Source organism: Osmerus eperlanus, chromosome 19 (genome assembly GCF_963692335.1).
Source record: "Osmerus eperlanus chromosome 19, fOsmEpe2.1, whole genome shotgun sequence".
NCBI lineage: Eukaryota > Metazoa > Chordata > Actinopteri > Osmeriformes > Osmeridae > Osmerus > Osmerus eperlanus.
The window spans coordinates 6,993,096-7,062,164 of NC_085036.1; the positions used below are offsets into that span (position 1 = coordinate 6,993,096).

At 44.3% G+C, this 69,069-nt stretch overlaps 8 protein-coding genes across 13 annotated transcripts in view; 5 read left to right on the forward strand and 3 right to left on the reverse strand.

Moving 5' to 3' along the window:
* The first annotated feature begins 2,588 nt into the window (after positions 1-2,588).
* Positions 2,589-21,023, forward strand: LOC134039324 (SH2B adapter protein 2-like). Its single transcript, XM_062485128.1, has 9 exons — positions 2,589-2,771; positions 7,595-8,332; positions 8,526-8,627; positions 9,637-9,728; positions 10,022-10,110; positions 10,383-10,526; positions 10,796-10,989; positions 18,856-19,027; positions 19,731-21,023. The coding sequence occupies exons 2-9, from the start codon at positions 7,844-7,846 to the stop codon at positions 20,060-20,062; spliced, it is 1,614 nt and encodes a 537-aa protein (XP_062341112.1). The 5' UTR covers positions 2,589-2,771; positions 7,595-7,843; the 3' UTR covers positions 20,063-21,023.
* Positions 11,702-17,689, reverse strand: LOC134039323 (uncharacterized). The gene is made up of 7 exons (XM_062485127.1): positions 17,513-17,689; positions 17,217-17,326; positions 17,099-17,135; positions 16,583-16,974; positions 12,170-16,343; positions 11,954-12,038; positions 11,702-11,851 (listed from the first exon to the last, which is right to left on the reverse strand). The coding sequence occupies exons 1-7, from the start codon at positions 17,570-17,572 to the stop codon at positions 11,733-11,735; spliced, it is 4,977 nt and encodes a 1,658-aa protein (XP_062341111.1). The 5' UTR covers positions 17,573-17,689; the 3' UTR covers positions 11,702-11,732.
* Positions 21,024-21,170: 147 nt separating the features above from the next.
* On the reverse strand, positions 21,171-23,211 carry LOC134039325 (uncharacterized). The gene has a single exon (XM_062485129.1). The coding sequence runs from the start codon at positions 23,178-23,180 to the stop codon at positions 22,050-22,052; it is 1,131 nt and encodes a 376-aa protein (XP_062341113.1). The 5' UTR covers positions 23,181-23,211; the 3' UTR covers positions 21,171-22,049.
* Positions 23,212-23,971: 760 nt separating this feature from the next.
* On the forward strand, positions 23,972-41,300 carry LOC134039421 (syntaxin-1A). 2 transcript variants are annotated; one of them, XM_062485284.1, is made up of 10 exons: positions 23,972-24,104; positions 27,868-27,945; positions 29,801-29,900; positions 32,572-32,646; positions 32,834-32,907; positions 33,137-33,245; positions 38,583-38,656; positions 39,023-39,160; positions 39,362-39,472; positions 40,699-41,300. In XM_062485284.1, exons 1-10 carry the CDS (start codon positions 24,075-24,077, stop codon positions 40,807-40,809), a joined length of 900 nt encoding a protein of 299 aa, XP_062341268.1. In that variant the 5' UTR covers positions 23,972-24,074; the 3' UTR covers positions 40,810-41,300. The 2 variants fall into 2 exon arrangements, with proteins under 2 accessions (XP_062341268.1, XP_062341269.1); XM_062485285.1 differs by having other exon boundaries at positions 40,830-41,300.
* Positions 41,301-42,964: 1,664 nt separating this feature from the next.
* Positions 42,965-44,833, reverse strand: LOC134039755 (caspase-1-like). Of its 2 annotated transcripts, XR_009932819.1 has the most exons (3): positions 44,369-44,833; positions 43,545-43,848; positions 42,965-43,249 (listed from the first exon to the last, which is right to left on the reverse strand). XR_009932819.1 is itself a non-coding variant. In XM_062485802.1 (2 exons), exons 1-2 carry the CDS (start codon positions 44,373-44,375, stop codon positions 43,571-43,573), a joined length of 285 nt encoding a protein of 94 aa, XP_062341786.1. In that variant the 5' UTR covers positions 44,376-44,831; the 3' UTR covers positions 42,965-43,570. The 2 variants fall into 2 exon arrangements, 1 of the variants encoding a protein (XP_062341786.1); XM_062485802.1 differs by having other exon boundaries at positions 42,965-43,848; positions 44,369-44,831.
* Positions 44,834-44,975: 142 nt separating this feature from the next.
* kctd7 (potassium channel tetramerization domain containing 7) lies at positions 44,976-50,257 on the forward strand. Its single transcript, XM_062485801.1, has 4 exons — positions 44,976-45,619; positions 46,318-46,490; positions 46,931-47,109; positions 47,474-50,257. The coding sequence occupies exons 1-4, from the start codon at positions 45,323-45,325 to the stop codon at positions 47,848-47,850; spliced, it is 1,026 nt and encodes a 341-aa protein (XP_062341785.1). The 5' UTR covers positions 44,976-45,322; the 3' UTR covers positions 47,851-50,257.
* Positions 50,258-50,459: 202 nt separating this feature from the next.
* rabgef1 (RAB guanine nucleotide exchange factor (GEF) 1) lies at positions 50,460-57,566 on the forward strand. 2 transcript variants are annotated; one of them, XM_062485786.1, is made up of 11 exons: positions 50,460-50,569; positions 52,094-52,291; positions 52,777-52,973; positions 54,010-54,099; positions 54,521-54,541; positions 55,003-55,169; positions 55,501-55,582; positions 55,900-56,032; positions 56,400-56,491; positions 56,616-56,872; positions 57,014-57,566. In XM_062485786.1, the coding sequence occupies exons 2-11, from the start codon at positions 52,113-52,115 to the stop codon at positions 57,425-57,427; spliced, it is 1,632 nt and encodes a 543-aa protein (XP_062341770.1). In that variant the 5' UTR covers positions 50,460-50,569; positions 52,094-52,112; the 3' UTR covers positions 57,428-57,566. The 2 variants fall into 2 exon arrangements, with proteins under 2 accessions (XP_062341770.1, XP_062341771.1); XM_062485787.1 differs by lacking the exons at positions 54,010-54,099; positions 54,521-54,541.
* Positions 57,567-67,245: 9,679 nt separating this feature from the next.
* Positions 67,246-69,069, forward strand: part of trim37 (tripartite motif containing 37) — an 18,147-nt gene continuing 16,323 nt past the window's right edge. For 2 of the 3 annotated variants that reach the window (XM_062485350.1, XM_062485353.1), the window contains exons 1-3: positions 67,246-67,802; positions 68,356-68,424; positions 68,996-69,069. The exon at positions 68,996-69,069 is cut by the window's right edge and continues 28 nt beyond it. In XM_062485350.1, coding sequence (XP_062341334.1) covers positions 68,404-68,424; positions 68,996-69,069 — 95 coding nt within the window. In that variant the 5' untranslated portion in view covers positions 67,246-67,802; positions 68,356-68,403. The remainder of the gene's footprint in view (positions 67,803-68,355; positions 68,425-68,995) is intronic. The other variant, XM_062485352.1, reaches the window with a different exon arrangement.

Genomic DNA, 69,069 nt, shown 5'->3' on the forward strand with positions numbered 1-69,069 from the left:
AACGTCAAAAATGCCATGCTGAGAACTCGACACTCTCACTTCTCGTTTCGCCTATTCGCCTCGGGCTCAATCACATGACCATGCCCCCACACACACACACACACACACACACACATGCCAATCACGCCAGCCTGGCTCTTCTCCAACCACTGGCACTCTCCCTGTGATGCCCTGGCACTGAGCTTGATGTGAGGCAAATCACAGACACCTTCTACTGTCAACACTCAGTACATCTGGAACCCTGGGAGAGCCATCCCTTTCGGCAATGTTCGGTGCTCTTCCACGCGCAGGAACAAGCTGTGTCCTTGGGCTCCTTTCCCCTTTGTGTCTTACCATCCAACTCGCTTCTCTTTGAAGATGATTGCTTCCAACGCAACTCGTCAGCGAGTCTCTTTGCTTTGCCATTCGCGGGTTCCTTTCCTGTAATGCATGACCTCCATCTTTGCACTCACACACACGGGCGAAGCAGCACCAAAGGGTTAACCGGGCCCAGCCCTGGTGCACCACATCGATCTGACAGGCCACATAACTGCGACCACACAGTTAATAACCCCAGATTGGCACATGGGAACCACTTTATTACCATAGGGACATTCAACTTCAAAGCATTGTGTGGTTTAGGGGGGACAGGAGTGTGCGTGCGTGTGTGCAATCTCCACACATACACACACTTGTGTGTGTGTGTGTGTGAGAGAATTTGAATCCGTTTTTTGCAATTGCATCCATTTGCCTATGTGCTGACATATTTTGTGCACTCTTGTCAGTCTTGTGTCTGTGTGTTTGTGCCACTGCCCTGAACCTTCTCCTGTGGTGTTCCTGTGCCCGTAAGTGGAAACAGCTTGGAGTGATTATTCTGCCCAACTGGCAGAGCATGCTTGATCCTGATAACATGGTCGCCTTTCAAGGAGGCAGGACCCTTGTCTGATCTGGAGCTCATAAACTGCTTATGGACTTGTTTTACAAGGATTTGTCTCCAAATGTGTTTACTTTCAACACATCAACGGTCTATAAAGGAGAGAGACTTTAATCTCTACTACAAACACCCACTGCAGTCAACAATTTTTTTTCCCTCTCTTATTTTGCCACAGCACATTGCTGTGGATGTTTGATAATCAGATACTTTTTAAATGAAGGGTTCACCAATAGTTGAGTTGCACAGCTTAAAGGGAAACGGGGAAAGGATGGATTGAGTCCAGATGTGTCATGTGATGCTGAGGGTTGGATGGGAGAAATGTGAGAGAGCGCTGAAATGGCGCAGAGGCAGCTCTGTGAAGCGTGTCACCCGCCTGGGCAAATGTCCTGTTACGTACGGGGTGGATGTTCACTCATGTAGCTCGGGGAGTCAGGTGGCTGAGCGGTGAGGGAATCGGGCTAGTAATCCGAAGGTTGCCAGTTCGATTCCCGGTCATGCAAACTGACGTTGTGTCCTTGGGCAAGGCACTTCACCCTACTTGCCTCGCGGGAATGTCCCTGTACTTACTGTAAGTCGCTCTGGATAAGAGCGTCTGCTAAATGACTAAATGTAAATGTAGGTTCTTTGCTCCAAGGATGAATGTTTTCTCAGTCTCAGTGACTTATATCCTTGGATTCATTGATTCATCCCTCCATTCCCTCATTTGGTGCCTTTTTTGTGGCTTCTACAACCTTCCTATGGAGGTTAATGTCGGCCATGGACGCTTTAACTCAGCAACTTGACTCGTCAAACCTGGTTACAGCCACGAATGACAGTGGGAAAGGATGAGTGGAGGTTGTATAGTCAAACACACTTGACCATTCACATTTCAGTTTACCTCACCAGACAAGTGGCCCTTCATCATCTCATGTTATTGGGTGGCCGGTTCCCATCCAAATTGATCAAATGCAGAAGGTCATGTTTCTCATGCCACATTTTATGAAGGCATATTTTGTGTATGTTTCCTCGTGAAGATTATTGGACCAGTGAGCCATCGCGTTGCTCCTGATTATGCTCTCTAGCTTGCAGTTTTTTGAGTTAAATATGATATGATTGGTTGTGCCTCGTGTCGGTATAAATAGCCAACTGAATCGGTGTCACCGCTGACTGAGCATTGCTGCTGGATGAACACGCCTCTTTGTTTCTCCACGACTCGAAGAAACATGGTTCTTTTACTGAAATACGGCTTTCATGAATGAAAATGAAAATGGCCTTTTTCGATATTGCCAAGAGACTAGGAAGTCAGCGTGACATTAGTACAGGAAGTAGAGTTTAATAGACTACGTCCCATGGGGTCGAGGGAGCATCCTTCGGTAGGCCAAACGCTCCTACCCATCCCTCCCAAACGCGTTTACACAAGGGACCCTGATTATTCAACATCTATCAGTGAGCAAGCTAGCAATGATCAACTATTAAATGCTACACACTGTATGCCAATATGTAAACAAAGAAACTCAACCCAAGATACGAGCGAGGCGATGTTAGGAAACAAAAAAATTGACAAATATTTAAAAAAATGATGAGAAAAAGATCCAGCTCCGGGTTAAAACTCATTCTGTACTTCAACACAACCACATCCAAGCGCGTCTCCTTTAAATTTAAGGCGGTATTGCACATAATCACAGACTACCCACGCCGTGAGCGCTCGGGTGTCTCGCTCTGTTCAGATGGAGAGAGTATATGGCAAACATTTGAAGAAATTGTACCTCTTTATTGAAAAGCAATTTACAGAAGCAATTTAATAGTATTGTTAATGGAGTGGTTTGAATGCGAACAGGGGTATTTGGTTCCGAACTACCGCGTGTATGCTGACAAATAGGTAAGCTTAGTTTACTAATTAATTGGAATTTACCTCCTGGAATTAATTAGTCTGAACGACGCATCAATAATTGCTTTGATTTCTTGTTACCCAGCCATTTTATTTTATAATTTAGTATTGTAGAGTGATTGAGATGCCTGTGATGTTTTCACTCGTTTCTGCTTAATGAAGTGGTTCTTTAAAAGTCGGTAACACATTAAAATGCATGATTCAAACCAATTCATTAAATGTTTTTACCGATTAGTCATTTAAAATTAGAGTAGCCAACTGAACATTTTCTCAACGAGAGTTGTTTAGTCAATTTGAAGCTGTAGCCTACATTTCAGTGTGTTCTGACAGCGCTTCTCCTAACGTCAATGATCCACTTGGGTACATTATTGTCTACATTAGTGGGTGTAGGCTATATTTCAAGACTTGATGGTAGGACTTCTGAAATGCCAGTTACGATTCATAGCAATTACCGTCTACATCCCAAGATGGCATAACGCCTAGTTTTGTAGGGTACTTAACATCATTAACAAATGCACTGATTAGTCGGATCTGCTAATGAGTTGGTTGTCCAAATATCTATTGTCTCGCAGTCAAAGTAGTGGAAACATTACCATCTCTTGCGCACAAACCAGATTTTACCTTTCTCCACGTCAGTAATGTTAATTTCATCCGTCCATTCTTGGGGACAGACATCTCTGTCACAGTGAAATGAGACTGTTTTCGCCATAACATCCATATCTCTACTGTTTTATTATGCATGAGAACTTCATCCTGTTGTCGATAAACGCCGGGCATGCCTATGCTAGTGATGTTGTTCAAAGCCTTGTCTCCTTGATCACAACGGAATGTGTGCTGGTACATTCACCCCCAGTGCTAGCCAATCTGTTTAATGTGACTTTTTCATATGCCTCAAAACCAGATAACTTGTAATTGATGTGTAAAGGGGTACATTTCCTTCATGCAGTAACCTATTCTATGTTTGACCTGCTGAGAGTTTCCACATGTGGTTGTGTTTGTGTCTGCACAAGCGTGTGAGTTGATGTTTGTGCACATGTGTGTGTGTGTGTGTGTGTGTGTGTGTGTGTGTGTGTGTGTGTTTGGCCAGCTGCTGTGCTATGTGTGGGTGGAGTAGTGTCAGAGGTCTTAGCCACTTACAGATACTTCCTGTCTCCATATAAAGTTGTGGAATATAGGGGTCACTGGTCAGGAATGATCATATTTCTGCTCTTATCGAGAACACAAACACAGTCTCCTCTCTCTTACTGTCTCTCCATCTGTGTCATTCACATATACAGCCAGTTTCACTAACTTTACATGAAAAATGTGTTCTTTTTCCCCTCCCTCCCTCCCTCCCTCCCTCCCCTCCCACTGTATGAACAGCATTGTACATAGGATAACACCACAAAGTATATAGTCGATAAAGCTTATTGGACATAATTCACTGTAAGGTATGTCGCTGGTCTAACTACAAATACCTCAGAGACACGGCGCATGGCTCGAGAAATGTGCAAGCAATTTAAAAGCAGAATCCACTTACACCAAATTGGATTCACCCCACAGAGCATGTCCACTACTGAGGGCCCCTTCTTCACAGGAACTAAAGTAACAGAGGGAATGTCTTTGTGTCCCTGGGGCCCTTATTATGTGTCCCCAAGACCTCCCCAAGCAAGCCGCAAGGCTTAGGAAAAAGTTACGATAAAATTGGGTCAGATGTGGTCTGCTAAGTATGTGAGAAATTAGAAGATTTACACCTACAACATACTGCTCATCGTCCCTATTTAATGTTGAGTTTACTTGACAAAAACAAATGTCTTGAAGCTTGAGCAGTTTATAACTTTGCACTTTGAGAGCAAGCAATGCTTGTCAGTGTTGTTGAATTTATGCCGGTAGTAGAAGAATTGTACATCGATGAGTTGCTTCTTTCCTGTGTGTTGAATCCATGTTCAAGTTTGAAACATGCCAACCTGACTCAGGTCAGGGAGGGAAAACTTCTGGAATGTTCATTAGGGTATCCAGGGAGCACTTAGCATTGGAGCTTTTTGGAGGAATCTTTTGAACTTGTGAACTGGGGTGGAAATAACACCACCTGGTAAGAGAATCTGTGTCTTGAGTTTGACCACATGAGGGGAATCAGAACATCAGAGAGAACTGTGTCTCGTTCAAACAACCACTGTTCCTGGTCCTCTATCAGTACAGAATAAAGTCAATTACACTCACCATCTGCAAATGCAGAATTGGATTGAGAACCCATGTTTGGTTATTTGCCTATGCTATGGATATACCATCTATCCAACTACTGTACTTCTATGTCTAAAGGTCCCATTAGCCATCAACGCTGCTTAATTAAGGTAATATCTCACTCAGACATTTTAGGACTTGACAGATGACCTTCTCACATTAAGCCTCTTGCTCCACCCTTCTGCTGGTGTCAATGGCTGCCTGTCTGAATTAGCCTTCAACATTCAGAGAACTAGTCTGTGTTGAAAGCAAACTGACTGTCTCCCTTGGCCATGCTAGCCAGCTAGCTACAACAGATAAACAATGACAATTTTAAATCTAAAACGTACACAGTACTCAAAGAGTTTGGTAAGAGGAGTAGAGCTGGTACAGTTAATATTTTTATACTTGCTAAATGGCATGTTCGCCCAAGTATGGGTATATTTGAGTACCTACTATGTTGCTGTGTTTTAACACAGAATTTCTCTATTATTACTCTCCATATTGCTGTGTGATTATTATAGTTGAGGATGAATCCTTGCACAGGTAAAAACTCAGGTAAATTATGCTTTTCTTTCCCCTGAGTTCCATTTGAATTTCTTGGAATGCATGACAGTGTTCATACATTATTCAACAGTAGGATTCAGCAGAAGGGAGATCAAACCCATTCATACCTCAGGCTGTCCTAATGGTGGATCCACACTGTGACAATATGGCACATGCATGCTTAGTATCTCTGTTTCTCATTCTCTCTCTCTCTCTCTGACTCACTCACTGTTGTACATGCTGTTGTCTGTGCAAGGGCATTCATGTTTCAGTCTGAGAAGTAATAGGGAGTATTGAACCAGCAATGGAGACAAGTGATTTATTTAAATCGGGCAGAGCTGGAGACTCCGGGACCTTAGCGAGTCACTAGCATCTCGTCATGTCACACAGGATGGTCGACGCTTCAACTGCCTCCGCCTCCCCGGCCTCCACCCTTGGTCCTGTGTTTCCGTTCATTGGGGGAATGCGTTCTCTGGTCGGATGTCAAGACAGTGTCTCCGTTGAGTGTGGCAGGGAGCCACGGCAAGCAGAACCATAATGCCGAAACATGTATTGTATTGTATTGTATCAAGGAATCACACAATACTACTGAGTCCTCCTGCCTAAACCAAATAAACAAAACCATATGCCTTAAGAATAAGCCACAAACTTCAAAACTTTAATTAATATAAATAATATGCTTTATAAATGATCCCTAATGGCTATTAGACTTTACACACTTGCTTTTGAATGATAAATCATGCCTTTTTAAAAGCCATTCAACCTTAAAGCCCCTCTTGTCCTTGAAAGACACCAGGATCTCCAGACTCGGCATAATTCAGTAAATCTGTCCAATGAATAATCTCAGATTTCGTTCAAACTGCCAGGATGGCTACAGAACTGCTGTCATAAACAAATCCTGTAGTAACAGTCTCTTTCGAAATTTGATGTAGAATTGGTGGGGGGGGGGGGGGGGGGGTAATTTCCACTAGCCAGTGGTGACAGGACCCTTCACTTTTAGTTGACACCAAATTTGAAAACTACCACCTCATAGAGACAGGCAAAACCCATTAAAAAACAAATAACCTGAAATCTCCTCTTGCTGGTTAGAGGAAAAACCACAATCGGTTCTGACATTGATTCACTGTGAGGCAAGCACCTGGCCAATTTAATCACCTCTGCCTCGATCTGATAACATTAATTGGCCCTCTTTAATATTTACGGATAGTCTTTAAGATAAGGAGATGTGTCCTTCTCTCGTACTGGGCCCTCTTTTTAAAGCAATTCTGTTTAGCGCCAAGCAGTAACAGCTAAAAAAAACAACAACCTCAGGATTAATCATCTTCCGAGACCAGTCACATTTTGTCAGGTTATCTTCAAAGCTGCAGACAAGAGACCTTGTGGCGTACAATTACCGACACAGACCTCCATCTTGACTGGACCTAAAAGGTCATCCTCATGTGTTAATGTCAGTCAGCATATGTTACATTAATACCAGCACTGAGGAGTAGTTATTTTGCCAGCTTTAGCCTTTGGCCCTATCCTCTCTCACAATCTTTTTTTTTTTTTTTTTTCAGAGTTCAAAGCTTCATAAAACTTTAACGCTACGAATGGATCTGCACTGTCATAACTTCAGAAGTGTGTGGGTTGCTGGGTGAAGACATGTTCAGTCCTTGTTGTTTGTCTCACCCAAAATAGCAACACTTTATATTCAGCAAAGACCTGTCCATTGAAAATGAAATTCAACCCAGGGTTTGTATTGATTGCTGTCAGTCTTATGTTTAACGAGTTTCATGTTTCACTGAACCAGAGATGGCTATTTTGATGAAATGTTGCAACTGTAGATGGTTGGTTTCATCCCTATTGTATAGGGGCTGTTTTGGCAAACGGGGGCGACTCCAGCCCCTATATGCCTCTCATTGTTACGCGCTGCACATGCTGATTGATCAACAAAGGAAAATGTTTGTATGTACAACGTATTCATCTTGACAATAAGCAAGCCTGCCAGCACTACTGGTGCACCACATGTGGGAAGCTCTATAGTGTGAATCCAAATGCCTCACAGCTCTTTTGATATTTTCCTTCCACAGTTTTCACCAGTCGACTGCGCTAATTAGAGTCTGGAACAAGTTGGAGTGATTAGCAAACTGGAAGCTTTCAAATGGATATCTGTGCTGGCTCAGCGTGTCGGAATGATCAAAGCCTTTGCGCCCAGTTGAGCCACATGTGAGCACATCCTGTCTGATAGGCGTGCGTTCTCCAGCTCTGGGTTTCCGCATTGGCTATTGTGTTCAACGGACACGCTTTCTACTCTGAACTGCGGAGCCTCCCTGGATGCGATGGAGGGAGCCCCAGAGAAGCCCAGCCCTCGAGCTCACCGACCCAAACACAACCCTGGGCCACCTGCTGGACTGACCCTGGGCCAGTCCCGGAGCACAGAGGACGTGTCCGTGGAGCGACTCTCCGGAGCCGGTTTCCTCAAAGGCTTCTCTCTGCGGAACGTCAGCCTCTGTGTGGTGGACGGGGTCCGGGACATGCTCCAGAGAAGCCGGGGCGCCTCCCCGGAACCCCGTCGCAGGCTCAACGGGGAGACTGCGGGCCGCTGGAGCCCTCGGCTGCTGCGTTTGCCCAGGGGCCCCCGGGCGGCCCTCAGGGCCCCACCAGCCGAGGTGCAGAGGGAGGGGGCGCTACGCTACATGGTCGCTGACGACTCCCACTGCATGGGGAGCAGCGCCCAGTGGCAGAAGTGTCGTCTGCTGCTGAGGAGGACTGCGGGCGGGGTCGCGGAGCGGGAGGCGTTCCTGCTGGAGTTCTACGTGCCCCCCAAGGTTGTTCCCCCCCCCCATTCACTATCTTTGGTTTGTGAAACACAACACTCATCATTTGACTGCAAGTGTGTGGTTTCCATATGCAGTCCTGGGTGAAAACCCCCAGCAGGTTGGAGATTTGTTCATTGTTATTTTTGAATTGTGCCCTAACACTTAGTACAAATGAATAATACGTGTCCTGCCTGTTACCTAGTCTTCAAAGCCTAAAGTGAGTGTGCCACTGTCAGCCATTGTGGAGGTTCGGACAACCATGCCCCTGGAGATGCCAGACAGAGACAACACCTTCGTTCTCAAGGTCAGCAACACAGCTGACATAACTTAAACCTTGAACCTATCAAGCATAGTCAAGCTACAACGTGTATGAAAAATAATACAAATTCTGCTAATGAAATCAACCAAAGGAAAGAAAGGCTGAAGTTCTGTACACGGTCTTAACAAAATGGTGAATGTAATGAGTACAGCCTAACTCAAATTAGGACAGCAGCTACTGGTGTGTGATATGTTGAAAATGACTGAGATAAAAATAGTTTAACATTCAGTTTCCATTAGAAACCACAGCTAAATATGGCACCTTAACTTGGATTGTCAGTTCAAAAACAAGCTTCTAATTGGATGTTATATCTTCATATTTTCCACTTGGTATTTGAATGTTTTATAGATGGTAATATTGTAACTGAATAGCCTGATTTTAGTGACTTACTCTGTAAATACCTTAATAAGGTTGTAGCACATGACAAGGTAGTAACTTTGTGAACATAAGAAGTGGCATATGACAGACATTGTAATCCTAAAACCTCGATATAAAATGTACCTTCACGTTCTGGGCCATAGAGCATGTAGCTTAAACTGTTGTAGCACATGACAAGGTAGTAACTTTGTGAACATAAGAAGTGGCATATGACAGACATTGTAATCCTAAAACCTCGATATAAAATGTACCTTCACGTTCTGGGCCATAGAGCATGTAGCTTAAACTGTTGTAGCACATGACAAGGTAGTAACTTTGTGAACATAAGAAGTGGCATATGACAGACATTGTAATCCTAAAACCTCGATATAAAATGTACCTTCACGTTCTGGGCCATAGAGCATGTAGCTTAAACTGTAAACAGGAAAGAGTGAACCGGGTATGTAAAACAAGTGAGGGGGGTAGAAAAGGGAGGAATGCATTTCAAAAGAATCAATCGTACACATGCAGTTAAAATAGCAGGTCATACAAAACAACTGGTTTGTGACATTTTCCGTGTATCTGTGATTTTGAACTCTATTCCATATCGAGTCTTAACACCTTGGTCATATTGTAGGTGGAGAATGGAGAAGAGTACATCTTGGAGACTTTAGACTCTCTACAGAAGCACTCGTGGGTGGCTGACATTCAGGACTGCATAGACCCAGGGTAAAAAAAACAGAAGACTCCTCCTACGTGCGCAGCTAAGTGAAAATGGATGTGCATCCACTCTCCATCTCCACAAAATGTGAAAACGCAGGGGGTGGATCCTCTAAAAGAAAGGTGTCACTGGATATTCACAACACCGTTAATATCGCCAGATCCTGTGAATTCCGATGCGTTTTCGATGGAGAGGAGGCTTGTCGGATGCACCCATAGTATTTACTGCACATGCCCAAAATGGATGTCCACTTGTAATCGTGTCAGTCTCGGTGACTGTGTCTGTTTGCTGTTTGTGACAGGGATAGTGGAGACGACATTGAGCTGACATCATGTCCTCATGGCCAGTTCCCCTCTGTGTCGACCTGCAGTTGTGAGCTCGAATCTCCAAGTGAGTTTCGCATTTCGAACTCTCCTCTCTTTGGCCAAAAGTAGAACAGCTTTCATTTTACCTTCCATTATATTTACTATGTACAATAACTATATGCAGTCAATAAAATAACTGGAATTTTAAGATCAATCTTTTTTAAAGATTTGACCTCTTCCAGGTCAAATTGGGCTCTGGGGCGATAGATTTGAAGCTTGTTATCTCAGTGTCAGGCTGTAGGTTTTGTATCCGGTAACTGTAACCAGTCCTCCATGCTCTGTCCTTGTCCCGATCAGGACTACACCGGAGCAGCCAGCCCCGCTCTGGCCCCTGTGGCCCTTCAGGTCCCCGGTGTAGGACCCTGGCCTCCCCTGTCCACCCTGCACACGTCCCCCTGGAGCGCTTCCTCCAGTCTCTGGAGACCGTCAGACCCGGAGCAGGTACTGTCTAGCTCTCTGAATGCTACAGGGCTATTTAAACGTGATGTGCAGATTCTACTGTGCAGTTTGTACAGCTACTCTATGTACAGCTAGACCTTTTTTGGTGATTGTCAGATTAAGGATTTCCATTGATAGTCTTTTTGTGATGGTTTCAAAGGTAGAGAAGTGTACTGTCTATATGTTTACAACTACAGTACCTTACCTGAGTTTTATAGAACTGTCCCAATGAGTTATTGTTTTTTTTTTTTTTTTTTTTTTCTTCTTTATAGAGGGTTTACTCAGTACTGATACAGACACCTCTCTGACCTGTTACCCATGGTTTCACGGCACGCTGTCGAGGGTACGTGCTGCGCAACTGGTGTTGGTGGGCGGTGTTCGAAGCCACGGGCTCTTTGTGATTCGCCAGAGCGAGACACGCCTCGGAGAATTTGTCCTCACCTTTAACTTCCAGGGCAAGGCCAAGGTAAGGTCACACAGGGACTCGTTCCACAGCCAAATAGACCCACACATTTGACTCAACTGAAAACCTATGAAAAGGTCAAACATTCACTTCTATCTTCTATGGACTTCTTGCTAGGCATCTTGTGAGCTATTATCAAAAGTTCTTAAAGAACGAAAGAAGAGTTTCTAAAGAGTTTGGCAGAGTAAAGCCCTTCTCAGAGGTTGAGATGGCGAACGGTATGGTCAAACAATTAAAGATGCTGTAAAGTGGAATTGAAAATGAGTTTTAAGTTCATCACACCACAGAAGAATGTGTTGTTAACAGCAACACTAGCTAAAATCAATTGCAGATATCAGAACAGACCTACCTGCAGTCTCTGAGTGTTTTGTGTTAATTACTTTGTCTTTGCATCGTACCAGCTGAGTAACAGAATGCAACGGTCTGTGTTGTGACGTAGATGGGTGGCTGTGACGTAGATGGGTTGGGTTTCACCAATCGTATACATGCTACTTTTGGGTTTTTCCCCGCCTATACAAAACCTGAGCTGAAAACGGGTGAGAAACTGCTCAATGGTCTAACAAAGTTTTAGAGCTTTGCACATGCTTTCAGCAACTCATATGCATATACAACACGTATATAATGTACTGATAAGCAAATCATGGAATTTGCTTTACAGCATCTTTGACGATAGAATGAGCACTGCAAGTGTGCCAGTCTTAATTTCAAAATGAATTTATTGTTATATATATTGTATTCATATGAAATTATGAGTTGTTTTTTCTGGATAGTCTAAATGCCTTGGTGATGGCTCCAACCATTCGCGGGAAGAAAGTAGATTTTCTGGTCTTTTCTTTGACTGAAGTGAAAGGCACACCATCTCTCTCTGAAACCAAAAATGATTCCGTAAAGAGTCAAGGAGATCAACGGTGCAAGGTGTACAGGACGGTGTAGTTAAGTGTAACAATTCAGCCAAGCAAACACATACCCGTGGCAGTTGAGGAGGCTGGCTGATGCTGGCTCTCCATGATCTGTTGAGGATCGTTCATCTTAACCTCTTCCCTGGACTTCAGCTTGATGAGAGAAAATTCATTAATAACATTTAGACGGATGTATATTGCGATACACAAATAATTTCTGTAAAACGCTCACTATATCATAATGCAGTGCAGTGGTGTTAATGAAAATAGTATATGAAACTAACCTTTTGGTTGAACCACTTCTTCAAAATAGAATAGTATCTCCGCTTCCTGGTTTTCTTTGCCGTGGCGGTGGAATGAGTTTCATTCTTCACTTCTCCAGATTTAGGATCACCAGGTGATGACACTTGAGTGACATTTCGAGATTGTGTTGTGCCACATGTGTTTAGGAGCTCATTTGTCAAGGATTTGGCCATAATGCTAATAAAATAAGGATCCTGAATATTGACAGCCACCTTGAGCACTTCGTTGGTTCCAAACGTGAGCAGAAGCTCCTTATAAACATTTCGGAAGATCCTGTGAATCTTCAGATCGGGGGGGTAGGTGTGTGTCCCCGATAGGCCAGATGCTGCGTAGAAATCTGACAGCACCAGCATTGTGACGTCTCTTGACATCTCCTCTCTCTCAGATGCGTGTGGACATATTTCCACCAGCAGTTTCAGAGACATCGTGAGCACCAAGGACTGATAATCCTCTCTGTTTAGCACTTCAGAGGATGTGGAAACGGATGTAAGCGAGTCTCCAGTTTGTCCACGGTGGTTGATCAAATTATCTGCGCTGCTTGACAATTGAACCAAAGTTAAGACTCCTTGAACTATCTTTCTCGTAGCCATGCTAGTTCTGGATACAGAGGTCCTGTTGAAAGCTTTAGAATTGGACACGATGTCAGTTGAACCTATTGAGATTGCGTCCATCATTTCCCTTTTCATCACATTGGACAGCTGATTGAGTGTGTTGTCATAATCCAACGACGTACTGGGATCAATTCTGATAGGAATGACCCTGCAGGCAGATGTGCTTTGTCCCTCAAGATCAGAGGCATATGGCTTCTTATTAAGCCTGTGTGATCTTCTTTGGGAGAGTTGCCTGCAGAAATGTCTCAAGATCATCTTCAATGATTCCTCCGCAAAAATGGGGAGAAGCCGAGCGCATAATGTACTGGACGCAGTGCAGGTCCTGTCTCGCCATTGTAGCCACAAGAGGGTGGAATCCAAAGTCCTCTTGCCCAGTTTAAAGATGTGCGACGAGCCTTTGCCATCTCGAACGAGGTCGTCGACAATCTCCAAAAATTTGTGAGTGAAATCGTGGAGGACCTCCGCGGACATCATCTTCTGGAGCTTTCGAATGGCATAGCGAAGGCATCGCGGGTGAGGTATACCCCTCCCGTCCTCCTTGTTGGTCGGCTTTACACTCTCCACCATCTCGTCAGCTATGGCACTAGCGGCCTGTCTGACTTGAATGAGGAGGTTTCCTGGGAGCGTGTCCTCAGTGCCAAATGATTCCTCAATGATGGTGCTCCTGATAATGGGACGGCCAACAGGAACTAAACCAGTAGGCATAGCAGTGCCAGGTATTACCAAAACCCTCTCCTGCTCTGGCCTTGATTTTGTGGAGGCACCTTTGGCAGTACTTCTACGCCTGATTCGCTTGTGTTCCAGCTCGCAAAGTCTAGCTGCTTGAGATGATGCTATGCTGTCATTTAAGCGGATGGACCCATGAGCTGTTTCTTCCTGCTGGCTGGACCTAGGTTCTACTGTTATGCACTGGTTTGATCTCTGAACGATCAGAAACTCCTTCACTTTGCTCTGCACGTGGTGGTACATATTGAAAGCAACATCCCAGATCCGCCTCTCGGATACCTGAGCTGTGGTTGGTCCATGACTGTACGACGATTCGATTGGCTGGGTGAGCTCTTCAAAGTCGTTCACTACGCTCTTGATGATCTCACTGGCAGTGTCAACTGGCAATGATGAGGTGGGACAATCGACGTCTAGCCCAATAGGGTGCACAGTTGAGTAATCAAGGTCTTTATTGCCACCACCTGGGCTTAAGGTGTCGTTTTCGCTCCCTGTCCACCCATCCCTAGCTGTCCAAGTTGATGCGTTCAGGAGTCCACTAACATCCTCCAAAGCTTGTGTGTGAAATTCAGGGCTTTGAAGTCTTTGAAGGCCCCCACTAGAAAGACACAGGAAACATGCAATGTCTTCAATGGGAATGGTGTCCCCTTGTTCCCTTGATGCGAAAGCCGTCTCAAGAGAATCTTCTGGAAGGAAGTCTTCAAATGGAGATGATGTCTTTGGCGAGTGGGACATGTCCTCCAGCTGAGTGAGGACGCCACTCACGAACAGAGTGACCTCGAGGGACTCATCAGATTGACTTTTTCTCAAAGAGGAGGAGCATGCATCAGTGGCTGGTTTGTCTTTAAAGGAGGTAAGGATGGTTGAAATGACCTCTCTGGTTTTGGTGGCAAACCGTCGCGCTCTCTCTTTCGCCGTGGTTGATCCAAAGCCACGTTCCGAGTTCTCTATAAGCAGAGGAACTGTACCAGTGTAACACGGCAGGTTAGGTTCCCTTTCACTAACTGTCCTCACCCCCTGGCTCTGCTGTGGGAGAGAGAAATCCTTAATTTTTTCCTGGACACCATGGTAGAGAAGGGCAGTCGCAGACCGAATCCTGCTTTGAAGCTTTTGGATACTTTCTAGTACGCTGCTCTGTCTCTGCAGTCCTTCTGTAGGCTGTGCCATTCTCTGTAGGTCCTCAACAAATATCTCCACTATGTCAGAGGCGACAGCATCCGCATTTTGTGTGGAAAGGACATGTCTGTCCTTTGTCAAGGTGCTATGATCTATTTGGTTTGCGTCAGAGTTGAATGCGGCAAGTGTGCTCGTCACGTTGTTGAACTTGACTAGGAGTTCACTCACAGCTTGTGTGGCAGCTGTCTGAAAGTCCTCACGGAACAGCGATTGAACTGAGTGGCTCGAGAGAGTCGCGTGTGGGGGGAACTGGGCATCGCAATCAGGAACAGACAGGTCATCGTGTATTGATGAATGTTTGCCGAGGGAGATTTTCTCAAGCTGAGAGAGAACTTCCCATACAAAACCTTGTCTTTCACAAGATTTGTTCCAGGCTTTTCCCTCCTCAGCAGAGGAGTGGTCCTCGTTTGAGCCGTCTGTGTCACATAAAAGTAGGAGCTCTGCAATGACCTCTTTTGTGCACGTTGTCAATAGGAGCTTTTGTTCCAGTGGGTTCTTCTGTGTCCACAGTGGCCTGGAGGGGTCACTAAGCCCTCCTGGAATAGCGACTTTTTCTGAACTCTGTTGTAACACTGAATTACTTTTGCTTCTGATTCCCATTTTGGCCTGGGGTGGTAGAGGACTGGTTTCCCTACTTTCTAGCGGTGTGGACTGGTCATCAGCGGCAGCGTTACATGTACTTTGGCATGTAGGTGGTCTCGTACAAAAGAATGCCTTCAGTTTGTGTTCCGTTCGTTTAAAGACTTGAAAAACGGTAGACCACACGGCGTGCTCACAAGTCGGAGGCTTTTCGTGCCTAGCAAACTCTTTCAAATGCTCCATACTGGCGACAAAGGTTTCAACAACAGCAGATGCTGCTGCCTCTACGCGATGAGCAGATTTAGCAACAGACTCGGCTGATTGCGAAGACAACAGCACAGCACTCGCTTTTTTCATTAGAATCTCACTCACAGCTTTCTTTGCGGATAGCTCAAACTCCCGGCTCGACAGTTTCATCATGGGTTTAGGCTGAGACCTGTAAATTGAACCAGTTTCACTGATACTTGACTGACTGTTTGTACGTCTTCTATTCAGAGAATCCACATTCTGTGACACTAGGGCTTTTGCTTTGTCATAGTTTGAAGCCAGAATCTTTAACTTTGTAGATAAGGAATCGAGCAGAATAACATCCCTTTTATCACCACTGGCTACAATTACGTCAGAAATGGTTGTCATGACGTCTCTTGTTAGGCAGCTGCTTTCTCGGCCAGCTTTGTTTCCACTCTCAAAATGAACAGCTGAAAAAGATTGTTTGTTTGTTGTAGGAATCTTCTTCTTTTTCCGGTTTTTGGTTAAACTGGAGAGTGATTCTCCCCTTCTCCCTGATCTCTGAATAGGAGTTTGACTTGGGGAAGCGCTTTGAAAGACCAGTGAAACACTAGAAATGACTTTTTTTGCTGCCTCCTCCATCATGGCAGGACTTGGTTTCTGGAAGCCAGAAGTATGGCTTCTAATGTATAATTTATCAGCAATTTCTTTCATGGACTGCTGCAGGTTTCCCTTGAGAGACTTGAAAAGACTGTCCTCTGGGACACCAAGGAGGATTTTTAGGGCGTCAGAACTGTTCGAGTCACTTGACTGCTCCTCTGACTGAGGGGCTGGGGACCTTTAACGTAAACAGACACCAACCCGGTTAATTTAATGATGAAAAAAGTTTCCAAATGATGGTACTTCAAAATTACTCTGTGTTGTCACATATATGTACCTCAAAACCAAAACATCTATACACCTGTATACTTAATGTTCTAAAAGTAAGTATTGCTTGGCAACATAGCATATTTCATATTAGTTTTGCAGAAGCAATTTTAAGTACTAAGCTACATTGAAATACATGTAGAAACATACCTCAGGGAGGGCGTTGAGACATGCGCTTCCCCGCTTCCGTTCTTCCGGCTCTTTCCAGTAAGGTCCTTCCTCCTGTGCTTCAGCTGGGTGGTGTGTTGCAGTCCCTGGTCCTTTTTGTCCACATGTGAAGAGGAAGGAGATGAGGTCTGGACGTGATTCCTTGGGCTGGACTGTCCACTGCCACTGGCCATCTCAGCCTGGCTGACTGTCACGACACGGGACATGTCCAAGCTCGAGACCGATGACGCTCGTGGTTTCCATGGCAGTGTTGGGGTCTCCACTTCTTTCTTAATGTCAAGAATCTGGTAGAGGCCTGGCAGTACTGATTTTGTGACAGAATCTGAGACCAACTGTACAATCTTTGAGCACACTTGTGTAAGCTCTGGACCCAACTGTATTTCACAAGAAAGAATGTGCCAGATATGTTACTGTAGATACACCTATATAACACCCATAGCAAAGGCTTTATTGAAATAGGCAGAGAAGTCACATACATTCCGACTTTGTCACTCTTACCTGATCAAAAACACCATCTTCCAGCATCATCCATTGCCTGAAAAACAATATAGGTAAATGCGATAGATTTGACCATCCAATTCCAGTTTTTTATTGGCAAATATTGGACACAACTTACTCCTTTGTGACCTTCTGCAGGAAGTTGATAAGCATGGCATGATGGCACTCCTCAACCGGATTGTGGATGCCATGTTCCACTTCTGTAACTGATACCTTTACGTTTATCTCCTATTACACATACAAGGGAGCAAATTGATTTTCTCAGACAAGAAGCAATAGTTCAAAATGTTCTTTCTGTAACAAGGGCTGTGGAAGATGAAAGTGGAACCCAATAACAAAATTATCATAATTTAGCACTTTAAATGAAGGCCTTTGTTTGAGATAAGAGACGCAATGACCTGGTAAAACAATTACCTCGTCCAAGGGGTCTGCCTTCTCACAGACATGCCAGTCTGGAGGCAGAGGCGGTGACATCTCTGCTTCACAGGAGATGCTCTTTCAATCTAAGAAGATTATACATTGAATATTTGAGTTAACAGAAGTGATCATATAATAACTGTGCGTGGGCAGTTACAAGCTTAACAACACAATGAAGAAATCACAGGCTTGAGTTCCATGACATAACTGGTCAATCATTATGACATCATTGCAGATGCCTCACAACAGGTTTTATGTTCCACTTAGTCTACTTTCATTTTCTCTGACTAGCCTATATATATATATATATATATATATATATATATATATATATATATACTATGATACTTTGCATAATCCATCATTTAAAACATGTTTTGTTTGATATGAACTACAAAACTATATATATATATATATTGATGGATTATGCAAAGTATCATAGTGTATATTATATAGTTTAGTAATTTTGCTCACAGGAAAGTGTAACAGTAGATACAAGGTTGGACACCCCCCTTCTGTATTCTTTATATATTATTTAATGTACACTTTTAAATCCACCTGGGGCCTACCTTAAGCTTCTTTGGCATTACTGTCATCTGAAGTATGAATGTTTGCAAGTGCAAGCGCAGGGACTACAGAATTACATGACATCACACAAACATGACAGACCCCATTGTGACATAATCCGAGCCAGTGATAGATTGAAGCAATTTAGTGCAGGATGAAATATCACAGCATTCTAAATAGGATTATTTTAGGAAGTTTGTGTCTTTAGTTCGGAAACTATTTACTTAGAACATGGTCAATTGTCTATCGGTCTCTTTAGATTGGAGTGTTTGTAAATTCACTGTGAGGTGCAATTACCACAATGGCCATGGCTGAGAGGTTTGGACTGTTGGCTGAACAAATGTAGATGGTCCTCTTCATTGAAAAACAAACGTCAGAAGCCAAAATTAAATTATAAAATTAAAATGTAATACCTAAACATAACACAACCACTATATACTGTCAGAGCAAATAATTGGAATACGGGAGGGATGGGGGATTCTTTCAAAACAATTTATCCAAGTGGCCAGTTACATAATTATGCACATTCACATATGCATTCACATGGACATTGGCCACAATCACAACATTGGCAGACCTTAAGATGCATGTACACAGTAGAGGGATTTTCCTGTCTGAGTTGAATTGGTTTCTGTGTTGGCCTTAACTACGCGCACATCAATCTTCTGCCGCTCGCGGATGTATTGTCGTACTGTATGTCTGCGTGATATCTCGTGGTATCCCGTGACACCTGTGCTTGCGGCACACTGCGGTGTGTGTGTGTGTTCCTGCAGCACCTGCGTCTCTCCGTGGACTCGCGGGGCCAGTGTCATGTGCACCACTTGTGGTTCCAGAACGTCGTAGACATGCTGCAGCACTTCCACTGCCACCCAATCCCCCTGGAGTCCCGCGGAGCCTCTGATGTCACGCTCCGCCATTACGTTCAAATGCAACGCAGCTGTCCAGGTAAAAAACAAACAAACATCTGGTGTACTAACGTATAACATGCATATGATGCTTCTGCAGTATGTCTGTTTCACTTTCAATGACTCAATCTTCCTCGTATTCCAGGATGGCTTAGCTATTCCCGGCACGATTGTATGACCTGTCTGCATGTCACACACATTGTCCCCCTTATTGTAGGGCCTTTTCACTTCAGCCTTTCCTGTAGGTTCTCATTCGAGGGAAACCTACAGGAGGGGGGACACATCCAGGATCAGATATTCATAATCGAGGAAAACCGAAAGTCTAGTGAAAATCAGCCACTGGAAAGATGTGAAAGGGGGGCACTTTCCTAAGACCCCACTTCTCTTCTCCTCCCATGTGGGATTTCCCGTCTGTGCTCAGCCCTCTTTTCTACCCTCCGCTGGTTCCTCTCTTTTCCTGTCTCACTCCAGTGCAGCTGCAAATGCTCTGCTCCGATGCTGGGTTCTCTGCTTTCATTAAGAGAGAGCATTAGAACCACGTTTTTCAAACAAATCCCAACTCTTATTTCGTTTGCATATTGGTTGTCTGGATAAATACTTAAATATGCATGGGAACTGAATTTCTACGGATGCATTTGACGAAGGAGTGTAACGTGTGCTCATCGGGTGTGGTCATCTGGACACATTTAGATGTCTGAAAAATCCTAACATTTGTTTCCTTTGCGTATTGCGCTCTGTTGTAGAGCTCAGTGTGTCGAGGACATCCACCCCTGTCAGAGAGCCTGCCTGTCGAAACGGCTTCCACCAATCGGCACACTTCTATCCTGGAGTGTTGCACTCCATGGGCCAGTCTGTGGAGGCTCCTCACGCACCGGGCTCTCCTGCCCTATCCCGTGGCCCTCCCGCCTTCCCCAGGCTGGAGGGCAACAGTGCAGGGAACGGAGGAGGCCTGAGGAGTCGAAGTGGCAGTACAGAACACTTACTGGCGCCATCCAGTGGCTCTGCTGATGAACAGCAGGAGAATGATGTCACACAGAGGACAAGAGCTGTAGAGAATCAGTACTCACTCTATTGAGGATTAAAAAAAAACTGGTCACATCTGATACTGATGTATTTGTAGGATTTAGGATAAATACATATATTTTTTTTAACACTTAATGGACCCAGTATCCGGTCCAGTAAACGGTGAGTATACCAAGGGGGGAAAAAAAATATATTGAAGTCAGGTATGTGTAAGTAAGGGTTCCAGTGACAAAGTGAATCTGCAGCGAGCTGTCTAATGTACTGTGAGTAGCCTAGCTCCTCAGACTCTATTGCTGTAATTAGTTATAACCTCCAGTCTGGAAGCACTGTTATTTACAAGGGTGTACAAGAAACTGCTGACTGAACTGGGATAGTTATCCTAAATAACTTGTAAATTGTTAAAATCTCTAGACCAAATATTCATATCCACCTCTGAACTAAAGACTGTAGTGTTGAATATCCTTTAACCCTCGTGCTGCCTTCGGGTCACATGACCCAAAGGTTCATAACGAACCATCGTTGTGTTTACCCAATTTTACCCAATACAAAAACAAATACAAATAATTTTCTTTTAACCCTCGTGCTGCCTTCGGGTCACATGACCCAAAGGTTCATAACGATTGTTTTTGTATGAGGTAAATTTGTCGCAATACGACGGTGGGTCACAATGACTGATGGGTCAGAATGACCCGAAGATAACACAAGGGTTAAGCAGGAAGATGCTTTCAATTAAACTCAAGACAATCTTCACTGAATGATTGATTCAATGAATGAATACTCCATCTCCTACTGTGGTACAATGGTGAATGTTAAGTCCAATGTTTTGTGAATATTGAAATATTTTGGCAACTCGATAGGACCTTGACCCTGTAAAATAATGTCTTAACTCTGGTTATGACTTTGGATTTATGTGACAAAAATGAAGATGTAAACGCAGTGGACATGAGATTATTTTACATGTGATTCCATATCAATGCAATCATTACAATAAAATTGTATTTGTAATTACTGTGCTACTTTGCAAGTCATACAGTGGTTCATAGTTCAACCGTTTCTTCTTGAAAGGCATAGGATGTTGACTTCATACATTGTGAGCCTTTTTGTATTCCGTATTTGTATTGATGCTGGTGCATAAAGACCAAGGCCGCATTCATTCAATGTAATGCTTCAATGAGCATATCATAAATACTTTATTCCTCTTAATTACATAGAACGTGTGGTTAAATAAAGGCACATTTTTCCGGCAATTTAATATATGCATTACTTTCCACTGGCATGTCTCTTGGGAGAAAGATTTCCTCCACCTTCCACTAGAGGTCAAGCCAATCTTGGAGCCTTTAATCCACGTTTCAAATTTTCATTGAAGGACTACTGGTTCAAAGTGCACAAAGCATGCACAAGTACTCCCTTGCACATATTTGAAAGTGTAGCATCCCCTTACGGAAAGGATGCTCAAGTATTTAATCCATTTGTCGTTTTGCTTCATTTTCAAACAAAATGTCCAGTTCTTCACATCAATATAAAAGCCAGAGGAATTGAGTATTTTATTTTCATTACATCTGGGCTCTATCAGTGACAGGTTGATAATGCTATTTTCAATTCCCTTCTCCGTAATATGAAATAAGACAAATCCAAGTAAAATTGCCCAGACTGAAATGCTTTTCAACTAACTGTACACTATTCCTTTGAATATTGAACTATTTCACCAACAGCATACCTTCCATCTTTCCCACTTTTAAATTTCAGACTGGTTTTAAAACGGACAAGGTGGTGGTAAGTAGTACAGAACAATGGTATTTTGTGGTGTGGTCATATCACTTATAGCCTGGTTTTAGCTTAAAACATATTTAGGCGTATAGTAGCAGCGTTTTCAGTAGCAGATTCTGATTCATAGAGAAACTAGAAAGCAGATTGCAAAAATGATGACCAATCATTTCTGTTGACAGGTGTTTTTTGTTCTGATGTCCACTGCACTCACACCTTGTGTGCATCCTGTGATTTCAGCAAAAGTAATGTCCCGTGCAAGACCAGTGTCAATTTCAATTGATCAAAATGATCACTGCCATTATCACCAGCATTGCTACGCCCATCTCAAGCATTCTACCCACCTCCCTGTCCTTTAAATCCGCATGTTTCTTCCTCAGTAATTCCTCTTTTCTTTGGCGCAATTCCTTATCTCTTTGAAGTTGTTCATTGTAGTGAGACTTGTAGAATTTGTCGAAGTCGAAGATGTTTTTACTGTCTATGCCCACAGCAGCAGACTTTGTAGCCCTGGTTTGATGAGACGTTGAACTACTGGTGCCCTTTCCTGTAGGTCTACTGGCTCCTGTAATATCTGATTGACTCAAAATACCTCGGTCGTATTTCTTTCTCAGACCTTTATTTCCCAAAACATTGTAAGCCTCGCTGATATCAGAGAAGCGGAGAGTAGCGTGCTCGCTACCCGCGTTCTTGTCCGGATGGTAGATGAAAGACTGCTTGTAATAAGCAGTTTTTATTTGAGCGTGGGTTGCGTTTGGATTCACCTCAAGGATATCATAATATCCGGTTTTGGTTTTGTATAGAGTCTCAGACGAGTTACCGTCACTGCTGCCGTAACACCTACTCAGTAGCTGTTCATAACTGTTTAGCAGATTAAAAGTCACTCTTGGCTGCCTATTTGTAAACAACACCGTGCTGAATGTCCTTTTCTGGTTGTGGCCGAACTTTGTGGTGGGCACCAACAAACAGGTTTCCCTCCTGCTAAACAATCTGGCCATGAGTTGGACCTGACAGTCTGGCTTTTGAGGCGAACTGAGGTAAAAACATAGCGGCGCATCAGGCAGCTGATTGTCAACGTCATTCTGTTGAAATGCACAAAGCAATTCCTCCCGGTAACGTTTCAATCCAAGGTCATGGTAAAGTTTGTTGACAATTATAACGTCCGTTAGACCGCACGGAGTCCTTGTGTTTTCAAACATCATGCCCTTCCGAGGAATTCCGACAGGTTGACTCCATTTAAAAATCTGCTGGGTTTGATCTCGGTTATTTTTAGCTTCAGTCAATCGGTTAACTGTTACAGCTGCCGGTTGTATCGCATCTTTGCCTTCAAACCTTAGGGGTGACTGTGAGTATGTGGTTTTTAAGAAAGTATAGGCTCGCTTGCCAGTTCCCAGCCTGACCTCCGCCATTTTTGCTGTGACCAAGAAAATTACAAACCGGTTTCCGGGTTTGTTGGGGATGAGCCAATGAAATGCAAGATTATAAAAAGCACATTGAATTAAGCCAATTGGAATCATCGTGAAGCTACGGCTGTGAAAATACAACACAGCGGTTGCGCAGTGCAGCTACCGATTGGGAGTCTCATATCTAACCTTTTTTTTTCTAAGTAAATTGTAGTGAGAACAGCTCATTCTGATGTACTGTTACAGAATTAAAAACAATTCTTAATATGGTCAACTATAGTCTTTCCTTGGAACAGCCCATGGTAACTTCACCACGACAGGTAGTAGTAGTTCCAAGCCCCACTCAAAGAACTTATGTCTTGTAGCCTCCTAAACTACCAGCAGATGATGCTGTTATGCAACAAGATTTATTAAATGTTGACGCAGCGAATCGAAGTGTAACCACTGAACTAGGCTACACCTAGTGAAATTCGCTAAAAAATAAAGTACTACGCTTACAAAAAATCTATGAAATGTAAGGTCAGCCAATGTTTCTCACCTTTCTTTCTGGAGAAGGAATCTAACCTGATGTGTTCGTTCTCCATAGCCAAAGATACATACAAAGACTTGTTTGATGGATCCGGATATGGTGAATTTCAAATACACTGGGTAATATTAATCTGAACATTGCCATACTTTTTCAACAATAATATTTAGGCGAGATGATTCATGGCATCCTTTCTTGAGCTTGATCTCTAGTTGCGCGCTCTCGGTTGATCTACACCCCTTGCGCGTTCCCGCTTCTCTCTCCCAGTCGGAAAATAAAAGGAAAAAATCTGACTCCAGCGCGGAGATTTGGAGCATCTACCTGTAGGTAGAGAAGTTATTTGGAAAGACTTGTGGTGAAGCCGTGTAGTCACAATGAAAGACCGTACACAGGAACTTAAGGCTGTGAGTATATTCCTTTCATTTGAAATATTCTGGAGATCTGAAGCAAACGGTGGTTGAAAGCAGCCCGAGATTGTGTTGTAGGCTAGACTAGGTGCGCCTCACTTTTCAAATGCAGATTGTCTCGAGCAGTCTTGTCACTGTGTGTAATTTCGATTATAGGCATTTTAGATTCTCGAGACTATGTTCCAATATGTTAATGTCAAGTGCAACTTTTTAATGTTGCCATTATGGAGAAGCCATATGGAAGCGCAAAGGCCGATAAGGGACAGTTAAAAGGGGCACCTGTTACATTTATTGAGCTTAGACGTGATGATACATCTTAATCACAACCAGCTATTTTGGACCCACGGTACGTGGTTATTGAATCTTCAGTGTGCCTACTGCGTGGGAAAATAACTTTAATTTGCAATCGCAATTTCTTAAATTGACTAAATTGGTTCTTAATTTATCCAATCCTCCTAAATGTAATTTAATTCAGTCTTGAAGTTATTTCTTTCAAGAGTCAATACGGCTAAGAGCAGACTCGTTTTTAAGGGGGTTAAATTAAGAAAATATGTTAAAACGAATCATCAGGTGTATCTGTTGAGTAGGTTGGTTTTTAGTATAGCCTGTATTTTAATACAATTATAATAATGCTTTTCTATTACGATTCAAGTCTTGCCACTAAACTGACATGCTACTTATACAGTAGTTAATCGTGTGTTAGCTAATATATTTGATTTTGAATTCATTTGATATTACTGGACCCTCACTTTCAAGCTGATCCTATAAACATGACAGATATATAATGCATACACACACACACACACACATGTGCACACACACACTCAGATCTGGGACTGTGCCAGGAGGGTGGAGATGAGCCCGTGTAGCAGCTTGATCATCAGTGGATGACAGTGTTCCACCTGGGTTCTCTGACAGCACTGACCAATCACGGTCATTCTCACATTCGTGCCAGAGTGTGACCAAATAGTAGCCTGTTCAATGTGCCTATCATATTCATGGGAAGTCGTTTTGTGTGTGTGTATGCACAAAGATGTATACTGTACTACATACTACAGGGTTTCCAAGAATTTTTTTCTCATACATTAACACATATGTTTCGTTGTTTATTCATCCATATTCCACTAAGGTTTTGACATTTGGAATCACCAATGCAATGTCATGACCTCATACCACAACTTTGCTGGACATCAACGATCACTCCAAACTTTTGCTCCATGTCCCCACTTCTGAAAAGGCCTGTCATTTCGCAAAGGCCGCATTCGCATTCATCCGAGATGCTGCAGAGTGCTGCTATTAGGATAAGGCTAGGATAGGGCTATTACGGCCCCAGAAGACGACAGCTTGACATGAAAGCAACCGAAGACGTTTACTCCCCCACTGTAGCTTATCATTCAGAAAGCTACTTCCTGGGTGTTTTTTGGGGGGCTTTTACTCTTACCCGTGTTTGTTTTGAAATGGGATTGTTTCTTTTCTGCCATTTGTTTTGACTAGAGCGTCTGTTGTGTCTTAGCTCTGTGGCGTCGGCAGCTGTTGAGGCCAGTGGACCTGTCGTCAGATGCTTCAGATCGCCATTGGGGGACATTACTTATGAAACACCTGTGCCATGCCTTGGACTGACGCCCTGTGAGGCGGGTTGGAGGCTCGTGTGACAACATTCAGTGGCCGTTCCCCAAACGTTAGGCCTGGTGCTGACTCCGATCAGTGGGCATGATTCGGAAAGGGTTCATCCGATAAACCGGAGCTATAGCCATCGCGAGGACAGATCCAATACCCGTTTCTTTTAAAGGTCTCATTTAATTGGATCGGCGTCAAAATGTCAGATCCGATAGAAGGCTGGATAGAATCGACTTCCGTTCGGTGAAGTGTCCGATGTTTGACGAGCGGGTTAGGGATGTGGGTACGAGACAGCTAGCTTGTTAAGGTGGCAGGGGGTCATCCCTTCTCATGGAGGGGGCGGATATTGGACTGGGTGGAATGCAGTTGGGACTTTCTCCTCGGTCGGTCCTGATATCGCTGGCTTGACTTGATCACCTGCCGTGTGTCATCCAACACATCCCTGTGCCAGCAGGGACGGCTCTTTCCGAGCTGTGGATGAGTGTCAGGGCAGATGGTGCTGAGTTAAACAGTGAGTCGGCGCAACAGCAGTCGTAAGAAGGCATGTTTTGCCCGTCCGAGGTGGAAGGCTGGAGTGGGCGGAAGGGGGGGGGAGGGGGGGGAGAGAGGGCTACGTCAGGTGGGTCCTGCGTGCGTGATGTGCGTGGTCGCATGTTGCTGATGGATTGCGTGGGGGGGGGCTCATGCGTGGGCGTGCGCGAGCATGCGGCGCTCTCGAGGGTGTGTGTTTGTGTGTGGTGAGGGAAAGGCACTCATGTCATAGAGATAATGTGGTGTCAGTGTGGGCTGAAGGCTATAATGACTGTGGTGTAGGCCTACTCACAGATCGGAGGCTGGAGCTATTGTCTCCCTTCCTGAGCCCTCCCACAAATGTGTGTAGGAGCAGGATGAGTGTGCGACAGTGAAAAAGGTCCCCCTCCATGTTGAGATTTGGTTTAATTGTCTTACCTAACGCCCTTATAAACAGCTGCTTTGGCTATTGAAAGTGAAGTGGTTTAGCCTGTTGCCTTACATCTTTGTTTTTCTACCGAGAAGCCTTCTTCATTTTGTTATTTGTTTATGCAAATTAACAACAACAAAAAAGAAAAGAACAAGAAAATGAAATTACAGCATGCTTTCAAGCTCATAAATAAAGCACCTCATTGCTTGTTTCCATATTACCCTGTCCACCCACGTAAAATAGGATTCCATTTGCTGGATTTCCAGGGAATCATCAAATTATTCTGTTCTAACTGAATCCACCGTACTCCGGTTTCTTTTTCATTCACCGGTTGAAACCATGTCACCATTACAGGAGAGCCTAGGAGTCCATATAGATGACTAAAGGGGATATATAAGGGATGTGAGGCACCGTTCTCAATGTCAGCTCATTGTACAATACCTCAGTCTCATAGCACAGAAGCAATGAAAGCCTTCATCCAGCAACCATCGGCACCGTCTGGTTATGAGGTCATTCAGATTTTTTTCATATTTAATTGTGCTTCAACCCCTCTCTCTCCATGGCCCCTTGTTCCCTGGTGAGGTGTTAAATAGCCACCCCTCAGCTCTCTCTATTGTCTCAGGGACACTGATATACTAGGGTGCCATGTGCCATGCGCACTTGTCTCGTGCCCACACGCTGAGGCATGAGAGACGACACTCTGGATGAGGGTGAACCTTGACCCTGCTGGGCTGCAGCCCTCACCACCACCCCCCACCCCCACCCCCCACCCCCTCCAGGAGAGACATGAAACATTTATGGCTTTTAGGCCTCGGCATCCGCCCCCCAGCTGCCAAGCCCTCCCTGGTAATGATAGCCCTTCAGGAGGCCCTGGGAGGCTTCCCTCTACGAGCAGACAGCCATCCACGATTTTTCTCTTTTCAACACAAATAAATTGGATCTGGTGTCATGTGCGTCCATTTTTTTTCTCCTTTCTTTTCCTGTTGCCATTCTTTCCTTTTACACTTAAATTGTAGGCAGGAGGTGTTGATAGCGGGGCTTCTGTTGAAGCACCGTGAATATTATGCAGCGTCAAAAGGCCTTTTTGCGTGTTCTCTTGGAAGTACCGCGTGTGTATTTCTCATGAGTCATGCTGGTTTCACAACTTTTACTGGTGGATGAATGCAGCAGACGTCTTTGTTTGATTTCCCTCTCGGTTTACAGGGCAAGGAGGCTGAGGAGGAGGACGAGGTGGCCGTCGCCATGGACAAGGACAGATTCATGGACGATTTCTTTGTGCAGGTACCGTAAAGGCCTTGTTTACCCCTGTGTGCACACTGTAGAAGCCTTGTCACATGTCTGAGTCTCCAGTACATCTTCATCTTTGTCGGAGCTCCGTAAGCGAACGTCAGTGCCGAGCCTAGAGATGTCAGGACAGTGTGTCTCGCTCATATCTCTCACTTTGAGATGTTTCCATGCACCTCTTTGTTTGTACTTTGTGACAGACATTTCTCAGTGAATACAGGCTTAGTCAGATGAACATTTATCATCAATGTCAATGTTTCAAAATCATCAATAGATCAATGTTTACAGGGTGTTCGGCCACATGATACGCCTAGCTCTCTCCTCCTTTGAAAACTTGTATGCGCATACAGGACGAATACCTGTATGAAAAAGGTCATTGAAAGTTCAACCCCATACATACGGGCAGTGATGACTGGTGGTGAGGATGTCTAATTGAACCAGTCCCAGTTCTAACACTTCAGGGGGCGTTGCAGCTCCCTTGCACCTCAGCACACTTGTTAAACAGTACGTGAAGCTGGATTGCCGGATGCCTCGCTTGCACTCTTTGAACTCTGAAGTCGACATATCTCTCTGCAAGCGCCGTCTCCGGGCCCCCTAATTACGCCGGCTCAGAGCCACAGCCTTGTACCTTCACAGCCCCTCCCCGCAATCCCCCATACCTACAGTATAAGAGCAGTCATCAAAGGACCATGGGACTGTGCGTGAAGATGCACTGATACGATCATCAAAAACGTGTTAGCGTATCGATGCCTCTGAGACAAGCTAGCTTTGGTTTGCATTAGCATGATGCACTAACAAACTAACATGGGGATTTTTGATTTCTTCATCACTCAACTCCATAGTTGACTCATTCAGGTTGCCAATTCCCAGTTGCGGTTGTATATTGAAGTAATTATATAGGTCGGCTTCAACTTTGATTGGGAAATGATTAACCACCATTGACTTTTGTTTTTCTTACTGAAAAGAATGTCTTTGAACTTGGCTGTGAGTATCTTAGAAACTTTTTGTACGAATTCTCAAGAACAATAATCTCCATGGTGTGGTCAGGTGGATGTCAATCCCAGGCAGACATTAGCATTCCTGTGTAACGACTCCTGCACTCTCCTGGTTCACTGCATGGCTAATTGTAGTCTTCCAGGAACTTCCTCCATTTGATTCAGGACTCATTTTCCCATCAGGCAGCCCACATGCAGAGACTGAGCTCACACACAAGTTGACGTAACCTATATCTCTCCTCTCATCTACTTGCAAAGTGATATTTAGACCAGCTCCCCATGGAGACTCCACCATGCTTACATCACTGGAAATTAATGAACCAGGCACTGGTAGGAGAGTTGAAGAGTCTGGGAGCTGGAATGGAAGGCCAATAATGGAATGGAATGAGGTCGATGAATTTTAGCAAGAAATATAGTATCAATATAATTTCCTTCAATATCCAAACTGCTTTAGCAGTTGGCGATATGCTTAAGTCAATATCAAACAAACAAAAACATCATATTATAGGATTGACAAACTATCTGCCTAAGATTCAAGTACTCTTTTAGGCAGTAGGAGGATAATGTTATTTTTATTGTGTGTAAATAATGGAAAGCATTTGGACGCATCTCAAAACCAGCAGAGGGTCTTGCATCTTTTTGGCAGAGCCAAATGTGTGTGTTTTATTTGTGTTCATCGTCCAGCGCTGTGTTCTCTCACACTTCATGCTCCAAAGCTTCTCGCAAGTAGGGAAGAATCGTCTCGAAAATACAACTTTGTGCTCTCGGAACTCCGGCAAATGAGCCTGTGCATGGCTAACCGCTGCTTCCATTCCTAAGGCCCGGCTGTCAGTTTGTAAACCTCTCTGTACGACCAGGTGGAGGAGATCCGAGGCTTCATCGAGGAGCTGTCAGAGAAGGTGGAGGAGGTGAAGAGGAACCACAGCGCCATCCTAGCCGCCCCCAACCCTGATGAAAGTAAGTCTCCCTCCTCCTCTTTCTTCCTTTCTCTTGCTTTGCACTTCCTGGGATGAAAGGATGATAGGCAGGGAGAGAGTGGGCAGTTGCTGCTTCAGGTCCGAGAGTGAAATGTAAGGGATTTTTGGTACGCGCACCTTCCCACCCACGCGAACAAACACGCAGTCGCGCGCACACAGACAAACGCATAAGCGCTCACTCCCATGCGCACACCCGTAAACACACGCACACCTACCTCTTGTCGGAAGACACCTCTGAACCCCTCTTTTCATTAAAGCCCAGTAATAAATCAGCGTTTTCATCAGTGGAAACCCACGTGGTCAAATGGCAGCTCTATATTACCCATCCACTCACCCTGTGTTCCAGTGGGTTTACCCCTGTCCTATCGGATGGACCTAACATAATAACCCAAGTCTTGCTTTCTAATGCAACTCCATGGGAAAGTGTGATTTAGGAAAATAATTGTTCTTAAATACCATGACTGTAACCTTCCATGACCCCAAAAGAAACGCCATTTTCTTGTGACTATTGAAAGGTCATTAGAAAGGGTTATCTGTGTGTAGAAACTGTATTCAGTGTCATTTTAATAGCGATATAAGTATTTCCTGCAATTAAACAAAACAAACAACAAAAAAACAACCATCGCATATGGTTGTATTTGTTTTAAGTTGAATTGGCAGTTGTCTGCCAATTGAAAACCTACTGGAGAAGCTGTGGCAGCCTTAATGAAACGATTAAACGTTGCCCAAATTGGTCCTTATTAGTTAAGAGATTGACTAATTGCTATTAATCTCAAGTGCATTCTGATTGCCTAGTCAGTTTTGACCTCACAGAGAGAGGTTAGTCGAAGGGCCTGATGAGAACCACAGGGGTTAAGATGGTAAATTGAAAAAAAGAAGTCCGCCATTTGCATAAGATTCATATTCCTTGTCAGATACAGCGATGATGTCAAGTGAAATGTAAATTCTAATTATAGAACTCCTGTGGGCAATTTTCCCCCTGGATTGCATTTTGAAAGATACAGCACACACTCTCTCTCATTATGTCTTATTAGATTAATATTGCTGTAATTACCAAAGCACTCTATCGTACAGACTTTGTGCATCGTGATGGGTTCGGAAGTGCCTGTATTGAATCGGCAGTGCCATAGATGGTGCTTTCGACAGCGAGAGATTTTTCAATCAGTTAATTTGTTTTGGTGTCATCGGGGAGTATATCCTTTGGGGTATATACAAAATTAAAGGCTGTGGTTCTGAAGACGGAATAGATTTGCAGCTTTTCTCCTCGATCGAGTTCTTCCCCTCCCCTGAGTGTGAGGGTTTCCACACCTCACGAACATGGTTGCTCATGTGTTACCTCAACTTGCCTAACCTTGTTATCGGTTTGAAAATGACATCTCCTCGCAGGTGTCTTATTCAACACTCAGAATCACATGACAGCCATGACAACACTCTTCCACTTAGCCGAGAACTGACAGTTGATATAGCTGCAACTTCAACCTTTACGGGTCAACAAAAAACCCTGACAAAGGGTGTCATTGATTGAAGCCTACTCTGGAAGCATGACATGGATGCAGGAAGATGATCAATGTAACATCGTTTTGTTTTCGATCACAGTCCTGATCAAAAGGGCGGTTTCCTCTGAAGCTGCACAGGTGCTCGTTGGAAACTGGATATCAAAAGTACAGCACAGCATACAGTGTATTTCAATAGTTGATAGCTATAGATTATCTGGTTTGAACTAAGCCCTTGGTCCAAATGGAATTGCTGTTGGTAGCTTATACTGTTCCCTTAGTTGGTTGTCTTTTAACATTCTTGTGTTTTGATCTAATCAGTTCACTAATGAAAGTCAGGAGTAACAGACGTCTTTGTGCTCTAAGGTCCATTTGTCAATGCAGATTAAGAGAGCTCTGAATTAATATGGGTCAAAAAAAGGCCTTTGTCTTTTTTAAATGTCACCACACACAAACAAACACTTGCTTGGCTGCCAGAAATTAGATCATTATATCAGTGTCAACTGATATAACAACTATCAATCCCAGTGGTGGCCTTTGACTGATTCCCCCCCCCCCCAAAAAAAAAAAACAAACAACCTAAACAATACCTGCACTTCTGTACAATAGTGCAGTCCTGAACATTCCTCAATAAAAAAAGATTTCTCCACTTGATTGCAATTTCCTGAGAAAATCAGGGGCTAAGGGCCTAATCAAATCAGAGGACAAGTAGAGTGAAATGACCGTTTTCCTGTTACAGTAGGTGTCTGGTAGAACACTGAGTGGGCTGGATCTGGGGTCTGGAGAGAAACTGGGTCACCGTTAACAGATCACCACCAACCAGGAGCCGTTTTTATGATTAATAATCATATAAGCTATAGCATCGAGCTATAAGTAGCATTTTGTCCATTTCTTCCTGAGGATGGCACTCTTCTTTCCGCTACATCCTAGCATTCATGATGGCTTGCAGCGTGTTGGAATAAAGCTTGCTTTTGTTTTGAATATGGTGGGTTTGCACGGATGACAAAGACAAAGTTGTCCTCCAAGACAGCTCTCGTTCACTCTTGCGTACAAAGTGTGGCAATTGTCCTTCCTTCAGTATGGCACCTTCTCTTCCTCTCTATTCCTCTATTTCAACTCTCAGTCTTTCATTCATTCACACTCCACTTCTCTTTCCAGAAACCAAGGCCGAACTGGAGCAGCTAATGACCGACATCAAGAAGTTTGCCAACAAAGTGCGCTCCAAGTTAAAGAGTAAGCTGTAAGACGCACCCATCGGCAAACTCTGTTTATCACGTTCATGTCTCAAACCCCCAAGCCCTATTCCATGGAATCCATGTTTGTGATGACACAAGCCAAGACCATCCAAAACCAATATTAAAACACTTTATTAGACCTTTGGTAAAAATAGTCAAGTGATTGTGTGTCGCATTTCCCTCAGGTATTGAACAGTCAATTGAACATGAGGAAGGGTTGAACAGGTCATCTGCAGACTTGAGGATACGGAAGACACAGGTATGGCTGTAGTGACTGTCGACCACAGCGGTCGTCCACTGTGGTTTAGCGGTTTACGGTTTTGTGTTAGCAATTGGGCTAATTCTGGCTCCAATTCTGGCAGCGAGTTCATTTGCTCCTCTCAGTGGTATTCCAGGACTGGAGTTAGTCATGCCTTGTGTAGCTGCAATAAGAACAATTCTTGTAATATTTGTAATATAACTAACATCTGTTGTGGTTGGTCTGTCAGCATTCCACATTGTCTCGCAAGTTTGTGGAGGTGATGTCAGAGTACAATGCCACGCAGTCCGACTACCGGGAGCGCTGCAAGGGCCGCATTCAGAGACAACTGGAGATCAGTAAGTGTGTGTGTGATTGTGTGTGTATATATATAAATAAGATATGTTTCTCTGTGCACATCTGAGCCTGTGTTTGTGAGCGCACTCGTGTATGTGTATCTGTGTGTGTTTGCGTGTGTATGGCCATGACCAAATCCAATATGTGCCACTTGTGAGCATCCGAAGAATCCAGATGAGTGCGTTTGTTCCGTGCCTTGGTCCCTCGTGGAGGGTTCACCGTTGGAGCAGTCTCAACGCTCGATTATAGCCTGCGAGCTAGATGTTAGGCTGCAGCGTGGAAAACAATCAGACATTAGCAATAGACAAAAATAATTGATTGGATATGTTTCGATTTTGAATCATTCTATTTTAGTTAGAATTTTTGTCTATTTAAATGTGTAGATTTTGTGTCAATGAAACACAAAAACGCTCGAAATGAATTCACGCAAAAGAATATGGGAAATTGTTACACTGCATAATTAAGTAGGTTGTTATCAGGTTACTCTGTCCTTCATCTCAATGTTGCCATAATGAGCTTTTCCCAGTGCAGACACAGGGAGTTTATTCAAACAAACAGGGTTTAAATTCCGGATGTTTGGTTGAGGGGTTAGTGTGCATGCTCATTTGCCACCATATATTTACATGTGTAGGATCCATCTGTTTGCATGCATAATTCATGTGGATGTTTCCATGCGTGCTGGAAGACGGGTGGATCGTGTCAACTTTAAGTGTCGTCATCTTTGATGGGGACGACCCATCGGTGATGTGTGTGTTGAACTGGTGTGTGTGAGAGTTCCACGCAGGCATCGTGAGTTGTTTCATGTCTGCTTTGATGTCTTTTGTATCTGTTCAAACCCTTTAGTCTTAGAATGGATGCTGTGTGTGTGTGTGTGTGTGGCTAGGGGGAGTCAGATGGCTGAGCGGTGAGGGAGTCGGGCTAGTAATCTGAAGGTTGCCAGTTCGATTCCCAGCCGTGCCAAATGATGTTGTGTCCTTGGGCAAGGCACTTCACCCTACTTGCTTCGGAGGGAATGTCCCTGTACTTACTGTAAGTTGCTCTGGATAAGAGCGTCTGCTAAATGACTAAATGTGGCTAAACCTCCATAGCACCTCTGAGTAACTCAGCTGCAGCCTCAACGCTACATTCAAAGGTGTGCTAATCAATGGATTGGTGTGGCCAAGCCCCAAGCCGCAGTGCACTCTTTAAGCAGTTATTGGACATGAGTTGAATAGTGTAATCTCTTGAGATCTCACCACATTTGTGTGGTGTCTGGGTTTTTTTTAGGTAACACCAGTCAGGAAGTTCCCGCCAAAACCCGGAGAGGAGAGCTTACTCACATTGCCCTGGCCCTCCTCCATCTCTACAAAGACCTCCCGAAAGGGTTGTGCAAAAACCGATCTCTTCAAACTCAACGTCGACGCCACGGCAGTAGCTCTCCCTTAGCTCACATCGGCCAGGATGTGTTTACAACTGGTCCCCGACACTGGTCTTGTCTGACCGTCCCCCTGTTCCTAGATTACACAAGCTAGGAGATATTGTTGAGGTATACTCTCCCTTTGTTCTTCAGAGGAGGGTGAAATGTCAGTTCAAACACACAATTCTGCCCTCTCAGATTCAGACTTGAGGCCTGTGAGGAAGAAATCAACTCCAAGGGCTCGGCTCGCTCAGCGTGCTGGAGAAGAAGGGCATTGTGGGAAATCTCAGTAAACAAGGTCTTTAGGCAAAGCAATTCCAATATTCCTTTTTAATATCCTCTTTGAAATTAATTTCCCCCATCGCACATTAGACTGTTTTATCAGCCTCGGAGCAAACTTCCAACAGTTTCCTGTTTCCCACCGAACCTTTGGGTTGGGAACGTCGCCGTAATTTCATCTTGGATCGACGTTAGTTGCGTGATAGTGCCCACAGGGTTTATTGAATAGAAAGTGATATAAACATTGAATTCATTGAAGCTATGAGTAAATGACAGGGGGCTGAAAATGGACTCTGAAATGATTACCGCTGATGAGACGAGCTATAGCGAGGCTCGCTTTGGAAGCCCGAGAGTCCATAGGTGAAAAATCGAATGTTGCTGGGAAATCATTCCTTCAGTCCCTGGGCCCCTTTTGAAGGCTAAAAAGAGTGCATCCATCTTCCCTCCGTCCATTTGATACCTATTGGGATCGATTGCGGGCAAGTATGTGCTGCTCTGCTCACCTGTTAAGTCAATGGGAGGGAGGCCGCAGCCATGTTCAAACCAATGAATTCAAACAGAGCTCTCTCATTCGAATTGTCTTTGTTGTCATGCTGAGCTGGAATCTCCGATGCACAGCAACGCGTCGAGATAAGAGACGCTGAACGAACCCCCCCCCCCCCCAGCCTCTCTTGCGCACGGTCTTAGTTATTCCTGTCCCCAGCCCAGTCTGTGTGGGTGTGAGTGTCTGACTCGGTGCACGTGTGCGTTTGTGTGTGCACTCGTGCGTGCGTGTGCGTGTCTCTCACTGGGGCTTCTGACTCCCAGGTGAGCCACAGGTGTGCTGCAGCCAGGAAGTGCTAGCAGCGTTGAGTCAATATTGAACCAGGCAGAGCCACACAACAGGGCCGCAGCTGAGCCAGCGCACACACAAACACGTACACACCCGCACACACACACAACTTCATATACTCACTTACGCACAGGAGACAGTAGCATAGCCATTGGTTGTTTCACACTTTCACAGCCCATACAGTATTACACACAGAATAGCCCAATCCACAGAATCTGTTGGCTTCAATCACTGTTGCCGTAGCACATCTTTGTGCTTCTGCGTATCCATGAGCTATCTTACCGGAGGTAGTATCTCTCCCGCACAATTGACCCTTCACCTGACATTATCTACCATCATCTTATTATCCCCCCCCCCCCCAGTACCTTCCAAAACAGCACAGGAGACTTCCATTTACCTGTGAGTGGGAGGCTGTGGAGGAAGGGAGGCCAGACTGCTGTTAGCCCTGGGTCTGGCTCATCGTGGCCCAGTGAGGGCAGAGGTAGCGAGGGGGTGGGTGTGTGGGTGGGCGGGCGCTTTAGGGTCTAGCCGTAGGGCCCAGTTGGGACCGCAGGACTTGGGTTGAGCGGAATCATTTGTAGGAGATTTACAGATGGTTCTCACACGTTATGGAAATGCATACGCACATACACACACACACATACAGTACACGTCCACGCACCCAAGAACACTTAAAGACACGGCAAAAATCGTACTAAATGGGGTTTAACATTGCAACTCTACAATTGGATGGGTTGCCATGGTTGGGCTGCCACAGCAGCAGGTGTTGCCTAGTCCTTGCCAATCAGGAATGACTCACTCTTTCCTCCCCACGGCAATTAGAGAAGGGGTGGGACTCATTGACTTTGGCTGGGGCTGAGGGGTTAAGACGTGCATGCAAAGACTATGTGTGTGTGCGTGTGTATTTGTGGGTGTGTTTAGGTGTTTGTTTGCTTGCATGCCTTCCCCACGCTATTGATCATAGCACATGCTGGCCTTTTTCACACCAACTGATAAATGTCTCTGTCAGTCGCCCCCTGTTGACGAAGGCCCCTGCTCCCAGGCTGGGCTATCTATCTTCCACCACGCAGGCAGGCAGGCAGGCAGGCAGGCAGGCAGGCAGGCATTGAATCACAGGGTCAGCCACTAAGGTCACCGACTAGAAATGTTTTTTTCCTCCTCCATGAAAAGTCAATTACACCACCTAGCCAACAGGTGATCTCTCACTTGTCTCCCCCCCAAAAAACAAACAAAACATTTAAACAATGAAATGCCTCCGGTAGCTCTGCAACCCACTCTTGAATTCCCAAAATGTGGAACTAGGCTGTGTAATGAAACAGTAGACCCAACCGGCAGCCCACTCAATGCTGCCCTCGCTGTTGTTTAGAGAGCTCCTTCGAGCCGATGGATTTGAGCTGCTCTGATTGGGTGTTTGGGAGCAGGGCTGTGAGAGCAGGACAGAGACAGGGAGATGAGAGAGGCCAGTGTGTGATTAATCCCCCAGTGACGCCTCTCCTCTCCACTCCTCTTATCCTCCCAGCCTAATTGTCTGGATGGGGCTGTGGGTGCCTGAGCTGACAGCGCGATGTGTCGGCGCACACGCACACAATGCTGTGGTAGAATTCTAGTGGCACTGTGTAGATCTGAATAGTCAAGATGGCGGTTTCAATATAATTTATTTAGTTTGTACAATTTAAGAATTAACAGAGTACTCTGGACCGGTCATAGCGAAAGACATGCAGATGTAACCTACAGGTCGTCCGAGAGAGTGGTGAAGAACAACCCTAAAACCCTGCCTTATATAAACTTTGAACAAATGGTTCTTCTGATGGTCAATCCATCAATATAGCGGTCTCTGTGATTGGCCAGCACTACTCAGTGACAGTTTGACTCCACATCAAGTGTCCCACAGTTATTTGATGCCCCAGCTCCCTCTCTAAAGAAGGAGATGGTTAATGATACACAAACAGGACACAGGACACAATCTCTTTGGCCAAAAGGTTAGGTCAGCTCGCTCAACTGAGATAACAATCTCCCCCAACCACCAGACCTAACTAAGACCCTCTGGCTCTTAGTTAGGTATCATAAAACAACACCATAAATACCTTAAGACAATCTGAGTGTCCATTCTACAGAGTAAACCACACCACAGAGCCTCAGTTTCTTACATTCGTCTGTCTATAACAAAGGAACTTACTTTTTACCGCTTAAAGAAACACAGATATTGTAACTATGTCAAAAACTGCCATAACAACACTCAAGCATACGCACGCACGCACACACGCATGCACATACACCAGCACACACCATACACACGCACACACACAAGCATACACACGCACAGGCACACATACATCAGCACACATCACACACACTGAAGCCCACACAAGGAAATTGCATACACGCGTATGTACTACACCTACACACACTGCCTACACATACACACACACACATAGCCCACCCTGTTTGGAGGGTTACACGTGCACTCAGCACCCAGGAGCGTCACTAAGAGGTGACATCACGCCATGGAGGCAGCCCAGCAACATGTGTCCGGAGAGAAGGGAGCTAGATGGAACATTGTATGTGGGAGGGGGATTTGTGTGTGCGCGTGCGTGCGTGCGTGTCTTGACATGTCTGTGTTTTAGCCGGCCTTTCTCAGTACCAGCCGATACAATGACTTCATTAGCGACTTTCTTCCGAATCGCTTTTAAAACGATGGTCATTTCTTTCCTGATTCATTTCGTCCGCATTCATCAACAACTTGCTTCTCCGACCGGTATTAAGAAGACGATCTAGAATGGGAACATTTGGGTGTTGAGAGACACAATCTGTGCCTTGTCTTTGTCCCTGTAGCTGGCAGAAACACGACCAATGAGGAGTTGGAGAGCATGCTGGAGAGCGACAACCCTGCCATCTTCACATCGGGGGTGAGAGAACCACACACACACACACACACAAGCAAGCGAGTACACACACGCGCGAGTATACGCACACTAAAAGGACACATTCTAGCACACTGAAAAGCCACCGCAGACATGCGCCACTCTCAAAACACGAACCGGCGGCCTTTCTCATGCGTGTGACACGCGCACGCACGCACACCTCACGCACTCAGGATAATACTGTTGCCCGTGACTTGTAAGCCAAACCCACCGCGTTCAGGCGAGAGTATTCTCAACACAGAAAGTCGAGTCGACTTGCGTGTCTGTGCTTGTGTGTGCGTTGGGTTTGCGTGGCATAGATCTGCTCCCCGCGTTCGGCCATGTTTTTGACTCCAACGTTCTCTGTCCCAGATCATCATGGATTCCAACATCACCCAGCAGGCCATGAACGAGATCGAGACGAGGCACACGGAGATCATTAAGCTGGAGAAAGGCATCAGAGAGCTCCACGACATGTTCATGGACATGGCCATGCTGGTGGAGAGCCAGGTGGGCCCTCTTGCATGCATGTACACACACACAGACAGACAGACAGACAGATACCTGCATCCGCAGACACCACTAACTCCTCAACCATGGTTCAGGATCGCGATGATGACAATATTAACCTCAAACCCTGGTCCTACTCTCTCTCTCTCTCTCCCTCTCTCTCCCTCTCCTTCCCTTTCTCTCTCTCTCTCTCCATCCCAGGGAGAGATGATAGACCGTATAGAGTACAACGTGGAGCACTCCGTGGACTACGTGGAGCGGGCCGTATCTGACACGAAGAAAGCAGTGAAGTACCAGAGTAAAGCCAGGAGGGTGAGTCCCGCGGGGCTGAGTGCCGCCCCGCTGCATGAGCCCTAGATGTGACGCTAACGTGACACCAAATACGCTAACGTTGTTGTGCCGTATCGTCAATGTGCCCGCTTAGCCTGTCTTTATCAAAAACCGCTAACGTCCGTTTGGACAAAGAGATCGTTAGCCCGGGGGATTCGATTCCTAATCGATACAGCCCGGCCTGTATCCCTCCCTCCCTGTAATAGCAGTGGTCTAACGTATCGGCTAGCAAGCTATCGGCGTCTATAATATGTATTAGAAGCTAGCGCCTCAGAGAAACCCAAGCTTGCTTGCCTCCTCGGCTTGCTTTAAACCGGATCCACTCAGAGTCTTAGTGGCAGCATTCTGACTGGAATGGTGCTCTTAGCTAAGTCATTCACTTTACTCATCTCCGGTGCTGGACCCGGTCCAATTTTATTGGCTTTCAAATTAGACAGTGAATGAAACTGGACTAGGCTTTTTATTCCACGTAATGAGTTTCGCCTGCCAATGACTAGAACAAATGTCTGTGAATTGAAGGTAAGTCAGTGCGGAAGAATTTGTATTCAAGTGTGCAGCCGTTGACCTGGAGTTACCCAGCCATGTTAATATTCAAGTCAAGCAGTTTATTTAAAAGTTGTATGCATACTCAAAACTACTTGGGAAACTCATCAATATTGAACCGCGAGAGCCATATTAAATCTGGCTTTCGATCAGTGTCTATGGACAGTTTATTATCTTTTTCCTTCATGCTTTTTGGTAGATGGAGAAAGTCTGGTCAATATCACTACCCAGTGGTCATATGTGGGCTTTGCATGCCATTTAGGCTAAATAGTATTTTCTACAAGAGGAAGATGTTTGGGAGGAAATGACGTTGCATGGTAAATGCTAATTATCTAACAATTGGACTTCATGCAGTTATGTATTATACTACATTGTTATACTATATTGTCAAACCCTCTTAAACTCCACACAGATAGCTATGTAGCTAATCAAGTCACATGTGGAGTTGTCTATTGAATGCTGCATGTAGTGTGTGCCATTGTGTGCTTTGTGCTGCATGGGTTCTCCCTCCCACCGAAGGTTAATACAGAAAGCTGTAAATCTGATTTATATGAGCACACAATAACATTGCGTCTGATTATTTGTGCTTCTGGTGCTAGAGAGAAGGTATAAAAAAAAAAACAGCGGACAAGAGGTTTGACGTTGAACTGGATTCCTGTTCCCAGGGTTGTTGTGATGTTCCTAACATTCAGCTGACCTGTTTCTTCTTCTGTTCCCCATGCTGCCCGCGTGGACATGCTGTCGTATACCGTGCTTATTTCTTGGCTTTTATCTGAATCGTAATCCGATCATGTAGAAGAAAATCATGATCATCATTTGTTGTGTGGTGCTTTGTATTATTATTGCTGCTAGTGTTGGTGGTAGTTTAGCATAGAACACAAAGTTACACACTCACACACACACACAGTTACATTATGTGGACACGATTGCCATCGCACTCAATTACACGCACAAACGCACAAATCCAGACACTCACCTAATTAAACACACACAAACAATAATACACTATTGCACACACACACCACAGTGTATGGGCGTGTACTTATGCATGAGCATCTTTTGTAAATACGTGGTTTCAAATGTGTTACTGTGAGTTGGATGTTGAATACTTTAAAATGATGTTTTAAATGTATTTGTGGTTTGATTGTAACAGGAATGGGGACATTAGTGATTTTGACAACAGTACTGTAACTCTCACATTCCAATTGAAAATTACGCTTAATATCTTTCTTTTTGTATGTCCAAATAAATGGCCACTTTTGACGAATGAGGTTGACCTTTCCCTTTACCCCCAAAATACCTAAAAGCTCAATCTTTGAAAACAGTTGAATGTTAGCAAAATGCAGCATGTGTGTGGTTATATGTGTGTGGCTGTTGACATGTCTCCACATGCCTATCCAGGTACAGCTCGTATGCAGTATTACATGTCGTGCTCCGTAACTACTGGCGTGGAGAAACCTGTACCTCCAGACACCTGCCATTCCAGCTCCACTCACCACCTCTTTCCTCAGAGCTTTCCTTTCCAGATTTACAAGACGAGCAGCTCTCAGGCAGCTCCTATAGTGCCAGTCTGGCTGGTCTGCAGGCTGCAGCGCTTGTTGCCTCCCTCCGCCCTCAGCCGAGGAGAAATGTGCCTGCTGTCTCATGTGCTCAGCCGCTCTCTATATCTTTATATAGCTCTGCCACTGCACTCCTTAGGGAGGGGGGGCCATACTGCTGGGAGGAAACACTGGAAAAGATGCAGCCGGTTGCTCTCACCGATTGCAGACTGGGAGCTAGTTACAGTGTATGTAGCGTTTCACAGTAGGTGTGACGGTTGCTTCCTGTTTTTCTGAGAGGTTGGTACACCATTTATCCCTCGTGTTTCACCCAGCCCTCGGTGGAAACATTCCAAATCAAGGTTTTTTGAGTTGCAGAATATCCAAGACCATCCAATAGATACTTGCCCGTATTGTAACAAGATACGAATATATGACCGGTCAAACACGGGCTGTAAGTCTGAGGTCACTACTAATACTAGATCATTTAATGGAAGCTGCAAGCCTGGAGAACAAGAAGATTCCCTGCATTTAAATGTGAGAAGAGATAACAGGCGTCCTGCGCCGAATAATGATTGTCTGAAAACCGTTTGTCCTTCTCCGCTCAGAAAATGTGCAATTAACTGCAATTGTAATTGGACGAGGAAGCAGAGCGTATATCAACTCTGCCTTCGCGGGGGAAAAGGTTGTCATCAGGGCCTGTTGCGTCCATATTAGCAGCTGTAAAGTGGCCTGTTAACGAACATGGTAGCTGTCATGCTCTTGAGAGGAAAGAACACGCTATCGTAGCTCACACTTACCATGTTTAGGCTGATCCCAAGATTTGCAATTGGTCATAATTGCTGCCGCTTAATGCTATTATGCAGTTACCTATGCTGTAATCACTGTGTCTTGTTACTGTTGACGTTATAATAGCACATAGAAGCTATATTAGCCTGCAATAATCTGTTTATTTCTCTTTTAATTTATGCGCCCTATATGGTGGTGTTACTCGTGGCAGATCACGGAATGTTCCATATTTCTAGCAACGGGGGGCATCTCACAACTGGGGAAATGTGAGAGAAACTGGGTCAACAAATGACACGTAAGACTCAGGAGGACAACAGTGCAAACCCACTGTACCATCCTCTGGGGGACCGCAGCCCACTTTACTGCACCATTAACGGAGTATTGATGTATTCAATATCATTATTACTCAGTGAGGGACAGTTCTAGCTTGTTGCTTTCTTAATAGTTTAAGTAGTTTACTGTGGAAATATCATGCTTCCTTGTCAGAGATTTACCACAGAATTGGTGTGCTTGACTAATCTGTACAATACAATATAGACACAAAGGAAGAGACAGTAACAAATATAGCAGAGGAATCTCTTCATCTGCAAAATTACAACAAAGGTCAGTATAAAAGTGTGTTCTTTATTCAAAATGTTTATGAATGTAAAATGATTCATGAATATTCAAATCATTTCAAATATTACAAATATTGATGGCCAACATTCAAAAACACAATAAACATTAAAGAGCATGTATGGTAGTGTAATAGCCTAAGCTAGTCCATGTGTCAGGTAGCATTCCAAGGAGTCAGAGGCAGTTGAATGCAAACCAAGGTTTTATTGGAAAACCGACATTCCAACACGAGACACAAGATGGGGGGGGCAACATGAGATGACCTGACAGGGACCTGCACACAGAAAGGGCATTAAAAAGACAGGGTAATCAGCGGGGTAACACAAAACAGGTGGTGGTAATGATCGAAGACAAAACGAGCTGTGACCCTCACGTGGAATCTGACAGACAAACACAGACACACCCACAAGGGAGGGGGACAGAAAGACAGTCATGACACCATGACTGTAAACCAAGGCCTATTCAGATTGACAGGCCTACAGAGGAGAGACTGATTTCTCAAACAGAATTCGGATGGAGAGCTACATACGGTTTGCATTTCAATCATGTTGCGAGGTTCAATCTCATACCTAGTTTATGGCTTCTCTCAATGGCATCAGACGGGCCTAGGGCGTAGTTGAAGTTCATTGTAAAGGGTGCCGTCTATAGTCTGGAAACTCGTAAGGAACTTGTCGCAGGCTGCGTCACCCTTCCTCAACACTGCGTCTATGATGTGACGAGCCTTTTCCGCCCTCTGCCTGTGTTCCTCCTTGATCTCCTCCACTTCGGCTGTGATCAGCACCCGTTCGTCCTCCAGGTAGTCCAACAGTTGGTCCATCACGGCTTTCGACACCCTTTCAACAAACTGTGTACGAACCCCTTTGAGCTCACTTGCTGTTGTTAAACACACAAACATAGGCCTATTAGTGATCATATTATCTTGAATTCAGTGTGTCCCTAATTAAAGTTTAGAATATATATGGCCCAGTTTAAAAAACAAAGTCCTATTAATTAGAAGGATGCATATTATGTTATAGGTTATAGGTAATGTAAAAAAGAATGTGACCAGACGGTTAAAAAGAATTAGGCTAAACCTTCAATATGGCTTTAAAATGATAGAATAAACTGCAAAAGCCAGGCGCATCAGAATCAGAATCGCCATGAAAGTTTGCACAGACAAGGAATTTGCTTTGGCAGGAAGTTGCATACATTAAACATAGGAATCTCAATATGAGGTTTAACTATACTAAGGGTACGTAAACTAGCAATACTAAGTGGATTTAGAATTTAAATAACATATACAATAAAATATAAAGTATATAAAGTTACCGTAATTAATGTTGTACTTATAAAACTAAAAATACTAAGTCTAACTGACACAAATGTCTACTGAAATGTCGCTTCCTGCAATTACCTGCCATTGTCGAAACTTGGTTGATGAAAAAGAGAGCGTGGAATGCGAATGGTTGATGCGGTGCCAGAATAGTTTCTAGTTTTGTTAATCTATTTTCGCGCAAGTGACATTTATTATTGCTCACCTGTGTATTAAAGTTAATAAAAAGAATAACAAATGCAGGGAGAAATTACAAACCAGCCCCACTATACCTATAGTTTATATCGTACTCCTACACTTCCCGCGCGCTATAACGAAAGTGAAAGTCCAACTCAATGAACTCAAGTTCAACACGGTTGTTTTTCTTGAAGGTGATTGTAGACGAGACAACACAAAACAATGGCCTACTTAAAATAGGAAATAATAATCAAAGTTCATTTAAGAAGTGATAACATTTAGATATTATCTAATGCGAAATTCATGATCATGATAGGCTACAGCATCCTGTTGTAGAAAATGTTCCTAACCGTCCTGATCAGGCTAGATTAAGAATAGTTCAAATACTACAAAATGTGATCTGTAATACTTTTCTTCTTTTTTTTCAACAGCAAAGAGAACGTTTTGCTATTGGTCGGTTTTAGGACGTACGCATATCGTGAATTCTTGGACGAATCTACGTATCAAACGTAGCCCCATCCGCTGTGGCAGTTCGGTGGATGTAGCCTACCGTGGGCGTACAGCAGTTTGTGGTTGTGGCCGTAGCCTACCTAATGTGGGCTTCTCCTCGGACTCTTACATTTGGAGCTGCCGTATTGCAATATGTCAGAGTACGTCAGCGCAAGTCCAAGCAAAGTAAAATAGGTTAACTTACGGCAAACCTACTGCAGAGACACAAGCTGTTTTGACAGGTCACACCTCCAGATAGATGATATTGTTATTCTCTCCTTCACTAGCAAACGTAGATTTTGCTTTATCCTCTGCATTTGGATCGAGTTCACCTGACCCTCTGGCCACTCGCGGACCTGGTGTGTGTGCATGCAGCAGTATGGATCAGACGAGGCTTCTAACGGAGAACGTCCACCGGTCTCTTTCAATATATCGAGCCCGTTACCCGTGGCTACTTCAAGGGTAAGGAGGTTCGCTCAGGAGAGACGAGCGCTCCCTCAGCCGAGAGTGATGGTGGTATTCTCGGCCGCAAGTGAGACTGATAAACCAGCCGATGCGATGTCGAGTTCGGACTCTGCGGAGGATGATTTCCGAAAGCCAGCTACCCCCGCACCAAACCTCAACCTTGGCAAGTCTCTCCGTTCCACACTTAACGCATCTGAAGAGGTAAGGATGGGCGTTTGTTGTTGTTTATTCTGACTGCTGTCTAAAGGGGATTAAAGGGTTTACTGTGAGTGCGCTGGTCATAGCCAAACTGTTATAAACATCGCCATCTCTGTCGCTCTCCACCGACATTTTTTTTCAGCATGTGTAGCGTATTTCTAAATATGTAGGTTACATATAGGCCTATTTGAATTTTTCCTTTCTCCGGTAAATTATATAGATCTATCTCCACAGGCAACAGATGAACTATCCGAGTAGCTCTTTCTTTCGTGGTCTTTATTTTGATTGGTCCAGCACCCCATATAAATTGCTGGTCCCCTGTCCTAATTGGCTCCTTTTCAATGTAGCTCTCCTGGGATTGACCTTCTTTAATCGTGTCTGGGGAAGCCCATGCGCACAGTGTCAAGCGTATTGACATGGGGCGGATATACTCAATATGTCCTGTCGAGATTTGGCCTGTGATTAGAATAATATCCTTAGTTGTAAGCCTGTAATTGCCACTGGTTATTAATAGCATGAGCATGTAGTCAAGATGATCTAAAGTGACAAAGGACATCCAGGCCATGGGAATCAAAATAATATTTTGAAATGAGTATCTTTCAGCATTTGTTACCTATCTGACAGATAATGTGTGCTGCTGCAGGCACTAGAACAAGTTGTCCCCAGACCAGTAATATAATGTTCTTCTATCCAATCACCAGGAGTTTCCTGAGGTAATCCCTCTCAATGTGGGAGGCACCAACTTCACCACCAGGTTGTCGACTCTGCGGCGATATGATGACACCATGCTGGCAGCAATGTTCAGCGGGCGTCATCAAATTCCACGTGATGCTGAAGGGCGCTTCTTTATCGACCGCGATGGGGCGTACTTCGGGTGAGGCCTATTCTTCATTCAACAAAACATTGTTGCAAGTATTGCCTCTTATTTTAATGGAAGTTGGGGCATCTACCGACTCTGTTCTGGCAAAGCAGTATCATCACATCATTTCTAAGAACCAAACGACAGAGGGTAGGATTTCGTTTCAAGTATAAACTGACTGAACCTTGAAAAAACTGCATAGTGTGTGTATGTATACACACACTGTAGGGGGGTCAGATGGCTGAGCGGTTAGGGAGTCTGGCTTTTAATCAGAAGGTTGCCGATTCGATTCCCGGCCCTGCAAAATGACGTTGTGTCTTTGGGCAAGGCACTTCACCCTACTTGCCTCGGGGAGAATGTCCCTGTATTGACTGTGAGTCGCTCTGGATAAGAGCGTCTGCTAAATGACTAAATGTAAATGTATGCACGATGTGTGTGCTTGCTCCTGGATACAGAGACATCTTAAACTTCCTGCGAGAAGGTGAACTACCTCAGAGAGACCGTGTGAGGGCGGTGCACAGAGAGGCTCAGTACTACGCTATTGGTCCTCTGCTGGACAGCTTGGAGGACGCTCAGCCACTCACAGGAGAGAGAGTTCGCCAGTCCTTCCTTGACCTGATGCCCTACTACAAGGGTGACTGGCTCTCCCCACTCTCACACACTGAACAAGCAGGGTGGTTTAACCTGTACACCTTTCGGCAGATGGTAACGTTGCAGCCACATTTACCGCACATTTAACAGAATGCATTTGTTTGATCAAGAGCTAAAAATGACACCTTTGATGAACTAAACCGGGTCATGTTGCTCCCCTGCACTGTGTAAAATTGCGACGACATGCTTTATTTTCCCTGGCATTAGGGACTGTGAGAAATTCCTCCTTGTTTTGTTGAAATGTAGATGCATTTTATATGGGTAAAAAAAAAAAAAACGCACAAAAAGCAGTCACAATTCCAAGGAAAGTACCGCACTTCAGCACTAACTGAAGCTCTTCTCCCCAGACAATCTGGAGCGCATCGTGGAGATCGCCAAGCTGCGGGCCATGCAGAGGAAGGCGCGCTTCGCCAAGCTGAAGATCTGCGTCTACAAGGAGGAGATGCCCATCACGCCGTACGAGCGGCCGCTCTTCAACTCGCTGCGCTTCGAGCGCACCGAGAGCGAGGCCAAGCTGTTCGAGCACCACTGCGAGGTGGACGTGTCCTTCGGGCCCTGGGAGGCGGTGGCGGACGTCTATGACCTCCTCCACTGCATCGTCAGCGACCTGGCGGAGCGCGGCATCACGGCCGACCAGCAGTGCATCGGCGTTTGCGACAAGCACCTCATCAACCACTACTATTGCAAAAGGCCCATCTACGAGTTCAAGATCACGTGGTGGTGAAGGGCGGGCGAGGCGAGTGTCGTCGTCGCGTGAAGGGGAACATCTCATTGTGGTTCCAATGAGTCCGGAGGTGGACAGTGAGTTTGTGAATGGGCAGGCCTTTGTTTCCATCCTGATCCTATTAGCCAAGAGTCATCAGTGACCTCACCCTCTTCTTCGAGATTTGAAACCGACTCATGCTGCTGAGATTGTAGACAGATAATTCTGGCTTTGACGCTTGTATCTTGTGACCCAATTGCTCGTTTTTGTTTGTTCGTTTCTTCGTTGCCAGCATTTACCCAAGTCACAGTAATGGCAGCGTACTCTTTTGCTTATTTTATTTCATTAAACTCTGGGAGTTTTGTGCACCTTCAGGCATTAGCTTGTGAACTGTCCAAGGTTTTTCTTTTATAAAAGGGTAACATTGATCTAATTTGGTGTCTACATGTTATTCTGTTCCCTTTGGCTTTAACCGTCCTTTTTTGAAGTTTTTCCTGGTACAGTATGTGATTTTGGTTACCTTTGGTAGCTGATGAGAGCCCTCACAACTGAACTAGATGCAGCTTAACAAGCTGCTGAGATATTTTCCATGTACTGTAAATAGCTACATGTAAATGTTTTATTTTTGTTACTTATACTGATTCTGTCAATGCTTTTTCACCTAATTAATTAGGATTCAGATTTTGTAAGGCCATTAATAATGTGCAGCTTGTCTGTCTGTGATTAGCGTGTGTCGAAAAGTCTAAACTCAACCTGACACAATTAAGTTTATTGTGGTTCAATAGGCAGTTGTTGGACTACCATAGTGAATGTGTCACAGTTGTTTTCACAACTGCTTATTTTGAAGTGCAGTGGTCATTTTCGCCTTCTCTGAAAACTGTACACTGACTTCCAGAAAAATGTATTTGTTTTTAGCCAAATTCTACACATCCTGTGCAACATATTCTTTTCATCATTTCCGTTTTGGAAACCCAAAGGAAATTAGAGAGTTGAAAATGAAGTAGGGTAAAGGAGCAAGGGCTAGGTTATCTGACCTGTGAGATACCAAATTACAAAGTTGTTTAACTGAACATTGAAAACAATGCATGTGCTTCCTGCTTAAGATAATCTCTGAAACAGAACTTATAGATCCCTTCTGGAAACAGTATTTCTAGGTTACCTAGATGGAGTGTCTTCTCACAAGCTCACAGTAGGAGAGATCTAAAAACATAGACTTCTCTGTAAAAGAAGAACATCACACATTCAGTGGTGACATCTTTGGGTCATAGAGGATCAGTACATTCCTAAATTGAACAGATTTCGCTGATACGTTGCATGTATCTATTTGCCACAAAATATAGTACACTAATTTGACCTTCTTTACCAGCATGGTATGGATAAGCAGTTTCATATGGTCATTTTATATAATGTTTTTACTGATATATTAGAATTTCTGCTTAAGTGCCTTTTATTAAGGGCATGATTCTCAAACAAATAGTTTAATAAATCAAGAATCACCTGACCACAAATAGTTTTTCTTTCTGGACATGGGGATTTTGCAGTCACTCTGTCCTTGTCACTCTGTTGTGTTTAGTCATCTGATAAAATTGTTAAAAATGTTAGTCCCAATAGATTGTATGATGTCAGGATATATCCTTTTCTTCGAGGGCTCGGGATCAAATGATGATGTGCAATTTTCTGTGTGCAACACACCTGTGTTTTCTCTATTCCACTTTGAAGGAAGAACCCATCAATGGTATGTTGAAAATATTTATTTACCGTGTAGTTATACATTTAAAGACAATTAGAACCAAACACATGACGGTGTACTGTGTTATTGGTTGTCAGATTTCCCAGACAGTTCTTGTTGTGTTCTTGTTCTGTGCAATCAATGTCATGTTATATGCAGGTTTCAGTTGGGACTTATTTGATCCCATTTCCCCTTCCCTGTTTATCAGGATTAGATTGCTACTCCGTTGACAAGTGTTCTAGATCCCCATTTCTTGCTGTTAGGTGTCAATTCTAAAATCATATAAAGGGCTCAACTGCCTGATTTTGGAAGGAAATACAGTTTTATTTATTTATTTATTGAAATGTTTAAGGTATTTGAAAAATAATGATTGTTATTTGCACATTTTAAAATTACAACCTTGGCTGGTGAATGTCTATTTGCAGATTCCGTAGATGGTCCAGTAAAAACCTGGCTGCTCCTGGCATGGGACAGTTGAAAAAAATGCACAGCTTGACTTACTGCAGTATTAAGTTGGCAAGAATACTATCTTGTTTTAACATACTGTTGCATTATTTGTTGTAATGCTATGCTGTACTGTGCTAATAGTTATGTATATTTCATGTTTTTTATAATAAGATTCAAATACAGTTTGCCTTAGTCTGTACATTGGTCCATGTAGTCATTGTTTCCTCCTGTCAATAAAATTCATATTTTATACTGATCACTTCATCAATTAACACACAGTGCATGGACAAAGGGTAGCACACTGTAGAAATAAACTAGAAACATCCTAGTTGTTGAATAGATAATTATTTTGCAGACCGGGCAGTGTTAAACAAATGTAACAATATGTCCAACAATAAAACATTGTGAAAATTCCGATTAATGTTCACACTGAACTCCCACCGCTAGAGGCGCACCAAGCTCCGCCTCCTATTATACTCACCATCCAGATTCACTCTGAAACAAGGAGTACAGTAAGCGAGGTTCACTGGTCTGAGAAGTCGTCCTTGAGAACTGTAATATAAGGTAAGGATAAAACGATATTGCCAGGTCATGTGCAAAATACCGATCAAAGATTTGGCAGTTTGATAAAATGCTTTCTAGATGCATATTCCCTTGAAGTGGCACTTGAACACATTCACTAGCACTAGCTAGATAGCCATCCAAGCTAACGCGTTCCTCTATTGTTAAATCTGAGTTTATAGATACTCGGTAGGATCGTATATCGTAAACTCTCTTTTGCATTTGAAAACTGTAGTTAGATTTAATCGCGCATGTGTTTCCCTGCGTGCTGTCATTTTAGTGGACGGCTGTTTATGTATTATACGCGACTAACAGCACAGGCATAACGATGTTTGTGTGTGTGTGTATGTATGTGCGGTTTTGGTGACGTCATGCTCCCAGTTGGACCATGTTGACAGTTTATGCCTGTCGCAGATAAAGCAATTTCTGCTGATAAAGCTATGACACATATTTGATACAGATTACTCATACTTAACCTTTGACTGTTTTAACTGAGGTTTAGACAATGTACTCCTGTTACTTACTCAATTACTCTTTGGGATCGATTAACCTACCTACTTAGAAGCAAATAACGAGGACCTGTATAATGCAAGCTGCATATAAGTATAGTCAAAACTCATATTAACAACCTACCAAATTCTATTTTTAACAAACACATTGGGTCCTGTAAGTCCTGACGTCCCGTTGGAAACATCCACAACACATTAGGAGTTCTCTGCAGTCACTATATCCACACAACAGTGTCCTCTGCGCTCAGAGCCAAGCAGTGTTAGCATTACTTGAAATATTAATGTTCTGATGGTTGTGCTTCCTGCCATGGAGATGGCTCCTGTTACCCCCCCCCCCCACACACACACACACACACACACCCCACCAGGTACTCTGTGCTGCTGTGCTTTGCAACTCGGTTAGGAACACACACACACACACATCAGGCATCTGACTTGATGTTCCTATGAGGAAGTAAGGAGTGGACCTAGGCTGCAAGTGGGCTTCTTTAAGATTCGAAACACTCCAACTTGTAGTTTGCTGTCTCATTCGGAGGGGGGCTGTTTCTCAGAGTAGGTCTTATTTTCACTTCCCTGCAGACTGACTTTTGCCCTGCGGCATCTTAGTGCTGAAATGTCAGAGGGGTGTCATCTAATCAGTCACGTAACTGCAGCAAATTTGCTGTGTTTGAAGTATTTTTGGATGTGTACGTTTTTCCTTTACACTATCTTGAGAAGTCGGTGAATCTTGCTATGTGGAAAGCAGTCAGTTTTCTGTGATACCCAGTGGAGACTGGTCTAGGCCTATGTGAGGTGTGTTAAATAGCCCTCCTTCACGTCAGCAACTGGAAGTTAGCCTGTCAACAGTCCTAGTCCTCAGCTGAATCATGGTTCAGCCGTATGCAGGTGAAGCCTACACCAAACCCTAACTGTATGTAGAAATCCACAATAACAAGTAAATTGAATTCTACGTCCATTTCCCTGTCTCGTGAGGGCATGCCCTTAATGTCGTCATGACGATGTCATCTCTCCCTGCCAGCGGGTGCCCGGGCAACAACATGAGTCTGCGGACGGAGCGCCGTGGCATCCACGTGGACCAGTCGGAGCTGCTGTGCAACAAGGGATGCGGTTACTACGGCAACCTGGCCTGGCAGGGCCTGTGCTCCAAGTGCTGGAGGGAGGAGTACCAGAAGGCTCGGCAGAAGCAGATCCAGGAGGATTGGGCCTTCGCTGAGAAGTAAGGAGGGAGGGCAACGTGAGCGGCGGTGGTGCTGTTGGCGGTGGTGCTGCTTAGCTTGGGAGGAAACACAGCGAGCGAGGAGAGCGATCCATACAGGGCCCCTGGCTTCGCTGCCCACAGGCATGACATTTCCTGACATATCAGATCAGATGTAATTATCCTGTCACGCATGGCATGACGTGCTAAGCTAAAGCACAAGCATACTGTTCAGGGTTTCCCGCAGAAAATGCGTTAGTTAAGGTGGTGGGGTGGGGTTCGCCGGCAGATTTGATTCGATATCGACTATAAGACTATCAGATATTGATAGTCTTAGTTTTCCCCTCTGCCATCGATTCATGCAAACGTGCATGTTTGTCTTACGTTCAGTAGGGAAAAGCGGGATCCGAATGTTTCGTATGTTCTGCAGTGCCACCACGTGTAACCCAGTAAAACGCTGGCTCCTTCTCTCCCTGCTTTCCCTCTGTCCGTCTCGCCTCTCCCAGGTTGCAGAGGGAGGAGGAAGCTGCCTATGCCAGCATCCAGCCTCAGCCCCAACCTCAGCCCCAGCCTCAGCCCCAGCCCCAGCCCTCCCTCACCACCTTCTCCAAGTTCGAAGAGAAGAAGACCAATGAGAAGACCCGCAAGGTGACCACGGTCAAGAAGTTCTTCAGTCCCTCGTCGCGGACCGCCCCTAAGAAAGGTACCGGCTGTTTTCCTTAGGACGAGCTTGACCATCTACTTTCACCACAATATACAAGGCACCTCATTGGTCAACACGGTGTATTGACTGTCAACAAAGACAGAAAAAGGTTCACAGGTTTCTGGCTTGACTGACAGGGTTTCTAAGACTCGGGCGATGAGTAAAACAATCATGTTCACGTTTCCACCCACACTCCTCCCACCCCGGGGCTTGCCGTCTTGTCTTTCATCAGACTACAGCATCTGTCCCACGAGCTCAGTTTGGCAGTGATCCCCAAATGCGCTAACGCAGGTCACTTCCAGCTCACGGCAGACAGATTGATCCACTAGGTATCCTCCTTTCCTTCAAGCCCATTACTGCCTATTATAGCCTGGCTTAGAGGTAGCCAAGAATGTTTAGGCGTCTTATCTGACAGACACACCGCCCCGGCTAGGACTGATATAGACTTGGGCCCGTTCCGACGGTCGTGGGCCGAATTGAAATCAAGGGCAAAGTCGTTTTTCTTGTCTTCTCTCTCCGATTGCTTATCTCAGCGTGGAGATGACCCTTTGACCGCCATATTTTTTTAAATTATTATTATTTATTTTTTTCTCTCATGATCGGTGTCCCAGTCTCCATCACTCATGTTTTTATTATTTACATCAGTGTCTTTTTTATTTTTTATTCTCTCGTGTTTTTTTTCCTCCTTCCTGGCTTTACAACTTATCCTTCAAATTTGACACCTTGCGATAAGGAAATAGTTTTGCAATCCCACCATTTCAACCCCTCAGTTCTCCCCCTCCTCTTTCTCTCACCTGAGCCAATCAACCGCTACTTATCAGCCGCCGTCGTTTTATTGGTTTGCATCTGTTTATTCTGTGACGTTCATTGTTCTCATTACCCACATCCATTCCACCTTGTTCCGTCTGATCTCCATGTTGGACCCCCCCCTCCCCCCCTTCCCCCCCATGACCTCTCCTCCCGTTTCCCCCGACCCCTGTCTGTGTCTCTGGGCCACTGGCCCCCGCCTCCACCCCCTGGTCCATCTCCTTCCCAGACCCCTCTGAGAGAGAGGAGAAGGTTCCGGGGGTGCGGGACTGGAGAGGGATGTTTACCCCTCCTTGGGAAATGGGTTCCCCCACTGAAGGTAATGGTCAATCCCGTCGGAGTGGATGGCCCCGACTCGAGTTCCTATTAGTAGTCACACCTACTAGGAAATCCTGGATAGAGGAGTAGTTTAGAGGAATAGTCTCCCCCTAATGGTATCCCTTCAAGCTGGTAGCATTAAGATTGGCTTGGTCTGTTTGGCAAGGTCAATCAGCCAAACTGACTTTTAAAATGTTTGCTGTGAGTGTGTGTGTGTGTGTGTGTGTGACAAGGCAGATGCATTTTTGTAGAACGCATTAGGAAACAGACTGCCGGCAGTGTGCCGACTAGTGTGTATATTCACTTTGGTGTGTGTTGATGTACTTGATAGAGTGTGCCATCAGTCGTTTCAGTACTGTTTGCATTACACTCACACATTGTTTATTGTCTGTACCCCCATCGAATGGTCTTTGTTGTGGCAGCACTGGTGGCGAGGCTGAGAGGTGGGTGTCTGTCTGTCCGTCCGTCTGTCTGGCAGCTTCACGGCATAAATGATTGAGTCCTTTGTTTCTCTTAGTATTGCTATGTAGGAGCTGGGATTATGGTAGCTGACAAAAAACAAGCGGACGAGTTCAGGTTACAGGGTGAGAGGTGCCGCTAGTAACACCATTAAGCGTAGAAGGGCTCAAAATGTTTTCAACTTTTCGATACGAGGTCTCAAGTCCCGCTGATTAAATAGTTGAAGCTGATATATATATATTGAAAACGCTTCTTCAACCAATGCTCAACCGGCCCTAACTGATTGATTTGTTTCTCACGCCACCACACAGTCTGTTCAGGTAGCCTGAGGCCTCATCATACGTTGGTCAGTCAGGTAGCTAGTGGAGCCCTGAAGAGGAACATGGCCGTAGGTAATAAGTCTTGTTCCCCCCCCCCCCCCCCCTCCTCCGTGTGTCACCAACAGAGAACCAAGAGGGTAAGAATCCCAGCCCCTCCATCAGCCGCCAGTCCAGCATAGAGACGGACCGCGCCACCCGAGACTTTGTGGACTTCCTGAAGTCCCTGCCGAAGCCTGGACGCGAGGTCCACAAGCAGAGTCGAGCCTTCATCGAGATCATGGCCAGCAAGAAGGTAGGCGGCTTTCTGAGCGGCTGTCGGTTATTTGCATCTGCAGACGCAATTGATTCCGTTTCAACGTAATTCAAGGGACACTTGTGTTGAATTTTGTGACCCTAGCCTGTTGAGGAAGCCTAGCCCAGCCTGCTTTAGGATGTTGTGTTTTCAGTGCTTTAAATTAAATAATCAATTTAGTTAATCAGATTTTCTATGGTGTAAATAGAAAGTAATTTTATCTTCATTGTGGAACTAGAATGTAATATTGCCATGCGAATGTTAAAATGAATTACGTGTGTATTGATCTTTGCATGGTTCTGGAAAATTCCTTTTACCTTTGTCCTCCCAGGACCTCGGTGCTGACGAGCTGTCCGAGTGTGTTCAGGACTTCTATCAAAACCTGTCAGATCGCCTCATGACACATTTCAAAGGTTGGCTTAATCATTTTAACATGATGTTCAATTGTTATCTGTGAATACCAGAGCTGATAAGCCTAGTTATTTTACAGTTTTTGTTGTATATACTATATATGATTTTCTCTTAAAATGGTGTTGATGATGATATGGAGACTTAGGTACTTAACTATTTAACCACTGGTGTTTTTTCGCTGGCGGAGTGCTTTGGAGTTTAGGATTTTGGAACACTTCCACACTGGGTCAACATTTTTCTTTCCACTTAACCAAATTGCATCACCATGACTAATCTTCTCGTAAATGATAAAATGAGCCGTTTTAATGGATCCTCCCAGGCTCGTCAGAGAGCGTGGAGAGAGTGATGGATCAGGTGGAGAAGTACATCATGACTCGCTTGTACAAGAGCGTCTTCTGCCCGGAAACCACCGACGACGAGAAGAAGGACTTGGCCACTCAGAACAGGATACGGTGAGCCTGCCTGTCCGCCCGCCTGCCAATGAGCAGTGACTGAACACAAAGCACGGGCCAACAGGCCGTGTTTGCTATGGGCGTTGACACTTCTGGAAGTGAGGCATGACACATGAAAAAAAAAAAAAAAAAAAAACACGACACGTGAAAATATACACTCTGCTTTTGACTGACTGGGCGAATGGTTTGTTGTTTATTTCGACACATCTCTCTTACAAGTGAGCCCCGCATAAATATAACACAGACTCTATATGTGTGTATATATTTTTGACCCATCGCTTCTCTGGGGACGTAGGTCATCGGCCATGTCTCTATGGCTTTTCGCTTTGCATTGCACCTGAAGTTTGTGCGTGCGTATATCTCACAGGGCCTTACACTGGGTGACCATCCAGATGCTGTGTGTACCCGTCGATGAAGAGAACCCCGAGGTGTCGGACAACGTGGTGAAAGCCATAACAGGTGAGGCCTAATGGGTGACTCTCCACTCTGAACGTCCCCCAAAGAATCCCTATCCAAGTGAGAGGTCAAACTGACCGGTTTGCGTGTGTGTGTGTCTCTCCCCCCCCCCCCCCCCCCCCCCAAGACGTCATCGAGATGGACTCGAAGCGGGTGCCGCGCGACAAGCTGGCCTGCATCACGCGCTGCAGCAAGCACATCTTCAGCGCCATCAAGATCACCAAGGACGAGCCGGCCTCGGCGGACGACTTCCTGCCCACGCTCATCTACATCGTGCTGAAGGCCAACCCCCCGCGGCTGCAGTCCAACATCCAGTACATCACCCGCTTCTGCAACCCCAGCAGACTGATGACCGGGGAGGACGGATACTACTTCACCAACCTGGTGTGTGGCGTGGACTGGGGCTGCCGGCACCGCCTTTTGTGTACACCTGTGTTTGCTGCGCAGGTGCCTCTACTCATTGTGAAAGCATTCTGACGCCTGTTCTCTCTCGTGCTCTCTCTCTCTCTCTCTCCGTTTCTCCAGTGCTGCGCCGTAGCCTTCATAGAGAAGCTGGACGCCCAGTCTCTCAACCTAAGCCCCGAGGACTTTGAGCGCTACATGTCAGGCCAGGGCTCCCCGCGCCGGAGCGAGTCCGAGGGCGGCCTGTCCCAGGCCACCCCAGCACCAGGCCCTTCCAGCCCCGCCCTGGCCCAGGTCTATCAGAACCTGGAGCTGCTCTCCAGCCTGGGCAGCCGCCAGGAGCGGGTCATGGAGGGGGCTCGGAGCCTGCAGAGCGACCTCATTTCCTGGCAGGAGAGCGTCGAGCGCGAGGTGCAGGAGATCTTGCAGAAGTACCCGTTGGAGATCCGCCCGCCCGCTCCCTCAGCCATCGACTCGGACAACATGGAGAACGACCGGCTACCGCCGCCGCTTCTGCCCCAGGTGTTCGCTGGGTAATGTAGTTAAGCCCCTTCTGGAGACAGTTGGTACCTTTGGAGATGATGACACCTATATTTATGGAACTGTGGTGAGGCCCAAGGACTAGCTGTCTCCTCTGCAAGTCCCAAGTCACTGCTGTAGCGGGGTTTGCTCGTTTAAGATTAGCAATACTTAATTTATAATAAAGTATGTAGTTCTTGGGGCACCACCTCTTATTGTTAAAGGGATAGAGGAAACCTTATTGAATAATATTTAAATAATAGCCTTCGTAATAATCAGTCTAATCTTAAGGAATGAATTCGTTCTAAGAGTAGAGCCAATCGTAACATCAGTGAACACGCACGTCAAAATATCTTTACAATGAATTTATTCAAGTAAGGTAAACAGATCTTATGAAAGTTGGATTATGGGTTTGATATGAGAGATTGGTTTCAATGAACAGAATGAAATGGTCTAACTTAAAGAAAGGCAGAAATTGTACAGTCAGTGATTACATCCTTACAAATCATAAACAGAGCTCACGCCAATGCCATGTCGAGGAGGAAAGAGCGTTAGCCATAGTTACGTTTGATCAGGGGTTGATCAATGATGTTGAGGGCGGTTTGCGCCAAAGGTCCATTTGAAGAATCTGAAGTCACAGCGCGGCTGCGCTGGGTCATGTGACTGAGTCTGCGGGATCTCAGTGAAGTCGCATTTGGAATTGCGTTTTGGGTTCTTCTGTTGAAACGTCCAGATAGTGACGCGTTCACTATAAAGTTGAATCTCAGGAGAAGCTTGGCGACGTCCTTGGAACGCCAATCCTGATGGCGTTCATGCCATGGTCGGTTTCGCTGGAGTCAGAGATTGATGGTCATCTTAGGGCTTTATACAGTTCGAGGGAGGACCCGTCTGGGGTCAGATGTGGATTGGGGGAAGCTGGGTTCTCAACTCCCCCCTCCTTCCTTCACACCTACCAAAGGTGTGATCTGATCTCTGGCTGATCATTCGATGGTTCAAATATTGTTCTGGACATCTTGGTACAGTTACAAAATATAGTTGAATGATTGTTTTATTATGATAGCTTCGTGTAGATACCAAGAATGACGTGGTTATCTTTCAGGAAGAAGGAGTTGTTACTAGAATCAAGATTTCAGTGAACACAACATTAAAACAAAGTAACAAACATAACACAAATATCCCTCTCATAATTCTCCACCTTGTACTCTTGTGGTAAAGGTGAAGTCTCAAGACTTTCCTCAAAAGTTCTGATCAAGGTATGTTCTTTGTTCAAATCGCCGCCGAAACGGATAGCAAATGGTCGCTGGAGACGTGTTGTCTAAATCAGGCCCTTTGAAGCTTGCAAGCTAGCAGGAGGGCTGATTAGGTAGATTGGGGAGGTCGTCCCCCCCCATTCTATGGTTCCTTTGCATCGGCGTTTGGTGGGTAATCAGCATACTGAGGGTGTCACAAGGGCTGATTAGGTTTGTCTGATGTGATTGAATCACTCTTCAGGTGTGGCAAGATGTTGGCTCCGTGTGGTCTTGTGGACCTCACTACATCCCCCCGGATGTCAACTTTCATAGACCGTCGTCGATGAAACTGTTGACATGAAGACAAGAGAAGAAAGACCACAGCAGCGTAACAGCATGTCACCCCCCCTCCCCAGACATTGGCATGGCTATGAGTGATTAAGCTATGACATGACATAGGAAAAAGGTTGAGAGGAAATTATTGAAACAAAAAGAGGCACTTGAAGTGGCTTACAATGGCCGTAGCAATTGAAGCTTTGTGACTAGGGGTCTAGATGAGGGAAAAGTTGTCGGCTTTCCAATCTTTTTAAATCAAACTAGTTTCAATAAACTCATTTAGGTTATGGTTACAATTGACTGCCAAAGACGTATACAAATAACAAATAAAGGTACAAGGTAATTATAGTACATACTTTACACAATTATAGTTACTAAGTAGCTTCTTGAAGTCAACGTAACTAAACCACATTGATGAACTGCATCTAATAATGTAACTTTAGTTTGGCAACCACTGTTATTTTAAAACACAGTTAGCTGCGGGAATAGTCAATGCATTTTTCGACAAGCTATATCGTGGCGGCATAATAGGTTACGTGTAGAAACTGCATTGTTTAGTTGCTTCTAAACAAAAGTCCTTCAGGACTAATCACTACTGTCTGTTTCCTTGAACTAGACATGTGCACCAACGTATTAGTTGGTTGGTTAATTCACTTAACCAAATAGCTACACTATTAAAATAGAGGCTATAATAAAGGCTCTTATGCTACTTTCCGTGAAGAGCTGGCCGAGGCAGATTACAACGTAAATGTCGGGGAAGCGGTGTTTCTGAGCACGCGCGTACCTCCGGTCAAACCTAGCTGCTTCCTTTGAGCTAGCTGGTCCCACACACACACTAGCAGCTATTTCACGAAAAACAATTGAATACGCACACAGCCACTGTAGCCCAGGCACAGTAGTATTAAATACATGGTGCTACATACAGTTAGAGCTCGCTCTATTTTAACAGTTCGTTTCACAAAAGTTACGATTGCTCATTTCAATCTATCTTAGCCACACGTTGGGCGCCATTATGTAGCGGGGTTTGCTCGTTTAAGATTAGCAATACTTAATTTATAATAAAGTATGTAGTTCTCGGGGGCACCACCTCTTATTGTTAAAGGGATAGAGGAAACCTTATTGAATAATATTTAAATAATAGCCTTCGTAATAATCAGTCTAATCTTAAGGAATGAATTCGTTCTAAGAGTAGAGCCAATCGTAACATCAGTGAACACGCACGTCAAAATATCTTTACAATGAATTTATTCAAGTAAGGTAAACAGATCTTATGAAAAGTTGGATTATGGGTTTGATATGAGAGATTGGTTTCAATGAACAGAATGAAATGGTCTAACTTAAAGAAAGGCAGAAATTGTACAGTCAGTGATTACATCCTTACAAATCATAAACAGAGCTCACGCCAATGCCATGTCGAGGAGGAAAGAGCGTTAGCCATAGTTACGTTTGATCAGGGGTTGATCAATGAGGTTGAGGGCGGTTTGCGCCAAAGGTCCATTTGAAGAATCTGAAGTCACAGCGCGGCTGCGCTGGGTCATGTGACTGAGTCTGCGGGATCTCAGTGAAGTCGCATTTGGAATTGCGTTTTTGGTTCTTCTGTTGAAACGTCCAGATAGTGACGCGTTCACTATGAAGTTGAATCTCAGGAGAAGCTTGGCGACGTCCTTTGGAACGCCAATCCTGATGGCGTTCATGCCATGGTCGGTTTCGCTGGAGTCAGAGATTGATGGTCATCTTAGGGCTTTATACAGTTCGAGGGAGGACCCGTCTGGGGTCAGATGTGGATTGGGGGAAGCTGGGTTCTCAACTCCCCCCTCCTTCCTTCACACCTACCAAAGGTGTGATCTGATCTCTGGCTGATCATTCGATGGTTCAAATATTGTTCTGGACATCTTGGTACAGTTACAAAATATAGTTGAATGATTGTTTTATTATGATAGCTTCGTGTAGATACCAAGAATGACGTGGTTATCTTTCAGGAAGAAGGAGTTGTTACTAGAATCAAGATTTCAGTGAACACAACATTAAAACAAAGTAACAAACATAACACAAATATCCCTCTCATAATTCTCCACCTTGTACTCTTGTGGTAAAGGTGAAGTCTCAAGACTTTCCTCAAAAGTTCTGATCAAGGTATGTTCTTTGTTCAAATCGCCGCCGAAACGGATAGCAAATGGTCGCTGGAGACGTGTTGTCTAAATCAGGCCCTTTGAAGCTTGCAAGCTAGCAGGAGGGCTGATTAGGTAGATTGGGGAGGTCCCCCCCCCCCATTCTATGGTTCCTTTGCATCGGCGTTTGGTGGGTAATCAGCATACTGAGGGTGTCACAAGGGCTGATTAGGTTTGTCTGATGTGATTGAATCACTCTTCAGGTGTGGCAAGATGTTGGCTCCGTGTGGTCTTGTGGACCTCACTACATCCCCCCGGATGTCAACTTTCATAGACCGTCGTCGATGAAACTGTTGACATGAAGACAAGAGAAGAAAGACCACAGCAGCGTAACAGCATGTCACCCCCCCTCCCCAGACATTGGCATGGCTATGAGTGATTAAGCTATGACATGACATAGGAAAAAGGTTGAGAGGAAATTATTGAAACAAAAAGAGGCACTTGAAGTGGCTTACAATGGCCGTAGCAATTGAAGCTTTGTGACTAGGGGTCTAGATGAGGGAAAAGTTGTCGGCTTTCCAATCTTTTTAAATCAAACTAGTTTCAATAAACTCATTTAGGTTATGGTTACAATTGACTGCCAAAGACGTATACAAATAACAAATAAAGGTACAAGGTAATTATAGTACATACTTTACACAATTATAGTTACTAAGTAGCTTCTTGAAGTCAACGTAACTAAACCACATTGATGAACTGCATCTAATAATGTAACTTTAGTTTGGCAACCACTGTTATTTTAAAACACAGTTAGCTGTGGGAATAGTCAATGCTCTTTTCGACAAGCTATCGTGGCGGCATAATAGGTTACGTGTAGAAACTGCATTGTTTAGTTGCTTCTAAACAAAAGTCCTTCAGGACTAAGCACTACTGTCTGTTTCCCTGAACTAGACATGTGCACCAACGTATTAGTTGGTTGGTTAATTCACTTAACCAAATAGCTACACTATTAAAAATAGAGGCTATAATAAAGGCTCTTATGCTACTTTCCGTGAAGAGCTGGCCGAGGCAGATTACAACGTAAATGTCGGGGCAGCGGTGTTTCTGAGCACGCGCGTACCTCCGGTCAAACCTAGCCGCTTCCTTTGAGCTAGCTGGTCCCACACACACACTCGTGGTGGCGGTAGGTTACGTGTACAGAACTGCGTTGTTTAGTTGCTTCTAAACAAAAGTCCTTCAGGACTAAGCACTACTGTCTGTTTCCCTGAACTAGACATGTGCACCAACGTATTAGTTGGTTGGTTAATTCACTTAACCAAATAGCTACACTATTTAAAATAGAGGCTATAATAAAGGCTCTTATGCTACTTTCCGTGAAGAGCTGGCCGAGGCAGATTACAACGTAAATGTCGGGGCAGCGGTGTTTCTGAGCACGCGCGTACCTCCGGTCAAACCTAGCCGCTTCCTTTGAGCTAGCTGGTCCCACACACACACTAGCAGCTATTTCACGAAAAACAATTGAATACGCACACAGCCACTGTAGCCCAGGCACAGTAGTATTAAATACATGGTGCTACATACAGTTAGAGCTCGCTCTATTTTAACAGTTCGTTTCACAAAAGTTACGATTGCTCATTTCAATCTATCTTAGCCTCACACGGGGCGCCATCATGTAGCGGGGTTTGCTCGTTTAAGATTAGCAATACTTAATTTATAATAAAGTATGTAGTTCTTGGGGCACCACCTCTTATTGTTAAAGGGATAGAGGAAACCTTATTGAATAATATTTAAATAATAGCCTTCGTAATAATCAGTCTAATCTTAAGGAATGAATTCGTTCTAAGAGTAGAGCCAATCGTAACATCAGTGAACACGCACGTCAAAATATCTTTACAATGAATTTATTCAAGTAAGGTAAACAGATCTTATGAAAGTTGGATTATGGGTTTGATATGAGAGATTGGTTTCAATGAACAGAATGAAATGGTCTAACTTAAAGAAAGGCAGAAATTGTACAGTCAGTGATTACATCCTTACAAATCATAAACAGAGCTCACGCCAATGCCATGTCGAGGAGGAAAGAGCGTTAGCCATAGTTACGTTTGATCAGGGGTTGATCAATGATGTTGAGGGCGGTTTGCGCCAAAGGTCCATTTGAAGAATCTGAAGTCACAGCGCGGCTGCGCTGGGTCATGTGACTGAGTCTGCGGGATCTCAGTGAAGTCGCATTTGGAATTGCGTTTTGGGTTCTTCTGTTGAAACGTCCAGATAGTGACGCGTTCACTATAAAGTTGAATCTCAGGAGAAGCTTGGCGACGTCCTTGGAACGCCAATCCTGATGGCGTTCATGCCATGGTCGGTTTCGCTGGAGTCAGAGATTGATGGTCATCTTAGGGCTTTATACAGTTCGAGGGAGGACCCGTCTGGGGTCAGATGTGGATTGGGGGAAGCTGGGTTCTCAACTCCCCCCTCCTTCCTTCACACCTACCAAAGGTGTGATCTGATCTCTGGCTGATCATTCGATGGTTCAAATATTGTTCTGGACATCTTGGTACAGTTACAAAATATAGTTGAATGATTGTTTTATTATGATAGCTTCGTGTAGATACCAAGAATGACGTGGTTATCTTTCAGGAAGAAGGAGTTGTTACTAGAATCAAGATTTCAGTGAACACAACATTAAAACAAAGTAACAAACATAACACAAATATCCCTCTCATAATTCTCCACCTTGTACTCTTGTGGTAAAGGTGAAGTCTCAAGACTTTCCTCAAAAGTTCTGATCAAGGTATGTTCTTTGTTCAAATCGCCGCCGAAACGGATAGCAAATGGTCGCTGGAGACGTGTTGTCTAAATCAGGCCCTTTGAAGCTTGCAAGCTAGCAGGAGGGCTGATTAGGTAGATTGGGGAGGTCGTCCCCCCCCATTCTATGGTTCCTTTGCATCGGCGTTTGGTGGGTAATCAGCATACTGAGGGTGTCACAAGGGCTGATTAGGTTTGTCTGATGTGATTGAATCACTCTTCAGGTGTGGCAAGATGTTGGCTCCGTGTGGTCTTGTGGACCTCACTACACTGCTGCTAGACACATTTTAATATAGTTATGCCTGGGCTTGATTCCATTTTAGACCCTTGGCCCTCGCCCAGCACTGTAGACACAGGATTAGTGTGCACAGGTCTGGGAGCACATCAACATCACTTGATATGTTAACTACCTTCTGATCTGTGAACAGCGTAAGGTGCTATGGAAAAGGACTAGGGACCTAAATGGAACAGGACTATAAATCCCAGAATGCACACACTCCTATTACACTGTATCAGCGATCTTGAAGCAGCCTGGCATCAAAGTATCAGCAATATCTCTCTCTTCCCTTCCCGCAAAAAGCTTAGTAGTAATACTGAGTTTATTTTCCTTAGCACTTAGGTGAAGAAATTGGCTATTCAGTGCCATCTATCTAACCATTATGCATACAACCATTGGTCTTGTTACATTGTTACACTCAATTTTAGCTAACACAGGAAAACGTTTTCAAAACGTAACATTTACTCATGTTTACATATCCACCAATGTAAAATGTCACTGTTACGCCGCAACATTTAGTCATCACTACCCATGTTCTATGGTACAAACACTCCAATACACTCCAAATAGCACGCATCACGTTATTGCTCCAACGTTGTAGTGCTGAGGTATATTCTTTTTAGACAAATGCAGAACAACAAATGCTGACATCTGCACCCTCGGAAGCTATGACCTCTGCAGCTGTTCTCGTTTTGCTTACGCGAGCTCACTTCCCTTCGGTTTGAGTCACTCGTTAAGGTGGAGGAGCTGCTCACCAACAGAGACACGGTGGGGAGGAAAACAGCTTTCAGGTTGGCTTCAAACCGAAGATCTTATGCTTTTAAATAGGGAACTGCACATAAGCTGTTTCCTTAATGTTCGGCAGTATCTTAAGTTGGTTTTTAAGTGGCAGTCATTGAGCCAGTTATGAAAAGTTTTTTTTAAATGAAGAGCTGATAATTTATGTAAATGATGTTTGAAATTTCAAGTCTTACTTTAATCTGTAAGTGGTACTGAGTGCCTGGGAGCGGTATTTTACATGGTCAACAGGGAATTATTGTTTCTACTTGTGGAACTATTGTGCTTGATAAACGTGTATTTGAGTGGAGAAATCAGTCTATTATAAACTATAAAAAGGGATCTTTCTAGAAACTTTGCCTCTAACTCTCCTAGGTTAAGATCGCCTTAAATGCAGACTCATTAAGTTTAACCCTCTTATTAGAAATGTAGATATTTGGTCACTGGTACATTTATTTGATCCAAGGTTTAAGCACTGCAGTGTCGATATTTATAAAGTGACATGAGTAGATTTATAAATGCCCACAGTAACCTTCATTTAAACTTGAACACTTTTAAATAAAATTTTAACTTTTACTTGGTGTTGCATAATTTTTTTTTTTTTTAAGATAAACATATAGTGGATCTTTTATCTCATTTCAGAGAAATCACAATACGGTTGGCTGAGACTTGGGGCTCAAACTTCAACATTCATTCTGGTAGACTGTCACTGTATCATTGGTACTCTACTGTACATTACAGGTACTGTGCAACACAATTAATCTCTGGCTGCTGATAAGCTTATGTGTAAAGACGTGTAACGTGTATGTTTAAGACCACTTTAAAAAAGAATGCTTAACACATCCCTATTTATAATGTAATACTGACTTCGTGCATTAATAGAACCATTGTTGTACAGTGTCTATTGACGATGTGCTTGAATTTGATTAATTAAACCTTGCAGTTGCAAAATTCTAATGAAGAGTTTCGATTTTTATATCCCTGCCCAATGTACCATAGTCGGTCTCATCACATGTTTAAGATGTCTTTGATTCAGGGGAATTTAAGTAAATATTTGCTATACAACCGCGATGCGGTTTGAGGTACACTTTGACTCATTTGGATTTAGCTTTAGTAATGTTGAATTAATGTACACCCCTGAGGAAGCAGAAACCAGTCACAAATGACTTGCTACTGACATCTTCTGGTCAGGGGACATATTGTTTCTCCGAAGGCTAGGTTACATGTCACATGCCCATTTCAGTGTGTTCTCAAATGATTTTAGAGGGAATGTATATACAAATAGAACCCTCTGACCAGCCATTATTTAAAAGTACAGTAACACCAGTTCCATCCCTGTCCATATTAGAAAATAAGAATATAATTGTGTTCAACTACCCTGTCACAGCTGCAGTTGAACAGGGTGGGTGTCAATTAGATATTTTAGAAACAAGGGGAGGATGTTAATAAAGTAGTATATGCAGATGGCGATATGCATCCATTTATTTTTTACAATGATGGCACATGATAGTTTGCCTGGAAAGCAGGATCAGAAGATCCTCCCCTCCAATCGGATTATCTTATTGTCGTCTCGGTGGGGCTAGCCTGAATGGAGAACTTATTCAATTTATTCAGGCTCTCTGAGGACTTTAAAAATGGCTTTTTCATTTGTCCCCATATCCAGGGAAGGCAACTCCACTTCTCTCCAGGCGTTCTGAATTTAGTATGTAGGTCAGTTTCTTCCTCTGGTCCCAGAACTTCAGAGACAGGCATTTTCTGTCGACTCCACATTCATGGGAGATTTTTTGGCATGATACTATGATTGATATTGATTTGGACCTTCCGTGAATGTGAATCTCTACAACCCCTGTATGTTTTCTGTACAGGTAGAAAATGTTTCCCTGTCAAGTGGGTTTTTTGAGTATGTGCTTCAATTGTGCAACTTGTTTGGCAATTGTTTTGTAAAATAAATACATATCTGTGTCCCTTATTGTTTTGGTTCATGCTTTGGTAATACAAACAATTGGTGCACAAGACAGTTAATTTATTGAGTGCAAATGTGATTTATTGAAATTGTCGTCCTGTGGATAGATATTGCCATTCACATTTCCCTTCCTCTGTTTTTATATAGTGTTTGAATGATTCTTATGTAGGATGTCTTATTTCCTAAGGTAGTTCCACACTGGAATGATCATAAAAGCAGAGAAAATAGGTGTGTCATTTTCAACAAAACCTCCTGGTTTAAATCTACAGACACAAAAATACTGCCGATTGGTTAAATACGAAGAACATCCCGCCCTCGACAGCTTTGCCTGTCTATCATTGGTTGAAACGATTTGGGAGCTCGCGAGAGGAGGAGATCGGTCTCCAATGGTGACATGATGTAGCCGCAGCAAATGCTTCACTGCATGTAAGAAAAACAAATGCATCCACGGATTAAACATACTAGTACTAGCTATCTTTACTTTGATACCCATGTGTGCAAGCTTGCAGATTTGCTGCTGAGTGTATTTTCTTTTTGACGCGAACGTTACATTTGCAGTCAGTTCAATTTGGCTGTCACGGTCAACTAGCCAGCGAGCCCAGCTGCCTGAATTGACAATTAGCAAGACTCACGGTAGCCAGATAGGTCAGGTATCTTCAAACATTCAAGACAGCTGGCTAGCTAGCTAGCTAGCTCTCATGGTTTCCAGCTGCTCGCTTGTAGTCTTTATCAAAGGTGCTGTGACAGATGGGAAGCGAACATCAACATACCATAAGCTAACCGTCTAACGACGAAAGACAGGCAGCATTACCAGGCTACAGTTGTTGATCAAACTGCAATGCCAATGAAGAAAGAACAATCAAGACAATAATTTGCTTCTACAGTAAAGGCATCGTAGAAGGTGAGTGACGGCTTGATGATGTATTCGAAGTGAACGAGTTTGGTAGATTGCTAGCAACGTTGTTGACCACCTTTGTGTGGTTGTGCCTTGCTAGGTAAACGTTGCTATCCACCTTGTCAAACACAATCAATTGAAATTAGCAGTCAGCTACAGTAGCATTAGTTAGCCAGTTGCAGAAGTAGCCTACTACTTTGCATATGAGAACTTCTTGAGACGTTGTTAGCTAGTAGCTAGCGAACTAGACCAGCAATACGTTTATCAAATTTAAAGGAACTAGACAAATATAAGACACCTGAAATGTCTTGTGTGTGGCCAGCTATTCAGTTAGGAGTTTCTCCAGAGCAAGCTAGTTAGCCATCTACACTGAAGACTACAGTGCAAATATTTTGCGCAACGTGCCTTCGTTTTTTATCTGGCTGATTATATTAGGATGTTGGAGAATAACACAGGGTGGAAGTTTTGAAATGTCATGAAATGCATGCGTTCTAGCTTGCTAGCAACTGTACGGTAGTTTACCAAACGTTAGTTGACTAAATGTCTTGCTTTTTTCAAGGTATTTTACTTCAAATCTGTATATTTGAAGAAAACCAAACTGGCAGAAATGGATGAACAAAGTGTTGAGGTATGTGCACCTTAGCTTGTAGGTTTCTATTTGTGTATTAACCTTACAGTATGACTGAAAAGATTAACAACCATAACACACTCTCTGCAGAATGATTTCAAGCTTTTCTGATCTCAGGACCCATCAATGCTTACTCTGTTACTGGCCCCATGCCAGTTGCTTTAGACTGTGGGTTTTCTGTTCTAAATATAGCCTGCCCAACCAGGCAGACATTTAGATTTGTCCGTTGACCAGCTAGACTATAATGCGAATTGATTTGTGGGATTTTTGTACCCCTGCCGTGTGACCTTCGTGCTGGGATCTACCATGACAGTTTTATTAGTCATTCATTGGAGTCAACGTAGTCCAAAATCAATCATGTCCTTTTGGGAGGGGTTATGGAAACACACCCAAATAGTGCTACACATTTGAGTCAGATGTAATGGCAACAGTTGAAAACAACAGTGTACAGTTACTACATTCCTCATGCTTGTCAAGTTCAACATTGTTAATAAGCCTGCGATGTTAACAATGTCCCCCCCCACACCCTAATCTGGTAATAAAGCAACTCCTTGTTTTTTTTTCTGCTCAGAGTATCGCAGAGGTGTTTCGCTGTTTCATCTGCATGGAGAAGCTGAGGGATGCTCGCCTCTGCCCCCACTGCTC

Bases quoted from the DNA above. Each gene is read 5' to 3' on its own strand.
- LOC134039324 (XM_062485128.1), top strand. From the start codon at position 7,844: ATGGAGGGAGCCCCAGAGAAGCCCAGCCCTCGAGCTCACCGACCCAAA. The intron at 8,628-9,636 runs GTCAGCAACACA...GTCATATTGTAG, and splicing joins ACAACACCTTCGTTCTCAAG to GTGGAGAATGGAGAAGAGTA. The intron at 19,028-19,730 runs GTAAAAAACAAA...GCTCTGTTGTAG, and splicing joins AATGCAACGCAGCTGTCCAG to AGCTCAGTGTGTCGAGGACA.
- LOC134039323 (XM_062485127.1), bottom strand. From the start codon at position 17,572: ATGTCACCGCCTCTGCCTCCAGACTGGCATGTCTGTGAGAAGGCAGAC. The intron at 17,136-17,216 runs GTAAGTTGTGTC...ATTGTTTTTCAG, and splicing joins CTGCAGAAGGTCACAAAGGA to GCAATGGATGATGCTGGAAG. The intron at 16,975-17,098 runs GTAAGAGTGACA...TGTGAAATACAG, and splicing joins AAGATGGTGTTTTTGATCAG to TTGGGTCCAGAGCTTACACA.
- LOC134039325 (XM_062485129.1), bottom strand. From the start codon at position 23,180: ATGGCGGAGGTCAGGCTGGGAACTGGCAAGCGAGCCTATACTTTCTTA.
- LOC134039421 (XM_062485284.1), top strand. From the start codon at position 24,075: ATGAAAGACCGTACACAGGAACTTAAGGCT. The intron at 38,657-39,022 runs GTGAGAGAACCA...TCTCTGTCCCAG, and splicing joins CTGCCATCTTCACATCGGGG to ATCATCATGGATTCCAACAT. The intron at 39,161-39,361 runs GTGGGCCCTCTT...TCTCCATCCCAG, and splicing joins CCATGCTGGTGGAGAGCCAG to GGAGAGATGATAGACCGTAT.
- kctd7 (XM_062485801.1), top strand. From the start codon at position 45,323: ATGCAGCAGTATGGATCAGACGAGGCTTCTAACGGAGAACGTCCACCG. The intron at 45,620-46,317 runs GTAAGGATGGGC...TCCAATCACCAG, and splicing joins CACTTAACGCATCTGAAGAG to GAGTTTCCTGAGGTAATCCC. The intron at 46,491-46,930 runs GTGAGGCCTATT...TCCTGGATACAG, and splicing joins CGCGATGGGGCGTACTTCGG to AGACATCTTAAACTTCCTGC.
- rabgef1 (XM_062485786.1), top strand. From the start codon at position 52,113: ATGAGTCTGCGGACGGAGCGCCGTGGCATCCACGTGGACCAGTCGGAG. The intron at 52,292-52,776 runs GTAAGGAGGGAG...CGCCTCTCCCAG, and splicing joins GATTGGGCCTTCGCTGAGAA to GTTGCAGAGGGAGGAGGAAG. The intron at 54,542-55,002 runs GTGGGTGTCTGT...TGTCACCAACAG, and splicing joins ACTGGTGGCGAGGCTGAGAG to AGAACCAAGAGGGTAAGAAT.